A 72,089-nucleotide genomic window follows, 5' to 3' on the forward strand; every position below is an offset into this window, starting at 1 on the left:
TCCAAAGGGAAGGAACATTATTTAGTAGTCATTGATCAACTTCTACATTGGAGCAGCTATCACTGATGGACATTCTATAGTTTTTTTGGGGGGAGGGGGGACCTTTTCCTCTTTTGGGATTGTGTTCTTCCCATACTTATCTATTGTATATACTTTATGTATGTCATATTTGTGGTGGGGGGGTTCTTGATTACTCCATCCATCCATGCATCTTATCCTTTCATCTCTCTTTTTGGTGGAGGGTTTTTCCAATGAGGTTTTCCCTCTTTCTCCACTTTATAAGAGATTTCATTTCATTTCTTGTGTACATGGGTACCTCACATGGCCTAATAGCTAGGACCCATCTTACACTTTCATCCTAGCTTTTGTAAGCTTAAGTGCATTTCCCTAAGTTGCACTTAAGGAGGGTCTTGGTGTAAATAAGTATTTACTTATTACACTTTAGTTAAGTTTACTTAGGTCAATGCATTATTTTATTATTTATTAGTTTGACACCTAGGATTTTGCATACTCATATGAGTTGTCATGTTGACAACATTAGAGTAAGCAACTCTAATTCAACACATGGTTTCTACAACACTAGAGTTTGCATAATTAACTGCGTTGTCATGTAGAAAACATAGTTATTCACACTTTTAATTAAGCACATGGTGTCTACAACATAATTCTATGTGCTACACCTTTGTAGGCTTATCCTCTCATCATCGCACTTACTCCTGTGCTTAATAGAGGATAATCCACTCCTAGTGGACATGTGCTTGGTTGTAACACTTATCAGTGTGCTAACTCCTAGACATTCTAGAAGCATTTTAGAGGCCCTTATATTCAAGCACTCCTAGCATACTAGTGCATGATGTGAATACCATATTGTTATTCTAATCATACTCTTCTAGTCTATTCTTGTGCTTGTTCTTGAGTTCCTTGATCATGGGTGATTTTTCCCTAAGGAAAATTCTTATAGATATTCATTGATGTTGAATGCAAAAAATAGATGTAATGATGCATATTGGGTGCAAGGACTAAATATAATCTATTGAGTGTTGATTAGTTAAATAATATAGGTCACAAGCTAGAATTTTAGAACAAGAAAGTCAAGATCTATGATGATGATAGTAATCTAATTGGCACTTGAGATAAAACTAAAGGTAATTTATTTTACCTTGATCCTAAAATTGGCACATGCTAGTTTAAAAAATTTGAATATGTGTGGTTGTGGCACAAAAGGCTATGTCATGTCAATTTTGAAAATATGGTTAAGGTTAGTAGAAAGATAAGAGTTAGGGGCTAACAAATTTGCATAACCTTGAGAATTCTGTGTGCAAACAATCATGTCAACTCAGTAAGCTAAAAAAGTTAAGATTTTCAGGTAAGACACATTCTTTTAATGACATTCTAGAATTAGTGCATATTGATTTATGTGGACTAATGAGTGTAGAAAGTTATTATGGTGGAAGATATCTCATACTATTTGTTAATGATTATTCTAGGATGATGATAGTTACATCCATGAAGTTGAAGGCACATGCTTTTGATATGTTCAAATGGTATAAAGATAGAGTTCAAAAAGAGACTAGTAAACAATTGAAATGTTTGAGATCTAATAGAGGTGGTGAACTTATGCTTGTTGAATGTACTAGCCTTTTTGCTGAGCGTGGTATTAAGAGACAGTTGTCAGCACTAAGACACCACAGCAAAATAAGATTGTTGAAAGAAGGAACATATCAATTGCTGACTATGCAAGAACATTACTGATTGACAAATGAATTTCTTAATTTTTTTGGAAAGAAGTCATTATCATTTCTATTTACAATCTCAACTAAGTTCAACTAAAGAAAGGAAAAACAAGACACCGTATGACCTCCAGTGTAGTCATACACTTGATGTGAGTTATTTCAAGATAATTGGGAGTATATGCTACTTTCATAAAGATGCAAGGAATGGTAAATTTGATTCAAAAGGTGATAAAATTATTTTCCTTGGTTATTCTTCTAAGAGAAAGACCTATAAGTATTTGAACAAGGCCACTAACATAATGATGGAAAGTGAAAATGTAAGAATTAATGAGTTTACATAAAAGAGCAATAAAGAAAGAAAAAAAGAAACCAAATGATTACAATAGATTTGTCTTTTCTATGAAGATTATTATAGCACAATTCCAAAGAAATATTAGAGAGTCATTAAGCATCTGTAGTACCTGAGTCAAAGACAAAAAAAATTGAGTAGGACGTTGAGCCCCAACCAAGTGAAGGTAACAATTGAAAATAAAAGAACTGAATCTATGTTAGAAAAATGTGTGAGAAAGAACCATTCAAATTGTTAGTAAATTAATAGATTTCTCCTCTTAAAGACACCTTCACAAATGACCCTTGAATGTTCAATTGAGAAGACAAAAAAACTAATAGCTGGGTCATTTAGAATTTTATGTGCAAATACTCTCTGAGTTTTAATATGAAGTCTCAAATCCCTTCTAAAAGATATTCAATGAATTAAATATAGGTTATATTTTTAACCTAAAGACATGAAGGCTTTTAAAATGTACTCATCACTATGAAATGAATGTGTTTTCAAACTTAGATAATAAGAGGAAGAACTAATAGATGACCATAAGGTCACTCACCAAATCCTCCCTATCATAGAGAAAATGAAGGATTAAATATCTCAATTCACAAAACATGAATACAAAAACTAATAATATCCTTGACTTGACATGATAATAGAACTTTGTTTTAATAAGAAAGAAATAACCACAGGCTTGATTTCAATCAAAAAGTTAAGCAATCAGATCATAGGATCTAGAATGAACAACTTTCTCTTTACTTCAAACACATAACATAAATAACTACAGGATTATTTTTCCTTCCAACCGTATCAAGCTATCCAAACTAATTAGAAAATAATATATATTAAATTCCCTTCTCTTCTTTGCTACAAAAATAATACAAATATATTCTCCCTCTTCATAGCCATAAGACTCCAGTAGAAAAACAAGAACCCCATTACCATTTCTCTGTTATAGCTTTAACACTTGCCAATTCCATTAACATTTCAGTTACCCACATAACTAATTCTTAAAAAAATCTTTAATTTCCTTCATCAATATTTTTTATTTCTTCTCAAACACATTTTACTTCATTTCTTTTCAATATAATGTTATTTTCAAGTGTTATAATATAGTATTATAAATGTAGCATCATAATAAAGTAGTTTTGGTGGTAGTTGATAAATTCAAATATCTTTCTGGGTCTTGATTTCAAAACTCTTCATGAAATGAACTTTCATAGTAATCTTTTCCCCAAAATTTTTTGGATAGACCCGTACTCAGATATTAATAACTTTTTAACCCCATCATATTTTTGCAATCTCTCTAGTGAGATTGTGTGAAACTTATCTTACAAAAACATATCCAATATTAGGAGAAATCTAGAGGTAGAATAATTAATTATGGCCCTCACATTGAGACCCAATTGTTCAACCTACAAACTTTTAAAAATGTCCCATGTGTATAGAGTTGTCACATTTTTCTCTATAAAGTTGAATGAAAATGAGCACCATAAAACACTATGATTATGTAGGTGTCATAATAATATCTTGGGGTTTTACCATATGTTTTTCTTTGGTTATGACTTTCTTTCAATCTTAGTATGAGTGATACCTAACTACATATTTCATGAAATTGATTATCCTCTGCAATTCAATACCCATTTTGATACAATAATATTCAATTACACATCAAGAAATTTAATCATTATCTGAAACATCAATATTCAATATCACTTTGTATCAATCTCCCATGATTACTCAAGTACCAAGTTGCATAGCAAAGGGTTTATAGCAGCCAACATAAACTTCTCTTCAAATAGAGCTTAGATGAGACCCCCAATATAATTGTTGAAGACACCAATAGTAAAATATAGAATGATCAACAAGATGAAAATAAATTGAATAGACCCATAGTGATATCAAGATGTCATATATTTCAGAGCTTGTATGAAATTGAAGTGCTTGGAATATTGAACATTTAATCAACAATTGATATTTAAAAAATTTCACTTAGAAATGATGAATTCTTTGCAAGATTTTAACATAAAGTCTTAATCTGCACGTTTGAGTTGGTGAACTTAGTCTCTTAACTTGAACCTTAAACTTTGAGAATTTGAAGTACATGCTAAGATTTTGAATTGAACCTTGAACCTAAACTTTGGCTTTGGGGTTCAAAGTTCTCAAGTTCAACACACTGCCCTTTCACAATTTACTCTTCACAAAAGCATCATTAGAAATTAAAATCGGCAAGATATGGGGACAATTCCATGGGTTTCCTTCCATGTGAATAGTATCAAAATTTTAAAATTTAGGTGCTAAGGACACACCAACAACTTACTCTAACTAGGGATATGTAGCTATAAGGTACATAAAGAATCCAATGATCTCTTGTGGTAGAGAGTGTTTATCCATTGGGGAAATAGATTCATGGGATATGAAATAATGAGATGTTTGCAGAGAGGGGGAAGAATGGGGCAACACCAAAACACCCAAGCTACTAGCAAGCCAAAAAAAATCAACTAAACTAAACAACACCAAAATTGTAAAGAAGAAAATGATTTACAAATGTGTCCACATGAGAGGACCTCACCATAAAAACTAGAGCCAAGGAAGACTTACACAAAGCCATTTATTAGCTACTAGAAAAAAGAGCCCCTCTAGAACAATGGGTTGTACTTGATGGAGATGACCTGATACAACCTCCACATAGAAAACTTTTTATTGTTGCAAATCTGATTGATTATGTGCTACAAATTATTGAGATGATATCCATATCCAAACAAACATGCCTCATCACATATCACTATCTTTACCCAAGTTTCCAACATGGAATTTTCAAGATCCTATCCAATTGGTGGCTAAAAAAAATTAGGCCTAGAAATTGTTAAAAGGGTCAATGGATTTATCTTGATAAATATTTATAAGATCCCAATTTTTGGAAAGATCATCATAATGTAAGACATATTCTAAACAAAAAATTACTTCATCTAGCATAATAGGATTCACATTGACTAGATGAGCTTCATCATCTTTTTCTGCAACTACCTCTGAAAAGACTCTATCCAAGATAAATACACCCAACAAACCCATTTTTCTTCCATGATCTTCTCACTTGATTGGCAATAGAAAATTTTCAACAATCTCCTCTTCATTTAAAGAATCTTCATATAAGTGAGTGATGATGATTGAGGTTGTTCAACATTCTTGCCTTCATAAAGTGTTGCATACAACTCAGATCTTTCCTCTACTTTCAAACTTGTAGAATCCAAATAACTCTCATTAAGACACAATATATTTTTACTTTTAGCATAAGAGATTTCAAGAAAGGAGCTAGATTTTAAAATAGTTGATTTGAAATACCACAATCATTCTCATGCCAAGTAGAATGGAAAGAATCATTTTCAGATTGCATGAGTAGCTAAAAGTATTTGTTTTTGAATTAACTAAAAAAAGTGACAACTTTTTAGTGCCCTTAATTTTAGGAAACAGAATCGTGGTGTAGGAGCACCTAGGCTAACTCCTAGTCCTAGTTTCACATTTTTTATTTTTTTCTTATACTAAATTTATCCAAGTCAGTTGGTTGTGTTTGGACTTGATAAGGTCATGTGTGTTTTCTCCTAGGTGGATTTGACTAGGCTCAATCCATTCTAATTGTTTTTTAGTTGCTTTTGTTTACCTTGTGTTTAGGTTGCTAGGAAGCTAGATTAGGGATATGGTTCTTATACCCTAGAAGTCTCAAAAAAATTATTTTTAGGTTTAATTTGGCCTCTAAAGTTTTTTGACATATTCTTGAATAGGTTGGAGGTCATACGTTGTCATTTGAGACAAAGTTGTCCAAATATTGTCGAATTGTTGCAAAAGTTGTCAATTGGGAAAAATTGGTCCAAATCATGTGAAGGGATGCTCTAAAGGCTAAATAATGCCTAGAAATCCTAAAGAGATAATAGTAGGCCTATTTGGAATTTTCCAAAGGTCACATGGCAAAATTTATAAGAGATGCAAAAAGTTGTTAACAACTTTGAAAAGATGCATGACAATATTTTGACAAAAAGTTACATATTGTGGAAATGGAGGTGATAGTTATGATAACTATCAAAAACCTCTCAAGGAACCTATATGACCATGAAGGAGACCAATTTCAAGGGTTGGAGATGGTAGTAAACACGTTTCAAAAATTGAAAGACGTGAGCTGCTATTCAAAATTGATAGATTTCTAAGGTTTTGATTGCTTGAATACCCTAATGGATTAAATGACTTTTTTTCTCATTTGATTATTGTAGTTTATGCTCTTGAAATAATTTTTGACTTACATTTCAAGCTTATAGTAGCTCATTTTTTCATACTTGGAAAATGTTTTGTACACAGGTAGTTTGTTCTTATTTTGCTAATTTTGGGAAAAATGACTCCTCCATGAATCCTCTTCATGGGATCTTCATGGCTTTGAGGGGAAATGCAAGTGGAGTCTTTGTAAGACATATATACCAATGGAGAGGCTTGGAATAAATTGTTTACTATTTTTCAAGTGATGCACTAAAAAAGCTTTCATTGCATGGATAGGTGATCACAGTGCTTGCAAGAGGATTTGATGGATGAATGTATTAGATAGTTCAATATGAGAGTTGTATAAGGAGGAGGGATGTGTGAGGGAACTATATGAAGAAGGAGAAATTTAAAACATAAGTTTTTTTATGCATTTCATTAGACCCTAGTAGATTTTGATTGGAAATGCTTAAAACCCTTGGTTTTGGGTATAAAAATAGCAAAGGGATGTACAGATAGGTTGAGGACCTAAAACCCACAAAATCTTGAAGTGTTCCAAAAATGGTATTTGTATTTGAGGTTAGTTTACCCCATTGTTAAGGTAAATTAGGATTTGTATCCCAAAAACTAACTTTGGATGCCTAATTCTACTAGGTCTAATTAGGTTAGTTTTGTCAAGTTTGAAGGAATCAATAAGCAGACCTAGGGAATTTGAAATCAAAAGGATAGGGGAATCTAAAAACCATAAATTTGCATCCCTCACTCCATTTTGAAGGCATAATGACCAAGTTTGATGAAATTGTGAGTTTGAAGGACAAGGGAAGACGTCTCTAAGAAGGAAACAAGTTAGAAAAACCTTGGTGTAGCTAGGTAGAGAAGTGAAGATAATAAGATAGAACTCCTCTTGAGGTTAGGGTGACTAAGGAGAACCCTAGTAGGCTAGGAGAGAAGCCTAGGTGATCCCTTAGTGAAGAAAAGGGCTAGCAAGAAATCTAGCTTACATCAAATGGGAATAGATAGGATTCCTTCACTTACACTATTATTCCTCTTAATGTCTGACCTTCTTGAAACTGCACCATCCTTTTTTAAGAAAAATAAGAGAGCTCTTTTTAAATCTCACATGTGCCAAGATAAGTGTTCTCCTAGTTGCCCAACAATCTTTGATATTACATTACTTTTGTTCAGCCATCATTGTTATGCTATGTATTTCTCCAAATTATCCCTCTCTAAGTGCATTTATATAATTTAAGGATGCCTTCCTTGAGCATGATTCTATTTTATCCTCATCACAAGATTTGTTAGAAAATTGCAATGGCTTCATCTTGAAAAATGGAATATTCTAGCATAGGACCATTAACTTTGGATGTGAAATTAAAAAATTCATATTTAGGTTGCATATGAATCTGAAAATTTTCATCTTTTGTATTTTTTGTAGAAAATTGATCTTCTCAACTTTCAAAGTCTAAAAGGTAAGTAGAATCAGGTGTGCTATTTTCTATCAGACTTACCAGACTTCTAATCTCTTGCTCATTCTGAATCATCCATACTTGTTCTTTCTGGGTCTGAGAGGATTCTTCCTGGACTTCCTTCTCATTCATTATGAGATAATTGGATGAGAGGGATGAAATTTATATGATTGGAGCCTCTTCATCACCAACCTCTAGTTATTCTTTGAGTAGTTAAACTCTTTTCTTGTGTTCTTGGAGGTCCTTCAGCTTGTAAAATCTGAAGCACATGCTTTTCCATAGTAAGGCAGAGGTGTGGTCATCTTCAATTCTGAGGTTGATCTTTATGGTGTGAGAGATGCTTTCTTTGTAGTGCTCCCAAAAATGTTGCAACACTTTATCATTTTCCTAGATAATCTCTAAGATGGTAGCGTTAGGTCTTTTCATCTTCATGATATTTCTATTTAGCATAGTCCTTGCACAGTGCTACCAATCTCCTATACACAGAGACAAAGTAAAAGCTAAGGAACCAAATGTTAGGCATTGATCTTTATTTTTGAGTCCCTAGCAGAGTCAACCAAAAATCTATTAGTAAATAGATTTGTCTTCTTGAAGACACCTTCACAAATGACCCTTGGATGCCCAAATGAGAAGACAAACAAAACTAACAGTTGAGTCATTTACAATTTTATGTGCAAATGCTCTCTAATTTTTGATACGAAGGCTCAACTCACTTCTAAAAGATATTCAATGTATAAAATATGGGTTATTTATTTAACCTAAAGACACAAAATATTTTGAAATTCACTCATCACTATGAAATGAATGTGTTTTCAAACTTAGATAATTAGAGGAAGAACTAACGAATGTCCATAAGATCACTCACTAAATCCTCCCTCTCACAAAGAAATTGAAGGATTAAATATCTCAATTCACAAAACATGAATACACAAACTAAAAATTTCCTTGACTTGACATGATAACAAAACTATATTTGAATAAGAAAGTAATAACCACAAGATTGATTTCAATCATAAAGATAAGCAACTAGACTACAAGATTTGGAATGAAAAACTTTCTCTTTACTTTAAACACATAACAGAAATAACCACAGGATTATTTGTCCTTACAACCCTATCAAGCTATCTAGACTAATTAGAAAATAACATATATTAAGTTCCTTCTCTTTTCTACTACAAAAACAATACAAATATATTCCCCCCTCTTTGTAACCACAAGAATTTGGAAAAAAAAAGAAGAAACCCATTATCATTTCTCTATTACAACTTTAACAATTGCCATTTACTATAATATTTCAGTTACCCACATAATTGATTCTTGAAAAGATCTTTAATTGCATTCCTCAATATTTGTATATCTTCTCGGTCACATTTTACTTCATGTCTTTTCAATATAATATTATTTGTAAGTGTTATACTATAGTATTATTTAAATGTAGCATTATAATAAAATAATTTTGGTGGTAGTCGATAAATTCAAATAGCTTTCTAGGCCTTGATTTCAAAACTCTTCATGAAATGAACTTTCATATTAATCTTTTTCCTCAAAAATTTTTGGATAGATCAGTACTTAGATATTAGTAATGTTTTAACTAAATCACATTTTGAGCAATCTCTCTGGTGAGATTGTGTGAAAATTTCCTTACAATAACATATCCAAAATTGAGAAAAATCCAAAGGTGGAAAAATTAATTATTTCCCTCGCATTGAGACCTTTTTGTTTAGCTTACAAACTTTTAAAAATGTCCCATTTGTATAGAGCTATCATAGTTTTCTTTGTAAAGTTGAATGGAAATGACAACCATAAAATACTATGATTATGTAGGTGTCATAATAATCTCTTGGAGTTGTACCATACATTTTTCTTTGGTTATGATTTTATGTCAATCTTAGTATGAGTGATACCCAATTGCATATTTCATGAAACTAATTATCTTCTACAACTCAATGCCCATTTTGATACAATACTATTCAATTTCACATCAATAAATTTAATCATTATCTAAAATGTCAATATTCAATCCCTCTCTATATCAAGCTCTCATGATCTTACTCGAGTACTAGGTTGCATAGTAGAGGGTCTACACCTACCAACATAAAGTTCTCTTCAAATGGAGCATAGATAAAACCCAATTGTTGAAGATGCAAAAAGTAAAATGTAGAATGAGCATCAAGATGAAAATAAACTAAATAGGCACATAGTGATACCAGGATGTCATATATTTCAAAGCTTGTATGAAATTGAATTGCTTGGAATATTGAACATTTTATCAATAATTGATCTTTCAAATTTTACACTTAGGAATGATGAATTCTTTATGAAATTTTAGCACAGAGTCTTAATCTACACTTTTGAGCTGATGAACTTACTCTCTTCACTTGAACCTTGAACTTTGAGAATCTGAACTGCATGTTGAGATTTTGAATTGAACCTTGAACCTGAACTTTGACTTCAGGGTTCAAAGTTCAAGTTCAACACACTGCCCTTTCACAATTTTTTCTTCACAAAAGCATCATAAGAAATTAAAATTAGAAAGATACGGGGACTATTTCAAGGGTTCTGTTGCATGTTACTAGTATCAAAATTTTAAAATTTGGGTGCTATGGGCACACCAACATACCTGAACAAATCATTGGAGACAAAAGTGTTGTAGTTATGACAAGAAGTAGTTTGAAGGATAATACATGCTTGATTGTTGAATTTGAACCAAGAATTGTGAAAGATACACTTGACAAAGAAGATTCGATTAATGTTGTGAATGAAAGGATAGGTTAGATTGAGGAAAACAACACATGGACACTAGTATCAAGAAAAATTGATAAGAATGTGATTGAAACAAAGTGGATTTTCATAAAAAAAAAAATTGAATAAAAATGGTGAAGTTGTGAGGAACAAGGTTAGCTTAGTTTGCAAAGGTTGTGCTCAAGAAAAAGGAAGTGACTATGGTGAGATTTTTGCCCCTATTGCACAATTGGAAGGATTTGAAACTTTGTTGTCTTATGCTACTTATAGGAAATCCAAAATGTATCAAATGGAGGTTAAGTCAACATTTTTGAATGAAAAACTTAATTAAGAAGTCAATATATAATAACTTGAAGGATTTGATAAACTAGATCATAAGCACCTAGTTTACAAATTGAACAAAGCTTTGTATAGACTAAAGCAAGCACTGGAAGCATGATATGAAATGTTACATTCATATTTGATTAAGATTGGATTTGTTAAAACAAGTGAAAATAATAATCTATGTTTGAAAAGTGAAATTATAAATATGGTGTTAATTGTTGAATTTTTGGTGGATGATATCATATTTGGCAGTAATGATTTATTGTGCAAATGATTTGTTGATAAAATGAGAAAGGAATTTGAGATGTCTATGTTTGGTGAGATCAATTTTTTCATTGGCTTACAAGTTAATTAAACAAAAGATGCTATTTGTGTGACTCAATCTAAGTATGTTAAGGAGATTTTGAACTTTTTTGGGATGGATGAGTCAAGTCTAGTTGATATACCTATGGTGATTAGATGAAAATTATTTAAGGATGATACTACTAATAAGGTAAATGAGAACTAATATAGATCAAGGATTGGAAAACTATAGTATGTTGTGCATGGTAGACCTAATATTGCTCATGTAGCTTGAATTGTTGCAAGGTTTTCTTCTAATTCTAAGGAAACAAATATGACTATTCTTAAAGGATATTCAAAAATATAAAAGGAACTGAAGATTTTGGATTATGGTACAAAAAAGATGGTAACTTTACACTTAAATTCTACACTTATGTTGGTTGGGCTGGTAATGTAGATGAAAAAATGAGTACAAGTGGTGGAGATTTATTCTTAGGAGAAAGACTGATTACATGATTGAGTAAGAAATAGAGCTACATATCACAATCTAGTGCTAAATTTGAGTATGTTGCTACCAAAATTAATTGTTCTAATATTGTCCAGATTAAGAAAATTTTGGAAGGAATGCAAGAGGAAGTTAATGATCTTGTTACTATTTATTGTGATAATACTAGTGCAATAAATATATCAAAGAGTCTCATGATGCATGTGTAAGGAAACTTGCAACAAAGAATATAATTGTTTCCACATAATCCATAATATATCTAATATATATATGTAATTAAATCCACATGCAAGAGAATAGACAACATACCCACAAAAATGTGACATAAGATATACCCCAAGAAACCCTCTTTGAGGGAAAAACCCAACCTCCAAAAGCATCCATCACCATGTATTATTTAGAAAAATTGCCATTGCAATACAATCATGGAAGCCTTCAAAGCCATAGTCACAACCAAGCAATCCATGCGAACAAGCATGAATCCAAATATCCCATGACATGCTTCCAACCTTCACAAATTCTACCTTGGCTAATCTATCAAGCCTTTTCTTTCTCAACTTCCCTTTTTGGCTTATGTCTTTCTGTCTTGTCTCTACAACTACCCTTGTGGTTGCTTATATAGTAGCAAGTCCCACAAAACCACCAAGTGGTATTACATAAACCATGTGCTACCTAACCCATTGATCCAATATTTAATATTATAAATTTAATTATTTTCCCAATATTAAATAATTACATCAAACATTATCGCAATGTTATAATACAACTCATCAAGTATATCCCATAGGAATCTTTACATGTTGCACATCCATCTAGGTGCTCCTAGGTGCAACATTGCATAATAAAATAATATAATATAACAATATTATGCAATGTGTACAACACACATAATCTCAACAATCTTCCACTTGTTATAAATATTGCACAAGGTCAATCTATAGCCACATAAATGAACAAGGAAAGAATCCCTCGTAGCACATCCACCATCATGAATCAAAGTATACCAAGTGCCCCATCCTAGTACACACAAAAAAATCAAAGTATCTAGCCTCTTGAACATGAATGATCCCACCTCCTATTATTCCCCTACCACCATACATACATAGAAGCTATCCAGAGAGAAAGCCACTCAACTTGTCACATTATAAGTGTTGAATCAATCGATTAAATGTGTATTATCTTTAATGTTACACAAAATATCATATCATTGCTAGTTAGTGTATGCTGAACTCAGTCGAGCATTGAAGGTAGTTTTCTATTTCAACCGAGCATTCCAAAGTTTGCCTAGTTCAGAAGACAATTTCTACCAAATTCACTCGAGTGCAAAAGAAAAGTTTGTAGAAGATGAGTATTAACTGAGCCCACTTAATTAGTGAAGGAAATGTTGAATGGAACCACTGTTAACTGAGCTCACTTGGTTAAAAAAGGAACTTTGCAAGAATGCATTATTGACCTAGTTCACTTGGTTAAAATAGGAAAATCATCTTTAAGTTAGTGTCTACTAAGCAAGGTTGGCTAATGAATGATTTTCTTGTTTTGGCATATTGAGTTCAATTGATTTATCTGTTGGTTCTAGTGAACTAAGAAGATCAATATTAATTATTCTAAGTTGTATTCTAGCTAACTTGACAATATGAATGATATAAGTATAAGGTCAAGTTGAGATTTAGAAAGTGTGTGAATGAATGGAAGATAATAAAAGATGCTAAGAGGAAGTGAATCAGAAGGATAAGAAGAATATCATTTGGAGTTCAAAAGATAAATTCAATCAGAAGGATTAAGTATACAAGCCAAAATTGAGATCTATAATCAGCAATTTAGTTGCATCCAAATCAGTTCATGTCATTATTACTCTCTAACCATTGTAGTAGTGATCTAAATCTCTTAACAAAGTTGGCTTAACAACTATTTATAAATCCTCTAACAAGGTGGCAATTCTATTGAATTGTCTAAAGACCTCTAATAAGGCCACTCCTAATAGGGTGATTAAATCCTCTAATAGAGTCACACCTAACATTGTGTTTTGTAACCTTTAACAAAGTTGGCTCCTAATAGGGATAACTTCAGAAGAGTGAAAATCAATAACTAGTTGCAATTGGTAGTTTTTCCCAAATTGAGTTTCCACGTTAAATCTTGGTGTCAAATGTGTTCATGCTATTTATGTTATGTGTTTGAAACTAAGTTAAAGTAATATGTAATCATAGTTAACATATTAAGATTTGCATATTGAATATTTACTGAGCATTTTCAGTGTTTATTGAGTTACAACATTTTTTTGTGTGTTTTCTAAGCATCAGTAAAGTTAAGTTTTCTTAGAATTATTTTTGTACTAACATCTAAGTGATCTGGGATTTATTTTTGTGGTAACTGATTCACCCCTCCCCTCTTAGTTACTCCTCTTCTATTTCCAACAACTGGTATTTAGAGCTCTTGGTGCTTGCAAAGAAGGTTTCAAGGACCTAAACTAAAGATTAGGATGTCTTACAAAAGAGAGATTCCCAAGTTGAACTAAGACAACTTTGTAGCATGGTAAGGACTTATGAGATTATATCTAAAAACTATTAGTAATTTAGGTTGTAAGTATCTTGATACTAAATACAAAACTCCCAATTGAATATTATCAATTGAAGATATTGCTGAAAAGAAAAATCATAACATCAAGATGATTGATATTGCATCTACTCTTACTTATGCTGAATTTGATGAAGTAAAAGATTGCAAAATATCTCATGCAATGTGGATCAAACTGAAAGACATTTATGGAGGAGATGACTATGTAAGAAGAGCTAAAGTAGAAAGTCTCAAAGGCCAATTTGATTAGATGAAAATGTTACAAAATATGTGGAAAGAATCAAAGCAAGTGTAAGTGCAATCAAAACATCTGGAGGAGACATTGATGACAAAATAGTTGTAAGCAAGACACTAAAAAATATTCTTCCTATTTATGCAATTAGAGTATTTTCTATTCAAGAGATGAGATGTGATCCAAATAGAAAAATATCTTTAGATGCTCTAGTTGGAAGATTGACAACTTTTGAGTTGGATAACTACAATAACTATGTTCCTAGTTCCAAAGGTACATTTGAAACTAAACTCTCACTCAAGAAAAAGAGTAAGAAATAAAAGACCAAATATTCAGGAAGTGAAGAAGAAACAAAAGAAAGTTCTGACAGTGATCTTGAAGTTGTTGAAGCCCTACTTGCAAGGAAATATTCCAAAGGCACAAGAAAGTACAAAGGTAAGATTCCTCTAATCTACTTTTCTTGTGAAGAAGTTGGTCACATTGCTACAAGGTGCCCAAATAGAAAAAAAAGGATGAAAAGAAAAATAATAGGTACAAAGGCAAGAAGGATTTCAAGAACTACAAGGTCTACAAGGAAAAAGGTAAGAAATCTGGTTTTATGGCTAAAGATTCTTTAAAAAGTGAAGATGAAATGGTATATATTGTTGTAAAAGATGAATCTGATGATGAAGGAGATAAGATGGCACTTATCTCTCATGTTAGCAAAAATGATACTTTTATTATTAATAGTGGATGCTCACATCATATGACTAGAGATAAAACAAAATTTGAGCACATGGAATATTATGATGGTGGAAGTGTGAGATTTGCAAACAATGAACCTTATTGCATAAAAGGAAAATGATGTATTTCTTTGAATAAAGAACTTGTGATAATGCATATTAGGTTGAAGAACTAAAGCAAAATCTATTGAGTGTGGCACAGTTGAATAACATTGTGTTCAAGGTATAATTTATGGATGGAAATGCTAAACTACTAGGTGGAAAAGGAAATCTGGTTGGATACGGAAAAGAAACAAAATGTAACCTATTCTATCTTGATCTCAGTGAAAGTTCATATTTTATTGCTCAAGTAGAAGAAAGTTGGTTATGGCACAAAAGATTATGTCATGTAAACTTTGATAATCTAGTTAAAATAAGAAAACACAAAAGAGTAAGAGGTATTCCTAGTTTGAGGAAATCTAACATGGGTCTATGCAAAAATTGTTAAATTGGTAAGATGGGAAAGACTAGTTCCAAAAGAAAGAACTACCATTCTGAAGAAGTCTTAGAACTTGTGCATGCAGACTTATGTGGACCTATTGGAATAGAGAGTTATAGTGGAGATAAGTTTTTCATTCTTTTTGTTGATGACCATTCTAGAATGATGATTGTAATGTATCTAAAAGAAAAATCAGAAGTTTTTCAAAAATTCAAGTGGTATTTGGAAAGAATAGAAAAATAAATTAGAAAGAAGTTGAAATGTTTGAGATCAAATAGAGGTGGTGAGTTCTACATTGAAAAAGGAATTAAAAGACAAGTATCAACACCTAATACACTTCAATAGAATGGTATAGCTAAAAGAAGAAATAGATCCATCATGGATTGTGCAAGAACACTAATGATAGAAAAGAATGTTGCAATCAAATACTAGAAGGAAGAAATCAACACTACAGTTCATACCTTGAATAGAGTCCAGCTGAAGAAAGACTCAAATCAAACTCCTTATGAACTATGGTATGGCCACAAACCTAATATAAGTTACTTAAAAGTATTTGGCAGAAAATGTTACATTTTGAAAGAATACAAGAAAGGAAATTTTGATGTCAAAGGTGATGAAGGCATATTCCTAAGATACTCCAACAAAAGTAAAGAATACAATTGTTCAAATTTATCTACTTATAAAATCATAGAATGTGCACATGTAAGAATTGATGAGTTTGCAGAAAAGAGTGAAGAGGAAAGCAACAAAGAGCCTGAGGATTATATAAGATTTGTTTACTATGAACCTAATACCCTACCAAATCTATCTATAAGAAAGGAGGCTTCACCTCCTAAGTCCTCAAAATCTCCAACTATTATCAAGTTGTAGAAAGTGCAACCCAAGTCACAGTTTAAAGGACCCGAGTCATAGTTAGAGGCTACTAAGCTACTTCAAGAGAAAACCAACTCTAATGGACCTGAGTCAGAGATAGTGGGACTCGAGCTTGATACTAAAGTTCATGATGAAATCAATGAAGCAATCTCCAAATCCAAAGAACTTGTGCTAGCAAGATATGTTACAAGGCATCATGCACATTATTAGATCATTGCAAACAAATCAAATGGAACAATGACAAGAAAAAAATTGAAAGGTGCATGTTTACTTACTAAATTTGAACTTAGAAATGTTAAAGATGCATTGGATAATGAAAGTTGAATTGAAGCAATGAATGAAAAAATAGAATAGATAGAGAAGAACAAAACTTGGACTCTTGTTCCTAAATCCAAGGATAAAAATGTAATTTTCACAAAGTGGTTATTTAGAAACAAGCTAAATGAAGATGGGGAAGTTTCTAGAAACAAATAAGGGCTAGTATGTAAAGGCTAGTCTCAAGAAGAAGGTATTGATTATGATAAAACTTTTGCTCCTATTGCAAGATTAGAAGGTGTTAGAACCTTACTAGCATATGCAACTCACAAAGGATTTAAAATTTATCAAATGGATGTAAGATATGCATTCTTGATGAGGAAGTATACATTGTACAACCTAAAGGTTTTGTAGATCCTAACAAAAGGGACATAGTCTACAAATTACATAAGGCATTATATGGTCTAAAGCAAGCTCCCAAAGCTTGGTATGAAAGACTTCATAACTACATGGTATAGATTGATTTTGAAAGAACAAACAATAACAATAGTTTGTATATCAAAGAAGGACCAGACAAAAAGATTGTGTTGGCAAAAACATTTGTCGATGATACTTTATTCATAGGAAATGATGACTTGTGCAAGGCATTTTCAGAAGCAATAATTAAAGAATTTGAGATGTCTATGTTTGGTGAGATAAAATTCTTTGTTGGATTATAGATTCAATAGAAGAAAAATGGTATCTACATTACTCAATCTAAATATATCAAGGAGATACTAAATAAATTTGAAATAGAAGACTCAAGACCAGTTGGAACCCCTATGTCTACTAGACATAAACTTTCCAAGAAATATGATTCCAAAGAGGTAGATTAGACAACATACATATCAATGATTGGAAAATTGCAGTATGTAGTGCATACAAGGCCTGATATGGCATTAGCATTCGATATGGTGGCAAGATTCTCAAAAAATCTCAAAGAAAATCACATGATGGAAATCAAGAGAATCATGAGATATCTAAAAGGTACTGAAGAATATAGTTTATGGTACAAAATAGGAGGTAATTTGGGTTTAAAAGTATTCACACATGTTGATTGGGTAGGAAGTATTGATGACAAAAAAAAACACTATTGGTGGAGCATTATTTCTTGGTAAAAGACTAGTGTCTTGGACAAGCAAGAAGCAAAATTGTATCTCTTAGTCCACAAAAGAGGTAGAGTGTGTGGCAGAAACAATTCATTGCTCTAATATTGTTTGGTTTAAACAACTATTGGCAAGTATGAAGTTAGAGATCAAGGATCCAGTAGTTATATATTGTGATAACACCAGTGCAATCAATATATCAAAGAATCCAATAATGCATACCAAAATAAAGCACATTGCTATAAAATATCATTTCTTGAGAGAATTGGTACAAGATAAAGAAGTTAGATTGGAATATGTAAATACAAAAGAACAAATTGTAGACATATTCACCAAGCCATTACCTAAGGATGCATTTCTATATCTAAGAGGTAAGCTAGGGGTTATTCCCCTATCTGAATCTCATTAAATGAAGTTTAGTGATGCATCAACCAAAGCAAGTTGAAGATCAATCAGTTGGTGTAGTACTGGCAAGGGCATATTGCAAATGAATCTATACTTAAGGTACATTGATACTCACTGAACATTGCCTTTGGAATGAGATGTCAAAGAGGGAGAAATTTGTTGTCATAGAAATTTTGAGAAGAGATGTCAAAGAGGGAGATTGAACTTAATTTGATATCAAAGGTAGAGTTTTCTATTAGATGATGTTATAGTAGATAGAAGTTTTTTGATAGAGGAAGAAACTGAAGGCATATTAATAGAGGGAGTTTTTATGGATGAGAATCATGAATGAAACTAAGGATAATTCCTTACTTTATTCTTGCTCTAAAAATTTCAATGTATTATGATATGTTGTGTTGCCATCAATGCCAAAGAGGGAGATAGTTGAAACAATTGTGTATTATCTTTAATGTTACACAAAATGTCATATAGTTGCCATTCAGTATATGCTGAGCTCACTAAGGCATTGAAGATAGTTTTTTGTGTCTACCGAGTGTTCTAGAGTTTTCTTAGTTCAAAAGATAGTTTCCACTAAGTTCACTTGGGCACCAAAGGAAAGTTTATGGAAGGTGAATTTTCTAACCAAGCTCACTCAGTTAATGAAAGAAATGTTGGATGGAACAAGTGTTAATCAAGCTCACTCAGTTAATAAAGGAACTTTGTGAGTATGTAGTGTTGACCAAGTTCACTTGGTTAACATAGGAAAATTGTCTCTAAGTTAGTGTCTACAGAGCAGGGTTGGATAATGAAGGATTTTCTTGTTTTGGCATATTGATTTCAATTGATTTATCTATTGGTTCTAGTTGATTGAGAAGATGAATATTAATTATTCTAAGTTGTATTCTAGCCAATTTGACAATATGAAAGAAATAAGTTAAGGTCAAGTTGAGATTTAGAAAGTGTGTGAATGAATGGAAGATAATAAAATATGCTAAGAGGAAGTGAATAAGAAGGATAAGAAGAATATCCGTGTGGATCTAAAAGGTAAACTTGATCATAAGAATCAAGTATACAAGCTAGAATTGAGATCTATAATCAGTAATTCAATTGCATCCATATCAGGTCATGTCATTGTTACTCTCTAACCATTGTAGCAGAGATCTAAATCTCTTAACAGATTTGGCTTAATAGTTATTTATAAAATCCTCTAACAAGGTGGTAGTTCTATTGAATTGTCTAAAGACCTCTAACAAGGCCACTCCTAACAGGGTGATTAAATCCTCTAATGGGGTTGGCTCCTAATAGGGATCACTTCATAAGAGTGAAAATCAGTAATAAGTTACAATTGGTGATTTTTCTTAAATTGGATTTCCACGTTAAGTCTTGGTGTCAAATGTGTTCATGTTATTTCTCTTATGTGTTTGCAACTAAGTTAAAGTAATAAGTAATCATAGTTAACATCTTAAGATTTTCATGTTAAGTATTTGCCAAGCATTTTCAGTGTTTACCGAGTAACAACATTTTTGTGTATTTGTCAAGCATCAACAGAGTTAAGTTTTCTCAAAAGAAAATTCTTACTAACATCTAAGAGATCTAGGATTTATTTTTTTGGTAACTAATTCAATCCTCCCCTCTCAGTTACTCCTCTTATATTTCCAACAACTAGATCATAAAATATTGTACCAAATGAAATACCAAGCACAAAAAACTTGATCCGAAGTTACTCACATGTATCTCTAGTTGTCAAAATATCCATAGTTGAAATAGCACCTACAACAAGTGCCAACCCATCCAACTATCTATACCGCCAAAGGTACACCAAGTGAATTTCACATCATCAACATATCCAATCTATAACATGCAATAACAAGCCTCAAGAGCAATACCTATCACATATATATAAGAATATCCCACTACAAAAGATAATGTCAAATATGTAACCAATCCACTCACAACATCTTAAAGAAGTGAATCCATGTAGTATAAATGATATCCATAATACATAAACTAATAACCCACAAGAATAATTCTCATAACAAGTCTCAAACACTCTCCCAAGTTCTCTACAACCAATACATGAAAGAGAAATAAATGAATAACCATTCCATCTCTCACATGACATACATGAACACAAAATAGTGATCACAATCTCCAACCAATCTCAAATCCAATGTAAGTGAAATTGAACATCTAGGAAGATAACCAAGACTAAAGGGAAACCATGCAAATCATAACTTGTATCATGTCTTTCTACACACACCTCTAGATGTAAACTATGCAAGTATGATCTCCTCCATAAAAATCCAACCAAGAAACCACAATAACAACCAGATCATATCATATAAATAAATATGGATGTAAGCATCTCACAAGAAGATCAAACTCATAAATCATTTGTAAAAAAAGAAATAAACATTCCTAATCTAAGGAATATGCCCAATGTAAAACCATCTCCCAAACTCAACCAACATAACAACATATGCACAAGGAGATAACCAATGCTAAACCACCTCTCAAATGAACCCTCCAGAACTAACTCATGTACCATAGCTCAAGATCCATATCCATAAAAGATAAGCATAAATATAAAGCATCTGAGAGAAACAATGGGCTATACCTCTCAAGTAGTAAACCACCTAGTAGACCAAGAGCACAGGGAATGGAAATACTCATGAATATATCCAAGCCTCCAACCAAGACTTATCTAAGAAAAATCTCCTCTCAAGTCCATATCAAGTGAATGCTCCTCAGACTTCTTGCTGAAACCATCAATTGTTCAAACACATTATTCTCTAATCCAAGAGAAATCAGCATCACCACCATCTCTAAGTATCCATGAGCACTTGTAAACAATCAATCCATGCCAAATCCAAATGAAACATAGCAATATCATGAAGTATCCAAAAAATGGTCAATGTAATCAATATAAAAAAACTAAACCAAGATCAATGTCAAAGTTCCAACCATGGCCTTAGGAACATAAACATGAGAACATGATCTAAACAATATTAACCAAAGAGATAATATGATACATATGAACATACTATAATGTGTCAAAACTCTAAATGCCTATCAAGAGTATACCATGACATAATAATGAAACTATCCTAACACCAAGGATAACATGTCAAATGAAAGCATAAGCCATACCTTTACCAAGAACCCCATGGGTCCTCAAGATGTAACCATATCCACACACCATGAAGAAAACCATATCCACATACCATGAAGAACCATCTGCACATACCATGAATATAACCAAGTGTACCGTGCAAATGTCAAAGATACTTCTACAACAACAAGATCTAAGACAAACCTCCAACATCTGCAAACAATTAATAAGTATATATCAATTTCAAAAATTCTCACTCAACTATGGTACCAAGTCACCCATGAAATCATTAAATCCATCTCCTACATGAAGATCCTCCAAGTCTACACACATGCAACCAAAGTTTTAGTACCAAGTGAAAACCAAGATCTCCAGGTCAAGAAGATACAAACCAAACCATGAACTAATTCCCATACTACCACATCATCACTATCACAAGCCCCCACTAAACTGTGTATTCAATCTATCTATGACATCATGATGAAAAACCTTCCTCTAACCATGAGAATCAACTAAGACATTAAACCATGAAACAAACCATAGTGCACATCATGAGCTCCACAAAAGAAACCAAATAACCATGAACCTCAACCAAAGAAGATATACTACCATAACCAAATTAGGAATCCAAACTAATGAACATCAAGGATATACCTATTTATCCATTCATGTTATGCCAAAATCTATGGCACCATGATCACATCCATGAACTAAGAAACTAACTCTTAATATGTCCAACATGTCAGCATAAAATAGTTATCCACAACCCTCCACCATGAATGTACTTGGTAACAACATCTCATCCCTTCTACATGAAGAAAAAATAAACAAATAATTTTACTTAGGGAATAAACAACCCAAATCCAAGCCACCAATCTAAATATGCATCAATAATGAAAGATCAATGGGCAAAGATAACCCATAACCAAGCCATAAATGCAACCAGTAAGTATAGACCACTTACAACACTACACAACTTGTAGACCCAACAAGTCATCACACATATCCAAATAAAATACTGATAACCATATCATCATGAGATCAATATGAAATATGAAGTAAGTATACAATAACATCAAATCCAAATCTCCAAAATATACAATCTCATAAATTCACAATGTTACCAAAGTCAATATATATCATAAACTATTTAGATCAATATATCACCAAATAAATCATGCAAAACTTGCACCAAATATGAACAAATGTGTAGAGCTATCCAAGAGCTTTCCATTGACTACTTGAAGTCCAAAAATTTGACTTTGTATGCACAAGTTATGCCTTAATCTGCACTCAAAATAAATAACATCTAACTTTAGGGCTCACAAAACCTAACAAAATGTCAAAATCACAAAATAAAACATGCACTAAGTTATAGTGCTCTGAACTAGCTCTTTAATGACTATAAGAAGTCTAAAGTTTGATATCTTGAGAGAATGTTATGGTTGTTTTACCAAGACAGTCCTTTTGCAATTTTCACAATGATTTTTTTTGTGACAAAAATTCCAACGAGATTAAATTTGACAGTGATCATGGGTTGAAACTAAAAAACTTTTGTATTTTCTATCAACATGGCCAAACTAAAGTATATTATATATCAAAATTTATGGAAAAACCAACCTGGTTCAATTGTGAGGTCTACTTTTACCCAAGAAGTCATTTTTGCAAGCTCCCCCCTAAAACCTTTATTTAAATGAAACATCCATAAGATCCATTTGACCAACAATTCCACATGCCCAAAATTTTCCAACATCTGATCATAATAGAAAATCCAAAACCCTCAGATCTACAATAAATGACTCATATGTTCTGCCCTTTCTTTTATCCTCTCATGAATTCTCATGAATTCAATCTAGGGTTATGACAATACAACCTAGCTTTGATACCACTTGTAAGGAAACTTACAACAAAGAATATAACTATTTCCACATAAACCATAATAGATTTGAAATATATATGCAATTAAATCCACATGCAAGAGAATAGACAACATATGCACAAAAATGTGACACACGATATACCCTGGGAAACTCTCTTCGAGGGAAAAAAAACTAGCCTCCAAAAGGATCCATCACTGTGTATTATTCAACAAAATCACCATTGCAATACAACCATGGAAGCCTTTAAAGCCATAGCCACAACCAAGAAATCCATGTTAACAAGCATGAATTTACACATCCCATGTCATGCTTCCAACCTTCACAAATGCTACCTTGGCTAATCTGTCAAGCCTTTTCTTGCTCAACTTTCCTTTTTGGCTTATGTCTTATCTCTACAACTACCCTTGTGGCTAATTATAAAGTAGCAAGTCCCACAAAACCACCAAGTGGTATTACATAAACCATGTTCTACCTAATCCATTGACCCAATATTTAATATTAGAAATTTAATTATTTTCCCAATATTAAATAATTACACCAAATATTATCACAGTGTTATAATACAACTCATCAGAATCTTTAAATGTTGCACATCTATCTAGGTTCTCTTATGTGAAACATTACATAATATAATAAAATAAAATAATATAACAATATTATGCAATTCTTGTAACACACATAATCTCAACAAGATGCAAAAATTGGTCATATATCTACCAAGTATCACTACTTGAGAGAGAATGTATAAGAGAAGTGAGGCTTGAATATGTGAAATCCAAAGAACAAATTGTAGACATATTTACCAAGACATTTCTTAATGATGTTTTTGAGTATCTAAGAGGTAAACTAGGGGTCATTCCCCAGTCCAAAATTCATTAAGCAAGTTGCATGTTTCATCAATTTATGGATGATCAAATACATCTTTGTGGAGTTGATGTAAGAGTTCACTCTGTAGGAACTATTACCTAAAGAAGTATAAGTGATTGTTATGAAATTGATGTAAATAGTACATGAAAGGTACAAGGTATTACTACAAGGTTTTATTAGTTTTATAATATATGGAAACCTATATTTACCTTTGGCATTTTTGTCAAAGGAGGAGAAGAACTAAAAAGGAAAGATGTAAAAAATGGAGAAATGACTGAAGTAATTGGGACAAGAACTAAAAAAGGGAAGAGAATTGGAGAAGAAAGGAGACATGATGTTGCTAAGAAGGGAAGTATACTCAAAGAGGGATAAATTTTGAAAATGAAGCTACTAAAGATACAAATTGACTAAACCTGATGTCTAAATCAATTGCAGAGAATTAGAATAAAGTTAGAGAGCTAAAAAATTGTATTGTTGTCAATTCATACATTTGATTATATTATGTATAATGTTTTGTAATGTAATATCTTATTTTTATGTGTTTCTATCAATACCAAAGGGGGAGATTCTTATCCCTGACTAATATTACAACTAATAATGTTGATATTGTATGTAAATAAGTCATATTAGTTGTTATGTTTTCATTCATATCAAGCTTTATTTGGTTAGACATTGTGTTTATTCTATAGAGTACCATATCAATTGATTGATGAAGAGGATTTGAAAAGAGTATGACGATGAAAGAGTTGATAAGTGTTGGTATTCAATGGGTACTTGAACAAGTTGGACTATAAATATATAATATTTGTTTGATTATTTTGAAATCATGTAATGTTGTGATGAACCTCATGTATTCACTGAGATAAACAAGTTACATTGAGCAACTAGGTGGTATCTAAGAGACATAGCATTAATCAAGTGATTACAATTGTCACTAAGTGCCTAATAAAGAAAAGTTCAATTTTAGTGAACTAATCGAGTAATTATAGTGTTAACTAAGTGATGCATTGCTTGATTAAAGTTGAAATGTTCACTAAGTGAAGAATAAAATAAAATATTAATCTAAGGCTAACTTTTGGTGAAAATTAGGAATGTTCAAGAAGATCAAATGATAAACTCAAAGCTAGTTATGAGATCTATGGGTAGATAAATGTCATGAAGATCTAAAGAAGGAGATTTAAGAAAGATAAAGTTGAGCACAAAGTTCAAGGAAGTTTTATTTTTTGAGTGACTAAAATCATTGAATCTAATACCTACGATCATGATTAAGCGACAAAATATGGAAGGATCTAGAATGAAGAAGTTAACTATTTAAGGAGATGAACAAGACTATTGGCTTTTGGTTGTTGATTGTTCTCTTATATTGCTGATGATGTGTGAGAATTTTTATTAAAGAAGAAAGAAGATACAAGGTAAATCAAGAAAAGCAAAAGTGACAAGATCAAGTAGAGGAAGTGCAGAGTGGATGTGAAAGTGTGTGAATCAATGAGTAAGAGATTAGAAGGAAGAAATCAAGTGAAGCAAAGAAATGAACAAGAAAGGAAGTGTTGAAACTAGAAGATCATTTGACTATTGCTTTCTTACCATTGTAATAGATGAAATCTCTTAATTGAGTGGACCTAACAAGTTTTTTAAATTGTGTATGGTACGTAACATTTATTAGTGATATTTGTAGGTCCTTTAGAGCATCTCACTCTTTAATCCAAGGAGTGATAAGGTCTAGATGATCTTTGTTGAAATCCTCTAACCAAGTCACACTAAAAATGTGCATGTGAACCTTTAATACGGTTGGCTCCTAGCAGAACTCACTTCAGAAGAGTGAACTTTTTTGGTTATTGGTTCCTAGGTGGTCTTTCCCTTTACAAGGTTTCCACATTAAATATTAGTTTCAAAATGTGTGAATGCTTATGTATTGCAAAGTTTAATGTCATGATTTTTTTTAATGATGCAACTCGATGTAAGCTATTATATTACTTTGATACTTGGTATAATGTAAGGAATAGTGATGTAATAGTTTGAAGTAAATTTGACATAAGTTTGATTTGACAAGTTGAATGTGGTTACTGAGTTATTGTTGAGAAAGTTTACAAAGTTTATATTGGTACTAAATTTTTTTTAAAGGCCTGTAGGATAATTGGATATAACTGATTCACCCCTCAGCTATCTAACACACTATGTATCTTTCATACTGTTTGTCTTGGTACCAAATTGTCTACTCAAATTGCTTTGGTTGGTTGGGTGAACCTCAATGATAACCCGATTCTACCTATAAAGATGCATATAATGTGAGATATCACCCCATGTACCAAAGTGTGTCCAAGGTCCACTAAGCATGATTGGGCAGTAAAAATTATAGGCCCATAGATTCGAGCTCATGAGAGGTATCATCGAGTCATTAGGTTCTAGAGGACCATGTGAAAAACTACTATAATAACCTCTTTTTGTGATGGGAGATTTAACTATGTTTGAATTTTTAAGAGAGGTCTCTCTTTAGGCTAAAAGCTGTAGCAACATTCAATTTAAAGTTGCATTACTACATATATTTCAAATTGTCCATCTTGGGACCAAGCCATCTTCTCAATGACTACCCCATACTAAAATGTCCCCAAGGTGCACTAAGCAGGATTGAGCAGAAAACATTATAGGCTAGTAACTCAAATATTGTGAGAGATATCATTGATCCATCATGTGCTATAGAATTGTATGAGCAAGGCCTATAATAAAATATCTTTTCTCTAGGATATTTGACTTTTTTTGAATTTGGTAGGGCTATCTTACTATATACCAAAAGTTGTAGTGATTCTCAGTTAAAAGTTACACCACTATGTATCTTAAAAATTGTTCATCCTAAGACTAAACTATCTACTCCATTAGCTTAAGTTTGTCTGATCAATCCTAGTGACAATCCTATTCTGGTCACAAAGATACATAGAACATTTGTAACCACACCATATCAAAGTGTCTCCAAGGTGCACTAAGAACAATTAAAAAGAGATATATTCAAACTTGGTCAAAGGGTCAATAATAAGGTAGGAAGTGTGGATTTAGGTGTTTGGGAGTTTTGGATCAAAATAAATCAATAAAACACAAGTGTAATGAGTGCTAAAGGAAGATGTAAAAATGTTGCAAAATTGACAAAGTTGTCAAAACGTTGCTTGACAACATTTTCAACCTTTGGTGTTTGTATTAACAACTCATCCACAAAATTAGAGTCTTCATGAACTTCAAAAAGGGTACTCAAATAACTAATTAGTATGGAAGGTCCTTTGGAAAATTAGAGAGATTCCAAGCTAGTCAGGCATCCTCATATGACTTGCCATAGAAATAGTGCAATTTTGTGGATAAATGAATGTGACAACTTGATCACAATAGTTTGATTGTGGAATTGATGCTTGCAATATGTGGCATCACTTTTTGATCAATTACTTTAGTTGGAAAAAATCTTTTGAGTATTGTTTCTTTGGAAACCAAATTGAATTAGGTCTATTACACCTATCATCCATTTGTAGTTACCCTATAAGGAAGTGGGATTAGGGTCAACAACTGTAACAATATTATCAAGTAACCATAAATGGCCATTGGAAATAAATTGTTTGTACAAAACATATACATAAAACACATGACAAACATATAATATGAAAATGAACATACATACATACATACATAATACACATGATAAAGATATAATATGGAAATAATACATACATACAATGCATGAAATATATATATATATATATATATATATATATATATATAACATGTCCATTTCCATATATACATGTTCATTTCCATATATATATATATATGAAATTATTTTGTATAAATTGTGCCATAGACCATCTCAAAATATTTACAAAGTCTACATGTATAAATACAATGTGGAGTATGTCATCTTAAAATGTGTCATATGACATCTCAAAAGCTATAAATATTTCTAAGACATCTAATTCAATAGTGAATCATCAAATGGATCCTCTTTGGAGTATGGTTGTCTTTGATGGATCTTGTATGAACAAAAAAGTGAAACCCCAAGTTAGATTAATTTAATTATATGGTTGATACAAATAAAAAATAAAAGTTCATATGAACATATTCAATGATAATAAATGAACAAATTTTAAAATTGAACTCTCATTTACCTCACCTCTTTGTCTCCTCATGCAATCAAGAGACCTAACATATGTCCTTGGTAGCAAAGGGACAACAATACCGATGTTTGCTTCAACCAATACATGTTTTTAACTATGAGATTGATCTATGAGTTATACTTCTAATGTTAAATACTTGGTAGAAAAATAAATTTAAAAAATAATTCAATTAACATTAAAACCTACATATGGTTTACTTTCTTCAGGAAATGTTAGCCAAGTCAAATTTAACATACAAAGCCTTGGAATTGTACCTCCCTAAAAATATGAGTTACCTACACTAATAAAAAAAGAATATACTTGATAAAATCATGGCTTGACAATGTATATAATTTTAATACAAAATTATCAATATTAGAAATATAAGTACTATAGGGATATCACTATGAATTGAAATGCTTGTGACTCTACGGTGGAAAAACAATGTCATGACATTGTCAAACACTAGCTTTTTCCAAAACACCATGTAAATTAAATATTAGTATGCATACTTGTGACAAGTATACAAGTATACATATGTTGAAACACTCTAAAATACTTAATTACCTTTCCTTTGTGTGATGCATGTAACCCCTCACATTTTCCCCTAATGGAATATAATGAAACTTGTAACAATATTTAATAAGATGGTCATAAAAATAATAAAACACATGTATATAGTAATATTAAAAAATAAACTATTGAGTACATGGAAAAATATGTACCATAGAAGTTTCATAGCCAAATGAAATGGTCAAAAACATGGAACACTCCACTTGTGCCATCCCCTATTTCATTAGTTGAACATAAATGGACCACGCCACCATAAGCTTGTAGTCATTATAAGAAATCTCTTTTAAAAATATAAATATTTAAAATTATATATAATGTGTCAATTAAATGTTTAGTCTTATTCTAATAATAGGAGTCCACATATCTTCTTGCCCTTCCTCATATCTCATGTGATACACCTCTCCATTAGATGCTTCAATCCCTATAGAGACATGTGTTGTTTCATCCACCTTGAACACATAGTCATATCCCATGATATCACTTAGAGGACCCAATCATAGATTCCCACACATAATGAATGTATGGGCACACAAATATATGAAATCATAGAGGATGTCAAAGGTCCAAAATCATCAACACAAGAAGGAAACAATGTCACACTTTGCTAACCAATAGATTACTCAAGGTGTGAATGACTCTAATATTATGTGATCCATAATTTGCAATAATATTAGGATGTTTCACTATAGGAGGGGGTGAAATATTAGTGGGGGGAGACATATACATGAGATTTGACCTAGTGTGCCCATGTCCTATCTTGAGGAATGCCTAAGCTTACACCTTGGTTGAGTCTCATACTCCAATAGTTAGTTTATGATGGAGCACAAATTCAACATATAATTTTTTGATAAAGTAGAATGGGACCTCCAATTTACTGTAGTGGTTTATCAAAAACCATCTGCTAGTAATCCCAAAAGTGTTTACACACCACATCATTAGTGCATCATTTAATAGAAAACTTGAGATTTCTAGGGTCTATTTTTAATCCTTTTTTGGGACTCACAAAATGGTTACATATGTCATATTTAGTTATATTTAAGGCTTGAACCCCATCATAATCGATCTCATCATCAAACTTGGTGTGCATTGACTCAGACCAATCTAGTGCAACATTATGTTACACTAAAGGGCTTCTCCATGTTTTCAACCATGGAGTTCAATACATCACAAACATGGGGTGCAATGTGGGGATATTGACATATGTTTTATGGAAACCCCTTGGTTGATTCAAATTTGTGCCTATGAGCTCCTCCAAAGATTGAGGGTTCATGACTAGTTTGTTAGTTGGTGGTGACAAATTATTTTTAGGCAGTGATGGATTGTTTTGAGGTGGTCACAAATTATTTTTAGGTGGTTGTGGATTATTTTGAGGTTCATTATTTGGCGGGGGACAATTTTTTGGTTGATTTGCATCCATGTCTAGTTACATTAAAAAGAAGTATGCAATTAAAACTAAATTTTAAAAATGATTAATAAATTAAAACTAAAACCCTACTTTTTAAGAAAAACATAAAGAACTTCATTTAAAAACATTAAATTTTTTTTTAAAAATAAACATACCTTGATTATTGGTGATTAAAATTTTCAAGAAGTTGATTCTAGATACTTGATTTGAGATCATGTATATGATTTCAACAAATAACTTTTGGAACATGAAATACAAAATATGTTGGCTATAGGTTTTGTTTTTAAGTCACAAGTCTTGGGTATCTGATGCAAAATATGATATTAAAAAATATCAAATATCCAATTTTGTATTAGATAGTTGATTAGGCTTGTGCATTGTAATTACCTTCGGCCATGTGTATTGACACCTAGGCCTACTAAAAAGTCAACTTGTTTTCCAATGCATTTTTGGACAAGTGAAAGGGGATTTTTTCACATTGCCACTCTTTTTTTATAGGTAATCGACCAAAGCCTAGATTATTTATTATTAATTTATTATTAGTATTACAATTAATTATTATTATGTGTTAAACTTGAGTAGATTTGAACCCATGGCCTCTCCGATGAGAGGCTTAGAATTTACTGTTGTGTTATAGGCTCTTGCCTCACATTGTCACTCTTTGGCATATTGTGATAAGAGCTTAAGTGTATATGCATTATAATAATATATGATTAAGTATAGATGATAATGTGAAAATTTTATACAGTAATAAGATGAATTAATTAAAGTGTACAAAGAAATCACTTTTATCTTAGTGGAAAGGAAGTTTTTAAGTTTGTAGAGCAATAGAGGGAGGTGAAACTGATAAGGGATGACAATCTAAATCTGAAGAAGTTTCTTATATTAGTGGTGGCGGTATGGATAAAGTAATCACACATAGCTAGGTTGTGGACATTTGAAGTGGTAGTGTTTTTGGTTGTGACACTCATGGTCTTGTGCTATTATGAAACAATTGTACTGCTACACAATTTTCTTGAATACATGGTCCATATGTTTTGCAAGGGTTGGACAACATTTCTAGGCAATTTTTTTTCTCCAAATGCTTTAAATGAAATCTAACTTGATACAAAAAAGAGGCTTTGTACTATTTAGATGTAGTGTCATGTCTTGCCAAATGACCTTAAAATACTTAATAAACCAGTTTTTCCAATTACCTCAAAATATTTTTAAAATAGTTCACTTAATGTCTTGAACAAACTCTTGTTTGTAAAGTAGCATTATATTATTTAAATCAAGCAAAATAAAAGATAACATTGACTTTATCAAGCCTTTCAAATGTTAAGTACAGTGAAATTCTCTCTAATTCTAGACCATCAAGGAGTACTTAATATTTAATCTTTACATTTAGTATACTTAAAGAATAACAAGTCAACATACATCATTCTTAGGCTCTTGTTTATTCTATGAAAAGAATAAAAAATTCTAGACATGCATAATTCCTAGGCTTAGACTTGCTATCTTTGAATCTTTGTGTACGTATTTGTTTGTTGAGCTAAGGAAATTCGTCTCCTAGTGACTAAAGTGTAACTTCCCAAAAATCTTTCTCAATATTAGTAGTCGTGAAATCACCAAGAAAGGTAGTGTAGAAGAGCGCTTATTATGTAAATAACAACACAAAGTTGCACAATAAAAAAGGTCAAATTTAAAGAATCTGGATGACTCCATGATCACAAATCTAATCCTCGACCTTAGAAACATAGAAAATGTACACTAAATCTTATAACTATCATGTAACAAACAACCCACATTTTACATTTTAAAAGTAGCAAAAATATAATAATACAATAGAAACATCCATCAAGTAGCAATCATTCTTCAATTAATAAGCTAAATACATCTATCCTGATTACTTTCTTAAAATAATCAACATACCTATCTAAATTATATATTAATAGCTATCACTTATTATCTAAACTTAAAGTTTATAATAATACACATGCTGTCACAAAAGTTTGCAGCCATGTCCAAAGTTTTTACCTAAGGACAACCTTGTGAAACATGGAAACAACCTCCAAGCTGTGGGACTTGAATTGTGAGGTTGAGTCTTTGAAGAAGGCCGACTTCCTTTACTATCAGGGTGCCCCTAACTACTCTTGGAGAGGAAAAGGGAGAAGGAATGCATAGAAGCAAATCTACCTATTCTAACCTAAGGGGATGATGCACCAAAATAGAGTGTTCAAACCAATCTCTGCCCATACATGCACTATTGAACCATTATGACACCAAAAGATATACACATCCAAACTTGCTTTAATCTAACAATCACATACAAATTAGAAAACCCAAATGAATGACACAAGGAAAGAGAGGATTCACTTATATACCATTCATAGGCCAAAAGAGATACAATCATGTGAGATTGCAGATCTCTACAATACACCAATGAGAGGCAAATAGTTCTTGCATTTTACATCAATGGCTGGAGGAGATAAGGAAAAATGTCATACAGTTCAGAGGCAAAGGGGATTTACACTAAAGTTGCAGAGCAATATCAGAGAAAACAGAGAAGAGTCGACCGATACAAAATCTACAAAAATTGTCTTTATAGTTCAGGCATAACTGAGATATTTTCTCACTGAAGTTACTCCGCAACCACTACCATTAAGTCTTACAGAGATAATTATGCAAATTTAGGAAAAATCCAACCTTGGCACATACCTAAGTACAATGAAATTTGATATTCTGTTGAAACAGGCCCTGAGAAGACAATAAACGATGCCATTAAACCATTCTGACCAAGTAGATGGGTAGGATTAGAGGTGGTAGAGTGTTTTCCTGCTATCTACTAGGTTCAACATTTATCCAAGAGTGGTTGGCATTTATAATAGGGATCACATCGCGTAGGAAAAATTGATCTCCTTCATTTCTGGCTCATGAATCAGCAAAAAATAGCAGTCAACAGAATACTGCAATCAGAATGGGCCACATGGACCAATTATTTTATTTCATTTTGCCACCTGCAAGGTCTTCCCGAGTTTGACCACATCTAACTGACTAACTGTGCCACCTTTTCAAAACCTTGACCATGACGGTCTCATAACTGCCAATGCTAATTGCAGCATTTTCTCCCCGAGCCCACAAGGACACGTGTCCTTTAGGTGCTTTCCCACATTGGTTAATCTCCTTGCATCTTGTTAATGTGGGCAAGCGCCAACCCTTGATCCTCTTTAAATCTACAGTGATCATAAATTTTGCATGACTGCATACCTAGTCAGCTGGACGGACCAATAAAACACTTCCTCTGCATTCCACCTCACCTAACAACTGCCACGGAAGACAAGCTGCTAACTTCCTTTTGAGAAGGGTGGGCCCACAACATCACACCGTGCCATGCATCACAAGGGGGCTTGCCTGCATTCCTTAAAACTTATGCACTTTCATATTGCAGGCAAGCGTTGATCGTTGATCTACAGAAGATCGACGATAGCAAAAGATTTGTATTTATACCACGCTTTCCATTAAAGCTTTTGGGCCCGAGAACCACTCAGTAGCCACCTCACACGACCTAGCCCCACGATGACACGCAGCAGCAAGGTGCTTGCCCGCATTGCTTAATTTCCTTGCATCTTCATATTGCGGGGAAGCACCAGCCAATGATCTGATTGCATCAGACGGTGTTCATAACATGTGCCCCTTGGACCTATGTGAATATCCATCATGATGTCATCCAGACATGTGTCACCAGGGTGCTTGCCTGCATTGTCATAAAGCCTGACAAAAGACAAAATGCGGAAAAGTGGGCACCAATCGAACTACCAATTGGACTGACCCTCCTCCTTTCTGCGGCCCACACAAAATGAAAGGACCCACTGATCTACGTGCTGCAAAGGGGCTTCCCCACATTATGTAAAGATAGTACATTTGGAGAATGCGAGAAAGCGCCCACAATGGATCTATGCAAGATCCAACGGCGCAGAAAGTTGCGGGTAAGCAAAAACAAATTTAAGAAATAAAGAAGTACCATAAAGTTTTATCGTTTTATTTTTTGATATTTTCATGGCATTAAAATACTATTAAAGATGGAAGGTGACCGTTGGATGGGCCGAGGTATTCGAATTCAAATTTTGGCGGAAGGCAAAATAGGTAACAACACACATTCAATTTGAAATAGCATTTGAAAAGTACTATATTTACATTCAACATTCAAGGACTTCCTCCAATATAAATGGAAGGTAATTATTTGCTGAGAATACAATAATATTTTCCCCTCTGACAATCTAATAAATAAACACGAACAAGGAAGACCAATGATCTCAAACGTTGTGCTTCTTAATTGACAAGCATTAGTGTTGTCACCTTTACAAGCACCCAGTTAGAACACGCTATACAAAGGGAAAGACTGATCAAAAGAGCTTATAAAGATTAGTCCACGAAACATGGGACTGAGATAATCCCTCAATTTGTTTTGTTTTGAAGAGCAAAACTCAAGATCAGAGGTGAGTAAAGCAGCAGATTACCAATGGGATTGAACCGGGTTTAAATTGCATGTCAGGCAAATTCGAGGATATCCATAGTTCTAAAAATGGGTTGTGAGGGTGAGATGAGATTAAATAACAGAGATTCTTGCTAGATAATAGAAAGAAACAGGGATCCAAAGGAATCATAATCAATAACTCATACATATTGCCAACATCATACCATCGTCTGATACCCCTCGTGGCAGAGAAAAATTGAACATATTTATCATTTGCTTTAATCTCCTAACGCCACACATTTCCTCTCTTACCTACCCCCCTCCACAACCAGGCCTCCACGATACAATTGTCTTCTCTTTTTTCGCTTACAACATCTGTTTTTGATAAGGCTTAACTGATATATATATGGGCACTAGGTCTCTCTTTAAGGGCACTCAGTCTCCGTTTAAGGGCACTTTGCCTTTGGTTTAAGGGCACCCCCTCTGTCACTTCACTGATGTTTGTGTTTTGGGTCTTGTTGTGAATGCATGTGAGCTCCTTTTGTGTAGGGCAATTTGCTAATTAGTCTAAGTAGGTTCCCATGATTATTGTCTAGTGCAGACAGTTTGACATGAGTGTGGTAGAAGATGTTGGTGGAGCAATCATTGTGGGTGCTGGTCCATCTGGCATGGCTACAGCAGCATGCTTGAAAATGGAAGGAATACCCAGCACCCTCATTGAGAAAGAAGCGTGCTTAGCCCACTTTTGGAAAAACAAGACTTATGATAGGCTTAAACTCCACATTGCTAAAGAATACTGTGAGCTTCCATTCATGCCATTTCCTCTCTCATATCCCACCTTTGTTACAAGGAAACAGTTCATAGAGTATCTTGAAGAATATGCTAAAAAGTTTGAGATCAGCCCAAGGTTTTGCCAGATTGTGGAGAATGCCAAGTTTATGGATGGGAAATGGCATGTTTTGTGTAGATGTAAGAAGGATGATGGAGTGGAGTTTAGGAAGAAGTATGTAGGGAAATGGCTTGTTGTTGCAACTGGTGAAAATGCTGAACCTGTGAAGCCTTCTATTCCAGGGCTTGAGAGCTTCAATGGGAAAGTCATGCATTCTAGTGAGTATAAGAATGGTGATTTGTTTGAAGGAACGAAGGTTTTGGTTGTTGGTTGTGGAAACTCAGGGATGGAAATTGCTTTTGATCTTTACAATTCTAAGGCCAAGCCTTCTCTTGCAGTGCGTAGCTCTGTGAGTATTCTTATTCTTCTCCCATAACATGTTGCTCTTCATGCAATCTCTAGATTTCAGTTTTTCTTTTCTTGGTTCCTTTTCCATTATGTTCCTTTGTTTCTTTTGTCAGCAACTGCTTATGTTTAGCTATTCTTGGCATTGTTGGAGCCTTAATCAATGTCTTAGATATATAATATCAATGATTTTGTTTTGTTATTAAATATGGAAGCACGAATCTATAGTGATATTTGTCTGTTTGAAAGTTGAGGTTGTACGAAAATCTACACCAAAATCACAAACCTATTGATATTCTTGGAATATCAATAGAATAATTAAAGCACATGACTGTAAAATAGAAATTTAAATAGCATCCATAGAGTGGGTTAATGATTGAACATACAAATTCAAGTTTGAGAGAGCCAAGTTAAGTTCCACAGATGCAAATTATGTAGGATGCTTTAGTTGCAGTGATGATTGTAGAAATGCAGGGTGAACGTTATCAGTTTGATATTTTCTTAAATGGATTATACTAGTAAAAAACAAACAATCAGAAGTGGGTTATATTTGTGCCAATGTGAATAGCACTGTTGGTTAAGGTATTATCATCGAAAGTTTAAATCAACACAACAATCTATCACATTATTTATGTGACATAGAAATAGTTTTTCTCTTAAATCGTAATAGGAATAGAGAGATGTTCTGGTATTATAAATGAAAACTGTTAATTTGCAAACATTTCAAGGTTTTAACTATATTTTACGTTTTCGGCATTTTTGATCAAACTCATAGCTAGAAAAGAGAAAATTATAATAAGTTTTTTTAAAGTAGTGACTATATTTATGTATAAAGTATTTAAGAGGTTGACAAGTAGGTGTTTTCCAGAGTGTGTTTGTATAATCATAATATTTCTATCAGTCAATTTCCTTGACTTAAATTTCATGGCTGCCTTTACTCGTATTTATAATGAATGGTCCCCTAAACACTCATTATATCTAAAGATTAGACATCTAATTTATTTAACACTCATCACACCAAAAAGTAATACAGCTTTCCTTCCACTTAACACTCATTACAACTAAAAGTCGCCCATTTGAAATAGATTTCAAACAACCAAACTCAAACACAACATGCAGGCCGTTTGTAGTTATAATGAAAACCCAGTTCAGCATGAACATCTGCTCTGTGTACAGTCACACTCTGATATCTGCAGAGTTGGGGCAACAAAGAATAGTAAGACAACTGAAAAGGCTAGGGAAAAGCCAAGATTTTATGATGTCATCTCAGTCCTATAAGTGATTTAAATAGAGTGTTGAGGTGTGCAACTTGTTATAGAGGGTGCCCATACCTATTGCATGGAAATGTTAAACAAAACAATAGCAGCTAATGAGGAGGATTCTGAGTATATACTCTTTTAGAGCACATTGCCCAAGATGCCCTGAATACCACGAGAAATAGCTTTGTTCGCATGCGAGCCTAAATACTTATGAAAATCTTTTGAACAGCTTTCATACCACACTGGCATATAATGATTTCCATAGGGGCGTGAAGAGAAATTTAGTTAGCAGAGGCATGCGTATGTACCTGGATGTTTATCATTATAAAATAGATCGACTAATCAAGACTTCACCATATATAACTGGAAAATCATAAGCATTTTCATACTTAGGCAGCTTAAAATCCTTTCCCTTTATGTTGCACAGAAATAATGATTTTTCAACTGTGCTAGAATCTTCTCTTTTATGGCTAAATAATAACAATGGAATCTTCTGAAAACAAATATATGTTCACAAGTTTTCAAATTATTAGGAATACTTTTATAGTGTTCTGGTGTACAAATGAAAAGTGATTTGATAATATATGTTCTTATATCATATTGTTATAGGTACATTTTATGTGTTGTATGTAACTTTTAAGATTATTAATAATAATCATATAGAATCTTTTTAAAATATCTATATGTACTTAAAGATTCAAAATATCTATATGTACTTAAAGTTTTTAAATATTAAGAATATTTTTATATTGTGATATCATTATTAGGATTCAATCGTGTACTTTTTGGTTCAAACTCATTGACCCATATTTTATGAGTAGCAGCTTACATGAACCTATCTCCTACTTATCAATATTATTATATTGTTTCTTATATAGATAAAATATAATTTGATAACATATATTCTTTGTTATATTGTAGACAGCAAAAAAAATTAATTATTGTGAATGTTTTTATAGTGTTTGATTTGATAGTATATATATTCTTACATTTTATTGTAGGTATACATTTTATATCATTCACAAGATTAGTTTGGAATTTTCAATTATGATGAGTGTTTCTATATTATTTGTTGTATAATTGAAAGAATTTTGACAACGTTTTTTCTTACAAACATTACATTTGCATCTATCTATTTGATGTGATTGTGTGTGATTTAATTGTAGGTACACATTTTACCACGTGTCATATTGGGTAGATCGACATTTAGTCTCGCAACAAAATTGTTGAAGCTTTTTTCAGTTCGAGTGGTTGATAATTTGCTATTGCTTTATAGTAGATTGACAATTGGGAATACTAGTTCATATGGTATACAAAGGCCCATTGAAGGTCCATTAGAGTTGAAGATGAAGACAGGCAAAACCCCAGTTCTAGATGTTGGGACCTTGGCGAAGATTCGTAGTGGGGATATTAGGGTAATGGTTAATAATTTATTCAATATAATTTTAAAAAAATTATATTTCTTTTGGACTAACAATTTTTTAATAGTGTTTTTTTTTTTGTAGGTTTTTCCTAATATTAAATGGGTTTTTCCTACTGAAATACTATTTGTGAATAATATTGTTGAGAAATTTGACACGATAATCCTTGCAACTGGGTATAAAAGTAACTTTTCTCATTGGTTACAGGTGACATTAAGATTCCAATATCATTTTTTCATTTTTAGAGATTAATAAATTTTCAATTTTAACTTTCTTTTATCTAATATTGTCTAATATTTAATTTTTTTAAACATGTAGACTGATGGTGATTACTGCTCAACCAATGGTGATTTTTCTTCAATATGTGGCTTATCAAAGATGTCCCTTTGTAATAATTGGAAGGGAAACAATGGATTGTATGCAGTTGGACTATCTAGGAAAGGTCTATTTGGCTCCTCACTAGATGCAAAGCTCATTGCTAAAGATATAAAGGATGTCTATGATAAGAATGTAAAAAAATAGTAGTATTTAGATTTCTACTACAGTTGATAATTGCATTTCATAGTTTAATCTAATCCATGTTTTATAATATATATATATATATATATAATGGAAACATTGTAAGATTATTGTAATGTAGATTTTAGGCATTAGTGTTGGTAAGGTGCTTAAACTATATATGTATAATCATTTATTTTTATAATAGACAATAGATGTTTTATACAAAGAAGTTGATTAATATATTTACTCATTTTATTGTAAATTAAATATGTCACATGAATATGTTTTATTGTAAATTTTTAATTTTTTAAAGTGTACAAATAGAATGTAATTTAACAATGGAACTTTTCTTTTTCTTTTCTATATTACTAGAATACCTATTTTACACAACTTTTTATTATTGCATATTAGTAATATTAGGTTTTCCAAATATCACTTCTATAGATGAAAATGATATAAAAAGAAAATCTACCCCCACACTAACCCAGTTTACAAGATTTTAAAATGATTGGAAAACACTAAATAAACAATCTTAATAGTAGAAATTGAGTGATCAATTCCAATAATGCTTAATATAAAAAGGTCATCTAATTATTGTTTACTTGTTGGAAGAAATCTTAAAGTGAATTTTAACACTTGGTGCAATTAATCTTTGAGCGAATCTAAGAATATTATTGTTGGAAGAAAAATAGAGTCAATTGATTGGATGGTGTTTATTATATTTAAAGAAACAAATTAATTCTGACAAAATAGTCTAACTATGTTGACACTTTTAGTAATCAATCTTTTGTATATAATATTTAGGGGAAGAAAAAATAGACCCACCTTAGAATGCAATTTTTAAGGGAAAAAAAGGTCATGCATAGAAGAAAACCACACAATGAAGATAACATAAACCTCAAATCTAGCCCATTAGAGTGAATTTGTAATCATCTTGACTGGCAGATTTGCATTGTAAAGTTGATGATGTAGATGAGCATGGAAAGCCTCTATATAGGTATGTACAATCAATTTTCCCCCCTCACAAAGCCTATGGCTCACAATCAATATAACTTAGCCAAAACTGGGATAGAGATTAGATAACTCACAACAAATCAAATTTATCACATTCAAAAAAAGTTTGTAGGTATGCATTTTACCATGAGTCTTATTGGCAAGATTAATGTTTGGTCTAGCAACAAAATTAATGAGTCTTTTTCCAATTCAAATGAGTTACTATTCATTATTGTAACTTTCTATTTAACTAATGATTGGAAATTCTAGTTCATATGAGATACAAAGGTGTCTATGTATGCTTCCACAACCAATTTCCCCCTCACAAAGTCTATGACTCACAATCAAGATATAACCCATTCAAAACTCAAATAGAGATGTGGTTGCTCAAAAAAAACAAAGTTCAATCCACTCAAAAGACAATCATAGGTACTCATTTTACCACAAGTCATATTGGGATGATCTATGTGTAGGCTAGAGACAAAATACAAAATTAACAAAGTTCTATTTAGTTCAAGTGGTTGATTAATGATTGCTATTTAATAGTAGATTAATGAATGAAAAGCTAGTTCATATATGGCATACAAAGGCCCATGTATGGTTTATTGGTGTTGCAGATGAAGATAGACAAGACCTCATTCTAAATGTTGTGATCTTGAGAAAGATTCAAAGTGGTTTTATTAAGGTATTGTTTAATAATCTGATGACTAATGTTAGAATTAATACATTTATTTTGGTCAATTTCATAAAATTAATTCTATGTGTTTCTCTCTTTTTCCTAACAATAAACAAGTTTTTCTACTCTTAAGATATTATTCATCAATAATATCAAGTTGAAGAAGTTATCACAATAATCCTTATAGTTATTTATAGAAGTAATTTCAAGGTGGCATTGAGTTTTGAAGATCATTTTTATAATTAGAGGCTAGTATAATGGTGGTTTCTTTTCAATCAATAGATTACCTAAGATACACTTTCTTAATAATTACAAGGGAAATACTAGATTGTATGTCACTAGACTATCTTGGAGAGGTCTATTTGGATCCTCAATATATGCCAAGCTCATTGTTCAAGATATAAAGGATGAAAATAAATAGTGTTGAAATTTATTTAAGTACAGTTGATAGTTGTATATTTAATCTTATTTTTAAATTCATGATTTTAAAATATGATATGTTTGAAACAAAATGTAGTAGAATTATTGTAATTTTTAAATTTTAATCATCTTGTTGGTTAGTCATGTGTGTGCGCGCATGCATGCACATATGTATATATGTATGTATATATGTATATATGTGTATATATATGTATGTATATATATGTGTATATATATATATACAAATATATATGTATATATACATATATATGTATATATGTATGTATATATGTATATATGTGTATATATACATGTATATGTATGTATACATACATATACATATATACATACATACATACATGTATATGTGTATATACATATATATATACATGTATATATGTGTGTACATATATATATATGTGTGTATATATATACACATATGTGTATATATATATACACATATATGTGTATATATATACACACATATATGTGTGTACATATATATATGTATGTACGTATATATATTTATGTATGTGTACACATATATATGTATATGTGTTTTTGGGTGTGTGTATATACTCTAACCTCTTTATAAAAAATGGTAGATGGCTTATGCAAAGGGGTTAATTAATACAATTATTCATTTTTATAGGTGATAAAGAATATGTCAAGATTAGACATTTTATTTGTAAGTGTTTTTTTTTTTTTTTTTAATACTACACATTAAAGATAAGTTAACAATACAATTTTTCTTTTTCTATTTTCTATGTTGGTAGCAACACATATTTTACCATGATTAATGTTGTGTAAATTCACATTTAGTACACACAATTTTTTTAATGAGTCTCTCGTTGAAATGCAAAATAATTTAAATTGTTATTTTAAGATATAATGATGATAAAAACACTAACTAGCATGCCTTGTAAAGACTCACTGAAACTCTATTAGAGTTAAACAAAATAGGCAATATAACTATTTTAGTTGTTCTAACTCAAAAAAGAGTTATAATCAAGATGCTAAGTTAGTGATTAATAATCTATTTAGTATAATTTCTTATTAAATTGCATATTTGTCCATTCCTTTAGTATTTTTAAAATATCAATTTCTAATTCTAAATAATTTATTTCTATTTAGGTATGATTTGTGAATAGATTAAAAAAATCACTCATCAATTATTGCAATTCTTTTCAATATAATTATATTTTATATTATTACCCTTTGATTTTTTAAATTAAACAATTGAAAGGCTTTAATAGGGGACTATCAAATGAAAAAAATATAAACTATATTACATATTACTAAATCCTCTTTTAGTATCTAATATTAGGGGCATCTAAGAAGGGACTAATTTGTTTGATTTAGATTTTCTATTTCTATATTTTTTGAACCCCCTTTCTTGTGAGATATTGTTGAGTTTCATTTTGCAATATGCTTAATGACATGAATCCTTTCAAACTCCTCCCTTGAAAAGCTAATCTAGGATCAACTCCAAGGTTTTGAGTAATCTTGTAACCTACTAAAATCCACTCAGTTGAAGATAGATGTGTTTGTTCATGAGAAGACCTTTGTTGGTTTTGACCAATTTTGGATAAGATGTTCAATTTTCTTCTTTCAAAATTAACCACAAAAGAGATATGTTTTTGGTATTTTATGTTTTTAATGAATGCAATCTAACAATGCAACTATACAAATTCCTAATTTAACCAAGTGTTAGAAAATAAAATAATGAAGATAAGGTAATGAGATATGAAAGCAAATAGCATGAAAAGGAAATTCCTAACGAACATAAACCATGGTAACAACACATCTATGAGTTAAATCATTGAAAAGATTGGTTAGGAAACCAATGAAAATAGGAGTAACACTTCCTCAAATCCACTGATGCAATTGTCGATGGGAATTTAGTAAAAATTGAAAGGTGTTTCACTTCTCATCCAATCGCAAGGCCATAGAAAGTGCGATCATGTGAGACAAGAAGCTATGTAAGAAAAATAGGGTGATTTCTTCTCCAACTCAATATGTTAGTAGAATTCATCAACACATGGCAAACACTAGAACTAAAAGATCACACAATCAAATCAACACAACAAAACCATTAGCTCCATTATTATCATGAACAAGAATCCACAAAAAAATAACACACTCCAACAAGAATAACTACACTCAAAATGAAAGCACCAATAGCATATATTATTGCATCAAAATAATGGTCTGGAATATATGTTACATTCCTAAATTTATGAAATCATCTCTTCAATTTATGTTGAGAGGTGAGAGATCTCTTAATGAAAACATATGCTTCTAAACTAATAAATATAATCTAATTATGTACAACATGACTCTCTAAATGATGCTAAGTAGGACTCCACCCTTGTTTATATCAATTAATGAGTACACAAGTCTTTACATGTCTTAAAAAAAAGAAAGAAGCAATAGAAAAAAAGAAGGAAGCTATAAGAGGATCCAAGAGTCATTCAAAACTCTAGAAATGGAAGCTTGACCTTCTCTAGTCATTTCTAGGAGTTGAACTGCTGTCAAAATGTGTTTTCAGTGCATGAAAGACTCTAAATTTGGAACTGGAAGTTAATTGTTAGTGCACCTCACTTCTTCAAAAATTTTGGCAGACATCTAGAATAGCACACCTTATGCACCTTGGTGGTAGGGCCAAAAAATTCAAAATTTTCCCAAGTGTCAAAACTAAATTTCTAGCTTCTGAGTTTTCTTCCCCTTTATACCAGAGCTATATCTGGGTGCTTGCTCTTGAATTTCTTTATAATCTCCATCACTTGGGAAGCTTCCAGAAAATCCAACTCTTTATACTTATCTTTAACTATTTTTCGGTAGTTACTAATCTCCATATGAATATCTACAAAATCATCCAATTTAGTGTCCAACTCCAACAAAACCTCTTTAGTCCTGAATGCTTGTCTGGTATCTTCTTCTGATGAAGCATCTTCAAAGGTTTTTTTAGAACTATTGAACAACTAATTCTACTAGAATGAATTTAGTCCTTTACTCATCTTCAAAAATATCAAGGCAAGCATCATTGTAATACTTCTCAGCTTCCAAAATCTATTCTTGTGTTGATCTCTCAACTTTCGAATATCTTCATAAAATCCTTCCATTACCTTATATTCTTGGCAATTATCTTTTCGATTTGATTTTCCAACTTATCAATCTCATCCATTAAATATATGCCTATGTGATTGTACGATATATTTTTCCCTTTACCATTTGAAGCACTTGAAGGTCTTTTCCCCATGCGTGTACCTCATCCATCAACCTAAAATCCTAGTCCACTATAGATACCAATTTATCCGCATTAGTTTGAACATGATGTAATAGGTTCCAATTAGCCTGTATAATTTGTACACCTTTATCCTCAAAATTGTCATGCCATTTCTAACATGCACCCAAAAATGAATCTAACTATACACATTCCTTATCTCTCATCTCTAATGCTGCAACAAGAGTGATTTATAGATTATCTAGTTCAATGAGGCCCACAACTTCATCCAGATAGCCTCTCAAAAGCTCATTTTGCTTTCTCAATGTTACCAATCTTGACTCATACTTTCCCACCTTCTTAAAAACCTTGTTTACGCCTATAGTGATAAAAAAATTGGCAGTATCTACTGTGGGCTTTCCTAAGAGGACCTCCTTGATCTAGTAATATCTAGGAGTCAAATCCTCAATGTCATCGTGTGGAGGAGGGATGGAAAAATGCGCAAACAAGTCCTGATCTTGGTTCTTCATTACAAAGGCCAATGTTTGCACATCACCCGTAGGTGGCTTAGGCTTCTTGATGGCTTCCACCAGCTCATCCATACTCTCTTCTTCATTCAAGTTCATTTGCCTCTTTTGTCTAACCATAACCTCCCTCTTCATCCAGGCTAGTGTAGTGCCCATAGGAGACATGCATTTCGCTGAAAAGGTAGTTTTCCTTGCAAGCCCTTTTCCCTTATCACTCCTTTCTGGAGTCTTCTCCTTCCAAGAGAGATCTACATTGGGAGTTTCTATAGCCATTATAGCCATAGTTCTTGCCTCTATATCCTGAGAAGTTTGTTGAAGTTCTTGATGTATCTGCCTCTCTTTTGATACTTCATTGGCTAGCCTTTGTTCTGGCTCTTTTCCATGTACTACTTGTTCTTGTGCTTTAGTGAGAAGAGGAAGAGGAGTGGATGAACCTTTGTCTAAGAAAGATAAGTCTTAAAATGGTGGGGGTTATGTACCTAGAAACCCTTCTGATTGAGTTGGCATTTGGTTCCAATCCTCTCCGAAAGGCTGGTTCGTAGGTGTATCTTGTATCTTATCACAAACCATTTTAGTTCCCATGGGCATAAAATCAAAATCAAATATGTTGAAGAGATATGTTTCTTGTCCCTCATGTTCTTCAATCCACTATTGTTGCTCATCTTTAGAAATGGTAACCTAAGTAGGTTGCTTAGTAATGGATTGTGGCATCACGGTGGAGTTTCTTCTTCTCTCTTCTTTAGTAGCCCTAACTAAATGATTCCTGTCACTCAAGGGGAGATTATCTTCTTCTTTGTCTTCATCGTCTACCTTGGGGATGGTTTCAGGCACCTAAGGGATGAGAATAACCCTCTTTTGTAACTTTTTCCTTCTTGTCCTTTTCACAATAGTTCTAACCCTAGCTTTGTTAGCAGTTGAAGGAGAGGCTTCTTCCTCTTGAGAAAGTGGTGTCACCTCTTATGCTTGCTTCTTTGGTTCATGTTCCAGTTCCTCTTTGGTTGGAGGCACCTATGTAGTTTCTTGATCTTGAGTTGCTTCTTTATCTTGAGGCTCTTCATTCTTAGGTGCTTGGACCACCTCTTCTTGAGGCTCTTTAGATTGAGGCTCAACTTATTTTGGGGACAAATCTTTTCCTCTCTTTTTTTCCTTTATTTTCTCGAAAGTACCCAAGATCCCTGTCATGTTGATATATCATTTTTGGCCTAACTAGAGATTGAGCAAGGAATGTTGGTATTGTAACTTTTGCACATTTACCCTTTACTAGGCATGTTGTGGCTTGAAAGATAACAGTCTATGGAACTAGGTCAAGGTTAAAAGGCTTCTTGATCCAGTCCTTTTTCAACTAAATTATGTGTCTAGCTCTATGGTTTATATCTGCATTTTCATCCTTGTCAATCTCCACATTCATAATTGGCGTAAAATATATCTTGTCTTAGTTATACAAGGGATCCAAGACATCTTGAATGTCTTGTTGAATAGCCCTGAGTAGGATCTTTATCTTTAAGGCACTCCCTACCAAATATAGAGTCATCCTACAATAATCCCTTATTCGGATATCATAGTTATCTATTGCATTCATCCAATGATATTCAATGGCATCTTTTTGCACAAACTACTTTCCTATGAAATGTTAAACTCTACTAATATTATCAAAATAGCGATGAGGGGAGTTATAATATTCCAAGAGATATTGATCCCACTCTGAGTCAAAATTCATGATATCCTACTTCTACTTTACCTCAAATGCACCTATGGTAATAGGCCATACCCATCTCTTCTTATGTTGTTTTCTTTCTCTATCATATGTAGATGTGAGTTATCTTGCAATCTACAAAAAATTGAGCCTATCTGATGGACATCTCAGGAGTTTCTTCAAATTCACCATCATACTCGCTACCCTTAGGTAAGTGAGTGTTTGTGAATGTTTTAAACTAGATGTAATAGGCACCAATCTCTTTGATCCTTGTTGCTACCTCTACTGACATCCTCTTAGCATAATATCCCTCTATGAATTGAATGATTACAAATTTGAAAGGTTCATTCACTATCTAGAATTCCTTGCTTTGATATGAGAGCTTCTTCTTTACCAACTAAGGATATACCACATAGGCCCAAGCATTGGCATCTTACATGCTTCCCTTATACAGTCCTAGATAGTTAGTTGTCCTTGCCACTAATAAGTACACCAAATATGATGTCATGTAAAACTTCGGGTCAGATTTAACTCCTACTAGCTATTCATCTATGTTTTTGCTTAGTATTGTAGCCCAATCAATTAGAATTTTGGATCTTCTAATGGTCTCTATGAAATGGACCATCCAAATGTGAAGATGTCCAGTTGTTGATAGGCCCATAATTTTGCTCAAAAGTACAATGCCATAACTGATGTTGTCCTTCATATATCCTCTAGTCATATCTACCTTTCTGGCTCTACATCCCGATGGTGTTCTATCAATCAAAAATGATGATTGTATGATCTTTGTAGCCTTCTTGTCATTCTCCCTGTACCATATTTCTACTTGATGATAAGTTATCTTCACATATTGATTAGATCTAGGGAGATGGAAAATTTTCTCAATGTTCCTTGGTCTTAGGTCTAGGACAATCTCCCCTATGACACTTTTGACAACTCTTTCTTTGGATATATAGTTCTTAGCCAGAGTCATAATGAGCTTAGAAGACTACACTGATGTGGGATGTGATGTGATATTCACCAACCCTAATTTGATAAGTGTCAACACCATTGGGGACCTCTCCTTAGGCTTATTACAGAGTACCAAGAATGTGTTCTAGGCAATGTGTCCCAACTCAATATTTTTTATCTCTAAATGATTATCCTAAAAAAGTGATTTCTTTGGTGCACCTTGAAACTTGAAGACAATAGATTTTAGAGCAATCTTTTTAGCAAGTGAGGATGATAAGGAAGCCATTTTATCTACACAAAACATAAAATCATTAGTCTAGAGAGGTGAAAATTAATCCCTAAAAAAACCCTAATTTCCAAGCAATTAAACCTAAAACACCAAAACCTTGAAAAATAACTCAAATCCCTTTTAAAATCCATGGAAATAAATTTAGTGCACCTTGCACACCTTGATAGGTGCACTAGGTGCACTTAATGACTCTTAGATAGTCATTTTGTGCACAGTTGTGCACTTGTGCATGTGCACACCCTTGTGGAGTGTGCACATGCGCATGTGTGGTACTGCCCACATGCTTTACCATGTGAAAAAGGAGGGGATTGAGTTACTTCTCAAAGAATGCACTAAAGGTGCACACATATGCACCTTGATGAGGTGCGCATGTGCACACCCTTATACTTACTGAGTTTAAGGCTAAAATAATGGTATGTTGATGCTCACCCTAACAAGGTGCACATCTGCACACCATTATCTTTAATGTGTTATGCTTTTTGTAAGAAAGGTGTGAATGTGCACACCTTGGGGAGATGTGCAAATGCACACCTTTCCTTAATATTTTTTTTCCTTAGTGAGTTTGAAAGGTGTGCACATGTGCACCTTACTTAGGTGTGCATGTGCACACCTTTCACTTAGGTGTTCTAGCTTTTTTTTAGGTTTTGAGTTAGGTTTATTAGCACAAATAAAGGTAGGTACATACACACCTTGAATAGGTGTGCATGTGTACACCTTTGATGACTTAGTTAGTTGTGTTTGTACAAGTTAGTGGAAGTGTCACACCTTTGGAGGTGTGGAGATGCAATTGTCAACAGTGTTGAGAGCATGATGGAGAGAAGAGGAGGGGGTCCCAAGCTTTTATAGTCCTAGGATAGTGCACATCTCCGAAGGGAGATAAGTATGCACTTGTGCATTTTGCACACATGTGCACCCTATAAGGGTGCACATGTGTGCTAGGTGTGCAAGTGTGCCTTTCAGCACTAGAAACTCACTCTTTGACCAAAATTTCCCATTTTTGGGATCTATGTTTCTCAGATAGAGATCTAGGTAGAACCCAAACTCTAGGTAGAGTCCCAAAAATGACTTGGGCCTGGGACTACAGGTCTAGGAAAATTTAAAAAATTAATAGGGGTCTCCATTTCTAGGAGAAATGGGGTGCGTGTTGTGAAACCACAACAGATACCAAAGCTAAAAGTAACATGGTTTAATCATCTCATGTGTTTTTGTATAGCATGACACTTGGATTTGTAACATGGTTTAACTATATCTTGTGTTTAATAAGAGTAGTAGCAATCTCAAGTGTTAAACGGTTAATAGTTTGGTGCAATTACAACTAATAATTGGTATCATAGTCTAGGTCATGGGTTTGAGTGTAGACTTTCACCAGGGGAATTATTGCAAGATGTGTTACCTTAGTCTCCTTGTTTTGTGTAATGTATTACTTGGGTTTGCAACATAGCTTAATTTCCTTACTTTCTGTATAATTCTAGTGGTTGTATTAGGAATTAATAGATCAATTTCTTGGTGCAATAAATAGAAATATGAAATTATCACATGAGGGTAAATTAACTTTAGAAGTGTAATGTCATAAATTGTACTCTGGGTATAATTTCACATTATATGGTAAGTTTGATTTAATTAAATCAAAATCTTTTCCTAATCTACTACTCCATTTTCTTTCATTATCATCACCTTTTGTCCAAATTCATGATGATGTGGACTATTTTGACATGAGATGCAAGAATTCCACAAAGATTTTTGTATGGTACACACTTATCTTATGAATATGTAGTCTAATGGTGGTTATTGGAGCATTAGAATCATCATATAGTGCAGTATAATCTGACTTATTGTCACTTGAGCACTCTCTTGACAACCTCATGTTGTTTCTTGTTCATCTACATTACACACCATCCATCAACTTGAGCTTATAGGTTATTTTTTGTGAACTCCAATTTTATATCTTTGAAGGAGATAAATTTGAAGTAACACATCAAGTATCTTATATCTCTATATTTATATTTTTATCTATTATTTTGGTTGTCTAATATCTATCAAGCTTGGGTGTTTGTGGAGGTACAAATAGAGAATTAGGGTTTTGATTTTGACATGCCTCTAATGATATCTCCAACATTTTTATTGTGTATTTTTATGTATATTTGAAGAGGAGAATGATTTATCAATTGGTCTTGATGAATTTCTCTTTTAGTTTCCACAGTTCTTGAAATTTTTCATTTCATGTATTATTAAATTATCTAGATATTTCTTGTTTTACACCAAATTATTTTATTGTCAATTTAGTTAATCTTCATAGCCCACTATAATCCTAATAAAGTGAGACAAAGTTGGGCCTATTATACCTACAAAATTTATATGTGTGATCCTGGAAAAACCCTAAGTCTTATAGTTTAAGTGTATATAGGGGGAAACGGTGAGAAATGCTAAAATGCAGAGCACTCACCAAGATCTTGCAATGTATTCAATATAATACAAAACTACCATTAAACAAATTTTACTAGCAGAGTCAAAAGGATGAAGGGTAGTAATGCAAGATCTATGACAAGTGGGTATTTAGATTCTTAAGAGGATGATATAAGTAAATGATAGTAGATGAGATCTCTAAAAGTAAGTAAAAGAAAAAAGAGAGAGAATGAATGTACCTTGAAACAAGATGAGGAAAACTAAACTTTGGATCTAGATTTCTTGACTTTTAGAATTTCAAAATCAACTCTAACTAAAGATCTAGAAACTAAGACATGTATCTTCTTTCTTTGAAAGTTTTACTAAAAAATTATAAGGACAGGTTAGTTTTTGAGGGACAAGATGACTTCTTGACATGTTCTTAGTAATGTAAAAACTAATGTAACCCTCATGAATAGATGTAAGATGTCTCTAGATGTGTTTATAAATCTCTAAAGAATTAAGGTCTTAGAATGAAATTTAAAATCAAGGGCTCATTCACAAATTCATGGATCTATGATTACCAATCCTAGATATAGAATGTTGATATTATTGGAGAGAGAGAGGGGGCGCATACGTTTGGATCTTCTTTCTTGACTAATAATTAATCTAGTTGGATATAATGGGAGAGAAACTTGTATTAATTGGAGAAAAACTTCTTTTCTTGAATGGATCTTGAAGAAATAAAGACTTGGAGATCTTGAATTGGATGTTTTCTTTCAAATCTTCAATCCAAATCATCAATTACACAATTGAATGCTTGATGATAGATTGCATTATATCTTGAATGTTATTGTTTCATGTTATGAAAAATGAGAAGAAAATATTTTATTTTATACTTCATTTTGATAGTCAAAATTTTTCATGGCTGACCACAAATCTAAATCTCAAAGGAAAATTTTCTAGTGGGTTGTAACCCATTTATCTAGCTTGAAAGACCAAGGGACAAGTCAACTAGTCAACTTGTCCTTAATACAATAAGATATAATTATAATGGATGTTAGAAAAGGTGAAAATAAGTTGGGGAGCGGGGGCGAGGGGGAGGTGAAATGTAGCTTTCTTTGATCAAGAATTTAAGTGACTTTCATAGCTCAAAAATACCAAAATGGGGTCAAAAAAATACCTTTTTAGGATTATACAAATTTAATTTAATTTTCAAAATGTACATGGGAAAATGGTGAGAAATACTAAAATATAGATCACTCACAATACTAAGTGGCCTATACATTAGAATACAAACCCACCCATAAATGAATATGATTAGCACAACTAGAAGAATGAAGGGTGATAATGCAATCTATCTATGTCGAGGAAGCACTATAACACCCCTCCAAGTGTTCAAGAAGGACATGATTAAATGTTACTTAGTTTAGTGAATAATTTTTAATTTGACTTGCTTTTTTACCTAACGTACATGATTCCTAACAAGTTCTCTAACATTAATCTCTAAAAAAATTTCTCTTATGTACCCACTTATTAAGTTATGGTTATATGGGCTATCAAATTATTGTGTAAACTCTAGTTTGCAAATATCTTGAAAAAAAATTACTTATTCATCATTCAAATAATTACAATTTCTATCATATATGTAACACTTAGTAAATTGAATGTATTTAATACCCTACCTAACTTGTACTTTCCTATTTTAATAATGCATTCAATAGATTTAAGCTTCTAACCATATTTCATTCACTAGTTGCTACATTCTATAAAACTTCATTAATCTTTAGAAAAGCACAAGGTATTTTTACTCATCATAACACATTTTTATTAGCATCACTTAATTAATTCATAAAGAAATATGTATATGCAAATATGTGCCTTTATCATTAATGTACTAGAGGGAGATGAGTGCATATAAAACAACATATATCTATAGAGAGAGAGAGAGAGAGAGAGAGAGAGAGAGAGAGAGAGAGAGAGAGAGAGAGAGAGAGAGAGAGAGAGAGAGAGAGAGAGAGAGAGAAAGAGAGAGAGAGAGAGATGCAAGTAAGGATTAAAAAATCCCCAAGGATATCCAACTATCCTTCCTAAGACCTAATCAAGACTAGGATATATGTGAAATGGTCTTTTTATCCACTTAAAAACTTCACACTCTTAACTTCCCTATCTTCCAAGTAGTCTATAATCTTCCTCAAAACAAAAATCGTAGACACACCACATTTCACTTGCATACTCCAATATCTTAAGATTCCTTAAAATCTAACACATCATTCTCCAACATTCCACAAGGTTTCCTGGCCAACTGATAGGTCTAGGGCTTCCCAATATACCAAAATCAAAAGTTACACTAGGAGGCCTAAAAGGGGCTCAATCCTAGTAACCTTGGTTTACCCAAAGTAATACTAAACTCTAAAAACTTCCAAACAACCACCCAAGAAAATTATAGAATATCTTAACATATGAAAAATCATATTTAAATACCAAATATGAAGTTAGGATCTCAAGTTTAAGGCCTTTTCCTATCAAGCCCTAGTTCCTAGGTTTTTAGGCTTAAAATTGTTGTTTTGCCTTATAGGCTTACCACCAAAACACCCATGAGGGATTCTTCTTTCCAATCACCATTGGCATCATGTTTTCAACCTTTCCACTAAATCTTTTTCCTTCACAACTCCTAAAACCACGTCTATGTTATGATCTTTGGCAATCAACACGTTAAAAACCAAAGTTTACTATCATTATCTATGCTACAACATCTTAGTCTGATAAAGAACATCAACCACTTCACCCTACATTTTATCTAAATATTTTACTTCTCATTGTGTGACACGAATTTTTACTATGGATACTAAGAGAAAAAATATGTATACATCCAAACCCTCATTCCAGACTTAGGGTAAACAACATGAACCAAAAAAACTAAAACTAAAAAGAATCTTCTTGTATTCAAAAAAACATAATGTTTCCTCTATCACATAGAAAATATGAAACTTTTGAAAACCATAAAAAAATTAGTTACTGTCACCGTGTTCCAATTTCAGAAATAAAACTATTGAGTATGCACATAATTTCCCTCCAAAGAAATGTATTCATTCATTCCAAATCCGTACATGGTATCTCTAACCTTCAAGATGTAAGATAAACCAATTATATAACCTTTAGATTGTCTTTTCAACTTTCTCTACATATTAACAATCCAAACCAAGCTCTGACTATTGAGCTTCCCTTATTTTGCAAAAAAAAATTGCACAAAAAATTGTATGACAAATTTTTTTTGTAATTTTGCAATTTTTACTTTTTTCTCAAAATCATAATATAAAAACTTCACCAAGGCTACCTAACTATACCAAAACATGAAAAAAGTTTATGAGACTAAAAATTGATGATTTTTGGTCAACTCCCCATGTTTGACCAATCATTGACCACCCTTTGACTTTTCTTGTAACCTTAGCATAACATGAAATCAAGATGTCTAAAATTCATAATAAGAATATCTAAACTAACCCATGTCAACTTGGACACTTATTGACCTTCACATTCTCCTCCTTGGTGTTTGATCACTTTATTTAGGACCTAGGGCCCTGTACCATACTCCCCTTATTTGAGAAACTCAAGTCCCTTGAGTTGACAAATGATGAAGGGTTGTGGCATGCTTGATGATGTCTTCTTCAGTCATCCATGTTGGTTCTACTTCAAGAAAACCTTGCCAGTTCACCAAATACTCCTTGTATGTCTTATTCCTATTCTTCTTAACTGTCTTGGTATCTAAAATGCATTCCAACTTTAATGCTTTTTTTGGTGGAAGATTCTTTATCCAATCTACCTTAGCATCTGTCTTGTTGTTGTCCCAAGAATCTATGCTACTATTGTCCCCTTTGTATAATTTCAGGTCTATAACATTTAAAATGGGTGATATGCCAATCCCTTGTAGTAGTTCTAATTCATAAGCATTGTTCCCATATTTGTGTAAAATCTTGTAGGGACCTATTTTTTTCATCTATAGTTTGCTGCCTAGTCCTTTAGGTAACCTATCCTTGTTTAGGAAAGCCATCATTAGGTCACCCACCTTAAAATGAATCTCCTTCTTCTAATCTACCTTATCCTTGTACTTATTTATTGATTTTTCCAAATGATCCCTGACTTGATCAAATACTATTTTCACCAATTCAGCAAGTGTATCCCCGATGGCACTTCTAGACTTCATGTCTTGCAAATCCCTTAGTTCTAAAGGTCCTCTTGGATGGAAACCATATACTACTTCAAAAGGTGTTCTCCCAGTTGATCTATTAACCAAATCATTATATGGATTACTTGACTGATTACCTAATCCCAAACCAAACCATGTTATTTTGTCAGACACCTAAGTAGATTTCCCAAGGACCTATTTGTTGGATATAATTGATTAGTTTTGTATTGTCTTTGATGTTACACAAATTTCATATCATTGTCAGTCAATATATGCCAAGCTTACTCAGATAGTAAAGATAGTTTTCTGTCTGCCAAGCATTCTTGTGATTGCCTAATTTAGAAGGCAGTGTCTACCAAGTTCACTCGGGTGTCCAAGGAAAGTATGCAAAAGATGAGTGTTAATCAACCTCACTCGATTAATGAAGGAAAGTTGGATAGAACTAGTGCTAACCGAGCTCACTTAGTTGCCAAAGGATTTTTGCAAGTTTGTTGTGTTAACCAAGCTTCTATTGGTTAACAAAGGAAATCATTTCTGAGTTAGTTTCTACTAAGCTAGGTCGACTAACAAAGGATTTTCCTTTTTTGGCATATTAAGCTTATTTAATTTATCTATTAATTCCATCTGACTGAGGTGATGAATATTGATTATTCTAAGTTGTATTTGAGTTGACTTGATAATATGAAGGATATAAGTATAAGGTCAAGTTGTGATTTCAAAATAGTGAGTGGATGTGAAAGTATGAAGATGTCATTGAAGATTTAAATGATGATAAGAGAAGTGAATTTGAATGATAAGCAGAATATCCTTATGGAGCTAAAAAGCTATATTTGATTAGTAAGGATCAAGTACAAGCCATAACAGAGATTTGTAATCAGCAATTAAGTTGCATTCAAATCAGGTCATCTCATTGTTACTCTCTAACCATTGTAGTAGTGATCTAAATCTCTTAATAGAGTTGGCTTAAAAATTATTTGCAAATCCTCTAACAAGGTGGTAGTTCTATTGAATTTTGTAAAAACCTCTAACAAGGACACTCCTAATAGGGCGATTAAATCCTCTAACAAGGTCACACCTAATAGTTTTTTTTTGTAACCTTAAAAAAGGTTGGCTCCTAATAGGGCTCACTTTAAAAGAGTGAAAAGAGTAACTAGTTGCAATTGGTGGTTTTTCCCAAATTGGGTTTCCATGTTAAATCTTGGTGTTAAATGTGTTCATGCTATTTTATTTTATGTGTTTGCAACTAAGTCAAAGTAATGGTAATCACAGATAACATCTAAATTTTATATGTTAAGCATTTACCAAGTACTTACTGAGTTACAACATTTTTCTGTGTTTACTGAGCATTAGTAGTATTCAGTTTTCAATTTGCATTTTTGTACTAACATCTAAGAGATTTGGGATTTATTTTAGTAGTGACTGATTCACCCCTCCCCTCTTAGTTACTCCTCTTATATTTCCAACACTATCAACCACCTGAGTTTAGCCATCAATCTGAGGGTGATAAGCTGATGAATAAGCCAAATATGTGTCAAGTTTCTTCCACGAGGTTCTCTAAAAATTCCCAATGAACTTGGTGTCTCTATTAGTCACTATGGTCATGCGAAGACTGAATTTTGACTACTTCTCTAAAGAAAATTTTGGAAATATGATATGCATCATGGTTGCTCCTGCAAGGTATAAAATGAGCCATTTTTGTGAACCTATCAACTACTACAAAAACCATGTCTACTCCTCTAGTAGGTTTAGGTAACCCAAGGACAAAGTCCATGCTTATGATGTCCCAACATTTTGTAGTTATTGACAAAGGCTGATATAAGCCTACATTAGATGGTGACATTTGGCTCCTTGGAAAATTAAACAACTTTCCACATACCTCCTAACTTCATTCCATAATATAGGCTAGTAGTAGAACGTTGCAACTTGTCCCAATGTCTTATTTGCTCCAAAATGTCCTCCAAGGGCCCCACTATTTTTTTCCTTTATCATATTTTTCCTCATAGATGACTTAGGTATACATAACCTATTGCCCTTAAATAATAAACCATCCTATAAGACATATTTAGAAAATTGACCATGAATTGTGTTAGCATATTTCAAGCAAATCTTGTAAGCCTCTCTGAAATCTTAATCTTCTTTATATAGATCTTTGATCTACTCCAATCCCACACTTTGTAGTTTGACTTCTTGGACTTCTAATACCTTCCTACTCAAAGCATCTGCCACTTTGTTGGTTGTTCCCTTTTATGCTTGATTGAAAATTTAAATGCTTGAATCTGCTTCTCCCACTTAACATCTCTATGGTTGAGTTTATCTTGCTTATTCAGAAAACTGAGGGCATGATTATCACTATACACTATGAATTCCTTCGACATGAGGTAGTGTTTCCATTTTTTTAATGCTTGAACCATGGAGTGTAGTTCAAGGTCATAGGTAAAATATTTTTGTTTTGCCTTATTCAGTTTTTCTAAAAAAATGCAATGGGATGATTTTCTTGGCTAAGAACTGCTACTATGGCATACTTGCCAACATCACACTCCATAGTAAACACTTTGTCAAAATTAGATACCATTAAGGTAGGTAACTTTTCTACTTTTTTCTTCAAAAATTGAAAAATCTTCTTTACATTTTAAGTCCACCAAAACTAACATTTGACTCCTCCTTTTATGGTATCAAGTATAGGAGCTACTATACAATTGAAACCTTTAATAAATTTCCTATAGAAGATAGCTTGGCCATGAAAACTTCTAACATCCCCTACTATCCTATGACTTAGCCAATTTAGAATAGCTTCTACCTTACTAGGATTCATTTTTAGGCATCCTTTGGAAATCACAAAACCAAGATATACTAATTAAGATTTAAAGAACTCACATTTTTCCAAATTGATAAGTAGCTTCTCCTCATGTAACTTTTTCATTGCCATTCCAAGATGTTCCAAGTGTTCTTCTCTGTTCTTGCTAAATATCTAAATATCATCTAAATATACTATAACAAATTTGCCAATAAATTGTACCAAAACTTCATTCATAAATCTCATGAATGTGTTGTGTGCATTGCTCAAGCCAAATGGCATCACTAGCCACTCATATAGTCCCTCGTTAGTCTTAAAGGTTGTTTTCCACTCATCTCCTTACCTGGTCTTAATTTGGTGATATCCTAATTTCAAATCCAATTTAGAATAAACAAATGATTCTCCAAGATAATCCATTATATCTTCATTTCTAGGCATGGGAAACCTATACTTGATTGTGATCTTGTTAATTGCCCTTCAATCAACACATAGTCTCCACTTACCATCCTTCTTTGGTGCTAGCACTGATGGGATTGCGCATGGACTCAAAATTTTCCTCAATAACCCTTTATTCAACATATCTACAAATTTTCTACTTCTACATTCTGTTGTGGTGTAAGCTTGTAGGCAGGCTTATTGGACAAGGTTGCACCAGGCACTAAGTCAATATGATGGATGATGCTTCTAACTAATGGTAAAGATTTTGGCTTCTCCTCTACAACTATGGAAGGGTACTACTTTAAAAATTCTGCCACCTCTATAGGTATTGGTTTTTACTTTCTAAATTCCTCTTTTGGCTTAGCAAACAAAGCATATCCCTAAAAATCATCTTCTTTAGTCAATTGTAGAAGTCTTTTACCTTTGATTAGCTTGATTGCATTAGCATCCTAGTCTTTCACCATATGATCAAGTAACGGTTCCATCTTAAATTGTCTCACATTCTTCTCTATCAAATATGTGTTTATCTCACCATTGTGTTGTGCCCTTACATCAAACTACCATGGTCTTCCTAGGATTAAATGACAATCATATATAGGAACGATCTCACATAGTACCTTATCTTTGTACTCTCCAAGTTCAAACTCTACCCATGATTGTTCTTCAACTATAAAACTATGGTTCTTGTTCAACTATGAGATTTTATGGGGAACCATGTGAGGTAACCTCTTAATCTTGCACTTTTATGTTGTCTTTAAGGATTCAACATTTTCTATTGATCCAGAATACACAATTATCTTACACAATTTTCCATAAGCCTTGCCTTGAGTTTTGAACAAATATTTTTGTTGTGGTGGCTCTATTTTCAAAGGTACTCTCAAAATTGATCTCTAACTGTATCGTTTCCTGCAAATAATGTCATGGGATAATCAATCCAAAGCTTCCTATGAGTAGGTAAATGCATATTACAATATAAAAAATAATTATTTAAAGTACTTGGAATCTTAGGACATTTTAAAGACATCAATTCATCATTGTTAATCAACAATGATGTCTACATAGCTCCCGTGCTAGAAACATGGGTAGCTCCAGGAAATTATGGTGAATTATCACCAATACATGCACTATGATCTGTATCTAGCATAGTAGACGATGCATCTCCTACCACAAAAAAAATAATCCACTATGTGATGCACCCAATATTAAAGTAAAAATTATCAACTCATAATTAACACAAAACCAAATATAGAAAAAGAAGGATTTACCAGCTAGACGTCCCCTTGTTGCCAACATTGCACTCGATAATCTCATATGTATGTTCGTCAACTCCCTAGGAGTCTCTTGCACTTGATGACCTGAACAATACATTGCTATCAAAGACATTCTAAAATAATAAAAGTAAGAGTCAACTTAAGAAGTTTTTGAATGTTCAAAATAAAAAATTCCTTGTAACTTGTCAGCTAAAAGATTATTTTGCTAGTGGCGGTCGAAGCTCTGCTAGTACCGACCTCACTGCATTGTCCTTGATAAAGTTTTGGATCAGTTGCCAAAAAATCTTATAACAAGAACACATATTACATATTTTACTTCACAACATTAAATATTATAAAATATAAATCTTTATTGAACTTGTGTTACAACTAAAGATTCATTACTGCTTACTTCATAATGACTAGCTTGCACTCTCAAATCAAATAGCCTCTTCATCATCTCCTTGGATGGAATATTTGCTTCATCCAAAATTCTCATTATTTCTAAAAAAAAAATTAATTTTTTTTTCTTCAACATAATTGTTACATTAGGTGTTTCTACAATATCATCATCAGAAGGGGTAGCTATTCGCTCTATACTTACTACATATGCTTTTCCCCTATCTTGAACATCAAATTGTGAGAGGAATATTAGTAAAACTATCATAAAAGATCAAAAACCATAAATAAAATAATGTGATAATATAACATTTTTCAACTATCTAATTTTTACAATTTCAATAATGTTTACCTTTGTTGAAGAATGGGTGGGAGTCGCATCTTCATGGCCTTTATTATGTGTGGGATCCATATTGTCCTATCACAAAGATTAAACATAAAAACTTTAGCTAACTAAAAGCAATAGATAGCAAAAAAAACTTATGAATAAAATGGTATATAGTAATTACAACCCTCATGATAGAAACTTTGTTTGTATCTATGTGATTTAAATGGTAATCTATTAGTAGTTCTTCCCCTACACTTATTGATTTTATTACACAAACAAAAACTTCATTCCCCTCACGCACCTCAAATATGCAATTGGGTTGCTTACTAGTTGAGGAAGGTCATGTACTATTTATAAAACCTACAATATTACCTATTGTTTTTGGTCTCCCATCAATGTACATAGCAAATATTTTACTTTGATCATTTTGTTTCCATTGTATATAATTAGCTAATAGTGCATACCTATGCATACTTTTTTAATATCGAACAATCCACATCCAATCATTGTAATTGTAACATGGACTGACATACTTGAATAATTCAACAACTTTTTTGTAACATACCTTGATCCCATCCATGGAAAATAGGCCCAAACCATGTAATGAGGATGTAGCAATGTGATATAGCCTCTCATTAACACAAAAATTGGTGTTAATTGGAGGTAGCTCATTGGGTACCCATTCTTTCTCAATGTGTGTGTACCAAAAAGGTAGCTTGGTGTTGCCTTTGGTCTCATCATCATAAGAACATGACCCCCCATTAACAAGGAAAAATTGCATGTTTTTATCAAAAAAAATTCTAATCTTTTGACCTCTAGTTGATCTCCCTATTTTAGCCATATTACATATAGAGCTTTCATCTACCATTTCCTCATTTCCCTCATTTGATGTAGATAGATCTAACAAGTACCTGTTTGGTGGGCCCTACAATCCATCAAATGAAAATTTGATAATATTTAAATAATATATATAGAATAATCAAGTCATGACTCATACATGTAGTTCTTCTTTGTCTATACATGAGAGATATAAAATGTAGTAAGTTGAAAGTGATTATACAATTATATTTCTATATAGACCTTCTTTGTCTATATATAAATTATATGATTATATAATATGTCTATTTATAACATATGTTCTCAATGATAAATAAGAAGAATATAAGAAAATTATGTCTATTTATTGACTTATACCTATTGATCCATGTCACTATGCACGATCCACGCCACTATGCACGATCCACGCCAAAGGGGTCAAATTTCTTGCATATGTTGATCATTTATCTTAAGTTAGCTAAAAATTGATAGATACATGTATGCTACAAATAACTTAGAAGAAAACATGAACAATATACAACATCATAAACATGAACAAATTTACCTTATATATGGAATGCAAGATTGTCAATAGAAGGGGTGATGATGTCTGTAGTCAATTGCATGTTTCCAAAAAGAGGGATAATTAGACACAATATAAATATTGGTAATTATAAATAACATATGTTGTAATCATTAGCATTGAACACAATAAATATGTAATCAAAATTCCTACATATGTTAATCATTTATCTTAAGTTAGCTAAAAGTTACATGATACGCGTATGCTAAAAATAACTTAAATGACAACATGAACAATGCAACATCATAAACATGAAAAAAATTACCTTATATATGGAATGCAAGATCGTCAACATAAGGGGTGATGATGTCTATAGTCAATTTCCTATTTACAAAAAGGGTGATAACCAGACACAATATAAACATTCATGGTAATTATAAATAACATATGTTGTAATCATTAGAATTGAACACAATAAATATGTAATCAAATTTCCTGCATATGTTAATCATTTATCTTATGTTAACTAAAAATTACATGATATGTGTATGCTACAAATAACTTATAAGACAACATGAACAATAAGCAACATCGTAAACATGAACAAATTTACCTTATATATGGAATGCAAGATTATCAACAAAAGGGGTGACGATGTCTGTAGTCAATTATCTATTTGCAAAAAGGGTGATAATCTGACACAATATAAACATTCATGGTAATTATAAATAACATATGTTATAATCATTAGAATTGAACAAAATAAATATGTAGTTATTACAATTGAAAACAATAAATCATGTCAATCATTTAATTGATCATTTCAATTATGTCATTGATTATCTTCTTCTTCATCATCCTCATCGTTGTCGTCGTCATCATCAACATCATCATCATCATCATCATCATCATCGCCATCATCACCATCATCATCGCCATTATCATCATCATCGTCATTTCCATCATCACTATCACCACCACCACCATCATCATCACCATCATCATCATCACCATCATCTTCAATATCTTCTTCTTCCATAACATTATACTTTATCGGGATCATTTCGAACAACAAATGACCAACCCTATTTATGTGGAACCTTTGAGTAAAACAGTTGCTCACATTGGCTTGGAAAAACATAGGGCTCATCTCCAACTGGCTCAAACGATCTTGTATTAATCATTGTAAATCCATTATCATGTTGAATAATCATTCTATTTGGATCATTTTGATTTAGTCGTAACCTATACCATTTGATGATGAATAGAACTACTTTGAAGGAGTTAAAATTGCACTCAATTATATCATCCAAGATGCCATAGTACTGATTCTGAGATTGTTGAGAATGTATGTCATTTTTAGATGATATATTGGTGACCTTGAAAATTGCAGTTATCCTAGAATCACATGTTTTCTTTGTGTCATCCAACTTTTTTATGCAAAATTTGTGGCCATGATAGTACATAGCTTTGTGGTGCTTGACCTACAATTTTTGAAGCGTGTGTAAATTATTTACATCGTGAGTTGATATGAAACATACGTCAAGTTATGATCATTAATAAATTTGTATGTACCTCTCCACCTCTTAAACCCTTTACTAGATCAACTACCATCGGTGTAACATTGGAATCTCCATTATGATGAGCTTCTGTAACCAATGAAGCAACACCTTCCCATGTTAATGAGCAACCATTTTGTTGACATCATTCAATCCATACCATCATCTAATCATAATTTTTTGCAATATACAAATGTACTACATCCCACTCTCGACCACCTATATCAAAAAAAATACACCAATTATAAATAACTTATATTGAAGATTTATAAGAATTAATTAACTACAATAACATCTTAGATTTATCTCTCACTTTCCTCAATCTACCTTTGCCCATCAAGTACTCCCCTTCAACTTTGTTAATTGAGTTATGATCCCAAATATGATCTATATGGATCTTTGTTGTAAACTTAGGAAGATATTCACTAATGTACACCATTATCTAGTATACCATATATCCCTCCACCATAGAACCCTCAGGATGTGCTCTCTATCAAACCAAGCCTTTAAAAAATTTCAAGTGCCTCTCAACCATCCACATTGACCTGGTTGGTACAAGTCCACACAATTTTAATCTCCTCAACTTGATGTATGAGGTAGTGTTCTTGTGCATTGAAAAAACTTGGAGGTAGACACTTTTGCATTTCATACATAAGAAGAGGAATTTTTCTCTTCCAATATTTTATATCTTCTTTATTGATTTCTTTAGATGACAACCACCTCATGTATTTTCCAAGATCACATATAACCTATTTGACATTATTGGTGAAGTGGTGTGGGAGAGATATAGGTAGAACATATTGCAATATTTGTAAAATGATCTTATCGATATTTTATAAAAGAATGCAATTAAAACTACATGCAGTATACAAATATATAGCAAATACAAAATAACATGAATTGCCTTAATAGATGTATGCCAATCATGTGTTTTCAACCCTCACCAAATTCACTTTTCTTTGATATCAAATTGTTTATGTTCACAGCAAATCCTATGGGAAATCATTTTTTTAATGACTTTTTTTATAGCATTGCTCGCTACTCTAACAATAACCAACTAAGGGCACTTGTATCAATCTAGTCTCCATTGTTATTTGATTAAGTATCATTTTTCATTGCATGGTTGGATTTTTAATGTCACTACAAATTTTGACAATTTGGTCTTTGTCACGCCTTCCATCCAAGATTTTCCATAATGTCTCTGTTACATTCTTTCCAATATGCATAGGATCAAACAAATGCATAATTGAGAGTTGCCCGTAGTACGGAAACCTAGTAAATTGCATAAGATAATTTTTTTGTCCTTTTGGAAGTTGGTCATCGATGCCTTGATGACCTTCACAAGCATCAATTACATCATTAGTGAACAAAACACAATATCAAAATATAAATTTGAAACAAAAACCATTAGATGGAATGACATTACCTTGACAATTTATTTTATTGTATGCCAACTTCTATAGGTGAGGTGCCATTCTCTGTGGCTTTGATATAGTCTCTTCTTTCCCATTGAAAAGATGTTTTTTGGTAATTTTGTACTTATGATTTCTGTGGAGAAAGTGTCTATTCTCATTGAACACTTTCTTTCTTAAACTTTATGAATGACGAGATTTCATCTTTGGACCACAAACTAGACATGCAAATTTTTCCTTTGTTTGAAGACCTACAAGATCATGTGTAATTGGATTAAATGTCTTAGCTTTGTGTTGTCACTATAACATACCAAAAAAGAGGTGTTAAGAAGAGAACATACCACAAAAATGTGTTAGCCCAGGGGCATCATGTATTGTCCATACAAGCATTGCATGAAATTGAAATTGTCTTTGTCCTATTGGTCTAGAGATGTCATACATAGTAACCCCATTCCATAACACCATCAACACATTGATAAGGGATTCAATATATGCATTGATATCTTTAACTTGGTACTTACCTAGTTGAATGAACAAAAATATTACATAATTATTATGACCATTTTGATGGATTAGTAATAATAAATTAATTTAGATGACCATTAAATCAAAAAATACCTAGAACAATCAATGTCAACATTATGTTCTCTCTCTTTATGGAAAACCAAGGAGGTATGTTATTGTTGATAACAAAAATAGGCCACACCGAGTAAGTAGATCTCATCTCTCCAAAAGGATTGACACCATTTGCTACCAATGAAAGCTTGAGATTATGAGGTTCTTCTTTAAAGTGTGGCCATTTTTCCTCTATTTCCATAAGTTTCAAACCATTTGTAGGTATTTTCATAATGTCATCTTGACTTTTATTGTGTGCATGGTAATCCATAAATTGTGCAAATCTATTCCACCTAAATAATCATTGTAGACATGGAATAATGGGAATATGTTGAAGAACCTTGCGAGGCACCTTTTTTATTAATCGATCTGATTGATATCTACTAATATGACAAATAGGGAATTGTGTTGCAAATTCATGATGTTTATGATATATAATATGATCATTCAGACATGCATGTATTTTTTGATACTCCATTCCAATATCTTTCATGATGGCAAATAATTCTTAGTACGAGTGAGGTAGAATGTTTGATGGTGGTAACAAACACTCACCTATCAACCTACGACCAAAAATATAATTTGTTAATTTAAAGAATATTAATTGCTACACAAACCCAATGTTAATTGTAAGGGAACTACAAGTAAAATAATGAAAGAAGATGACATACCTTAACATACATGTCATTGCTACATTGGATAAACCATTCATAACCTTCAAGTTCACCAACAACAATATAGTGGCAAGGAGAGTTGTTTCAAAGCCTTCATATAGGGGCTTGTGTGCCTTCTCAAGTATAGGTACATCAAGCTCTGCATCAACATCATCATCATCATCATCATCATCTTGATCATTGTGATCATCTTGATCATCATGATCTTCATCATCATAGTCTTCTTCCATGGTATCATTACCTTCTACTTCAATATTCACACCTCCATGTTCCCTCATTTGGGAATCTGCATTCTCTGAACTGTCATGGTCCATAACATAAAACTCAGGATGTTGACCTATATGAAAATGATGACCTTATATTAACAATGACCATAATGTCATCATCAAATCATGTCTTATGTATTTTATAAATTATTAAAAATACATACCAATGGACAATATTTGTTTCCCCCTTCATTGTGACCATGTTGCCTACAATGTTCCTTAGCTATTTTGATCAGATATCTTTGAGTCTTTAAGCCCTTAAAAATTTTGCAAGGAAAATAACATTTTCCATCACCTTTTCTTTTTAAGTTAGACCATAGTCTAGCAATTTTTTCCCTATTTTTTTGTGCATTGATATCATCAAACATGGTCTTTCTTGAATGGAATGACTTGTTGGTGGAAGAAGGATGATTTGTTTGCAACCTACAGATGGAGTAGTAAGAGAAAGACACATATAGAAATGAATACTAAAGTGAGACAGATAGAAAGAGGTATAGATAGAGAGATAGATTGATAAAGAGATAAAGAAATATAAAAAATGAAAAGAAAAAAAATACTTAGTTGACCTTCCATAACTCTACCTCTACATATTGCACTTGCTACATACAAGCACTTCCTGAGAAAATGGGCAGTAGTAGCCAAGAAGAGAATAGGAGAGTCCATTTGGCTCAAGAGGAGGATGCACAAAGTAACCAAGGGGCAAGAGGAAATGTTGATCTAGAGAGAGAGGAGAGTCTCTAATTTTCAATAGAACCCTATTGAAGACTATCATAGAGTAAGAACCTCCCCAAAGAAAGACATTATTCATAACTCTCTACAAGGTAAGAGGTAAGGTCTGTAAAGTTATTTTAGATTCTAGTTCAACTGATAATATAGCCTCAATAGAAATGGTAGAGAAGCTTGGATTGAAGAAGTTGCCTCATCCTAACCCTTATAAGGTTTCATGGCTAAATAAGGAGTAGTAGGTCATAGTAAATGAACAAGTTCATGTTCAATATCAAATAGGGGAGTACAAAGACAAGATTGTTTATGATGTTGCAGAAATGGATGTTTGTCACCTATTGTTAGGCAAGCCCTAGAAATTTGATGTCAATTCTAAGCATGATGGAAGGAGCAATGTTTACATCATCTCTAAAAATGGGAAGGAATACACCATGAGACCACTACCAGAAGATAGGAAGGAGATCCAACATGCATCTAGTGTGATGAAGGTTGGAGAAAAGGAGTTTTTGAAAACCCTCAAGGTGAAAAAAACCCCTTGCTTTGCCATAGTAGTAAAGCCAAAACTTGGAGAAAAAGGAAAGGAAGGCAGATCTAATGAAAGGATTGTGGGACCCAAGTAAGGCAGCTATTGGACAAGTACAAAGAAGTAATTTTAGATTGTACCAAGGGAAAATACACCAAACTCATTATGAGGAATATGGGACCCTTCAAAATTTTGCAAAAATATGGCACAAATGCATATAAGCTTGAACTCCCTGCTGACATTGGTTTATCTAACATTTGTAATGTTTGTGATTTGTATCCCTATAAGGGAACTTCTGACTATGATATAGGTCGAATGGATGGAGTGGAGGTACCTATAGAACTACCCAAGCAACCACCACAAGAGGTTGAATGCCTCTCAGACACCAAAGTGCTAAAAGAGACTAGGAGGAAGACATATTACAAGTACCTTGTCAAGTGGAAGAACAAGCCTATGGAGGATGCAACTTGGTTGACTGAAACTGATTTGATCAAGATGGATCTTAAAGTGGAAGATTTACCAACTCAAGAGACTTGAGTTTTGTTGGCCTAAGGATTATGGTGTAGGGCACAAAGGAAATTTGACAAGTCAAAGTAGTTGGATAGGTCCATAAAGTAGTCAACTTAATGTGGTTTATGTATTAGGACCAATTGTAAGGTCAAGTGGATCCTTGGTGTCATTATAATCCAGGATGCCACATTGAACCAAATGGTCACATTTTGAGAAATGAGTTATTTTAATGATTAATAGGGTGTTTTTAAGTCCTTGGAGGGATTTATATATGGTTTGAACCATTAAGTAGATGTTTAGGTGTCTAGGTGGTCAAAAATGCAAAATTGTCAAAGTTGCCAAGCAAAATTGCAAAATAGTTGCAAAATTTAGTTGTACATTGGTATAACCATTTGAATAGTGGTTATAACCATTGAGAAAAAAGCATCTAATCATGTAATGATCATACATGACCAGAGGGTGGTGGATTTACAATTGGAGAACATTTGCAATAATAATAAATTAATTTTTTGCCAATTTGACTATGTTTTTGTGTTGTATAGATGTGTATAGATCGGCATGTCTAATCAACTGCCATGGTTAGATAGATATGTGAAGTATCTTCCATTTGTACTTGGTTTGGTGTTTTGATCTGTTCATTTGATCAAGTTATAGTAGTTTTAATGAAGGTAGCCAGATTTGGCCTGAATTTAGAGGTATAGGCAAACTCATGCCTCTAACTTGCAACCCTATGGTGGGATTTTGATGCCTCTTTGGGGGAAGAAATTTAGGGGTAGGTAATTTCATATGGAAAATTTTTAGGCCTAGAGGAGAAGGTTTCCTATTTTTACCAGCCAACCCTAGGCTAAACATCTTTATGTGTTCAGTGCAGATTTGTAGGAGAAGTAGAGATTAGACTCCCAAAAAAATGGATCTAACCTCGGTAAAGGGTGAAATGGAGATGTGGCATGGAGAGGAAGAGTCACATGTAGTTATTTTGGTTCTATGAACCCATTTCCTAGCACTTGCCTTGGAAACCCAACCTAATTAGGCCTATTAAGTCTGTGAACCAAGTAGGAGTTAGGACATGCTGGAGTAGGGTTAGCCCAAGATATTTTGGAATCTTCAAGAACATGGTAAAGGGTATTTGGAAAGGTGAAAATAAACAAGTATTTTTATAGCTACAAAGGAGGAATCGAGAGCATTATAAATAATGAAGAAGAAACTTAAATCCATACAACTTCACCTCTATTTGCAATTTGACCTTTCTACATGTGAAATATGACAATATACAAAATTTCTAGTCACATTTTAAATTTAAAAAGAACACCAAATATACCTTTGGTACAATATCTTCTTTAGATTCTTCACTATCAGATTCTTCAGAACTGCAAGCTTCTGTGCAGAAAAAAGATGAGATGCACTAAGTAATTTTTGATGGGCAATATTTAAACAAATCAACTATCAAGAAAACAATTTATGAAATTTAGTTGCTTTATTATGTACTAAATACTTGGCTTAACCATGGAGTACCTCATCAGAAGACTTGTCCTCACTTGATTCTTCTTTACCATTTTTTAAAGCTACAACTAACCCATTCTTCACTACAACTGAGTTATTACTTACCAAAGCACTTAGTTTTTTATGTGTTTCCTGTAATGCACGTTGAATAATATTAAACACAAATTTCTTATCTCTCTTTCAAAAAGTCCAAAAAAATTTGATAAAATGAAAAATTTCATGATAGTATAGCAATATTTAAAGATAAAAAACAAATATCTATTAATGTTATGCTAGAAAAGTACAATGAATGTCTTCATCATTTAGAGAGAACCAATTTTTTTGTTTGATTTTCAATTTGAAATAAGGCATTTCAATTAAAAATTTGTTCATTATTGAACATCAAAATTCCATAAGCTTGTGATTCCACTGAAACATGATTCTATTCTATAGATAATTATCCACAACAAAATGACTAACCTCCCCAGAAGAAGAATCCTCACTGCTAGAATCTTTTGTTGGTAGCTTCTTTGCGATGGCAAGATTTTTGTTTACAAGATGTTTCACCTTTATCTATAGAGAATTAACACAAAAATGAGTACCATAAAGTCAAAACATATGTTATATTATCAATGTGATCCCAAAAATAAACAAAATAACTGGCATTCTTTAGATTTGGAATTTTTTTCAACACAAATGTTCTAGTTTGCTCATTTAAAATTTTAGTTTTGCAAGTACACACCAATCAAAAAAAGATTGATATACCAAGAAATTTTAAGCATTGACACTTTTGTAAAGACCTAAACATTTGATGTTTCAATTATGGTTACCTACATATAGCCTTTGTTTGAAGTCTTGAAAGCATTTTGCCTAATTTGCCATATTTGGCCTAGTTGAGGGCAAGTGTCCCTAAAGACAAATTGTGATCTAAGTTTGCCAAGTGTCTTAGGAGAAGACAAAGACCCTAAGAGAGTGGGTTCCACTTGGGAAGGTAGAGAGCCACATGTGTTAGGGCTTGGTGAACTTTATTTCAATCTTGCAGTGGGTTTGGGTGCTTCAATTGTGTTTGATTTTAGGGTTTGTTAACAAAAATTGTTGTTTAGGGCTTGGAACTTTTCTTACTTTTTTTCAAAACTTCGTTCATAGGGTTTTTCTTTTGTGTTCGTGTTCTTACTCAAATCTCAAATCTATCTAACATATTTAGTAATCTTTGAGAAGTGTTGCACATGCTTTTATATATATATTCAACTTGGCTTTTTGATTAGTGAGAGAGTGCATGCATAAGTCCTATGAGAGAAGAAGAATGTTGCTAATATATGAAAATGATGCTCACAATCAATGATAAATAAGAGTTGTAATAGTTGTTAAACAAGAAAGGAGATCTTAATATATATTTCTAAAAATCTTGGGGTTTATGGGCTAAGTATTAGTTGTTAATAATCCTATTTTTAATTTAGGTGCTAGATGAGGTATACAGTGTTTGCCAATAAATCGAATGCATATTAAATTAGCTATATAGCAGTTAGCATTGATTAGAAAATGAGATGATGTGCTAGAGATTTTTGCCAGTGTGCAAAGGTCTATTTGAAAAAGCGTGTTCTGATTTGGGATGCAAAGGGGTATGGGTTGGTAGCAAGAGAATGTGCCTATCTAATTGTAAAGGTTGTGTCAATGTGAAAATTGGTATTCTGATATCCATGAACAAAGTGATGACAATTGATTTAGAGAATTGTATTGTATTTGAGCTATTATAAGGTTGTGCCCAACACCCCAAAAATAATTGTTTGACATATTGATGAACTATTTATCTAAAAAGGATTCCTATAATTAGTTTTATGTAGGTACAAGGAGAAAAGCCCAAAGTGATGATAGTTTCTCCATAGTGATGGTTTGTGCACAATATGTTTTTGGTTTGTGATAATCCAAAACCACTTTAGTGCTTGAAGTTTATGGTGATTTTTAAAATGAATGTGAGTGAGGTTTGTGATGAGCCAAAACTACTTTAGTGTGAAGTTCGTGATGATCTTGAAACCACTTTGGTGATGTTTGTGGTGAGCTCGAAACCATTCAAATCATCGATTATGGATAATTCATAAAAACCTCAAGTGATTATGATTTGGGGGAAACAATATAAATGATGGCATTTGATAAGTGATTGCAAATGGGTATATAACAAGGCTTTGGGTTAGGACCTATCTTTTCTACATTGTGGTGGGATTTCTAAAAGAATCTGATAATTAATTTATCGAGGAGTGTGAATAAAATAAATTATTTATCATGAACAACCATCCACTGGAAGATGAAACACATGCAGTCGTCCAACAGATCAATGTCAATCACCATGCATCTCAACTACTCATCATAAATAGAACTAACTCAATGCTATAGTCAACATAACATTTAATGTATATATATGTATAAATTAATTGATTGGAACTGTGTTTAGTACAACCCATTTCTGGGTTTCCTTTCTATTGTTTCTCCTCTATGTTGATTCTCAACTAGTATCATTGCTCATTTTTATATTGACTTCAAGTGACTTCTGATTGTGTTGGTGGAACTATTTTGATGAGATTGTATTAGTGTAGGTTGGTTGTTTAGAGTTACATCTGATCTATTTGTGTTAGGCTGATGGTTTCTTCTCAGTCTAAGTTCTGAGGGATATATATTTGTGTTTCACAAATGATAGCTACTAATGCAGTACCTGTGTTGAGATATTGTGGCATGGAATATATTAGAACTTTACATCCCTCAACTAGAGAGACAATCAGGATGAGTGCTATGCGATAATTTAATCTTGTATGTTTCAAAAGTAAAATTGAAGTGCTTAAAAATGGGATAGTTTATAAAGCTTCTTAAAAGAGAGATGGAAAGAAGAGTTAGGATTAATAAATGGATTGTCTTTGATTTTTTTAATTTAATTTTATTGACACTTTCAATAAAGATTTTTTCTTCAAGGATGATCTTTGATGAAATTTCAATGGCAAACCAGTCAAAAGGTTTAGGGAAAGAAGTAGGTAATTCATCCAACTCATTTAGAAATTGTGAAGTATGTAATTCCCTACCCCTTCTTATGAACATATAGGAATAAAAATTGGCAAATTAGTTAGAGGATTGGGCTTTAGTTTCTTGTTCATCTCAGTTGCATTTTTCTTCAGACCCACCTCCTTATGCTAGTTAATAGAGCAAGTCAAACTCACAGTTGAAGGGTATGTATCAATTGGAAATGGGTACAAAGGAACTTTGAGACCAGGAATCAAAATCCTTTTTATAAAACATTCGTTCTTAACAATTTTGTAATACCTATCTACTAATGCACAATC

The 72,089-nt window shown here is 32.6% G+C and overlaps 1 protein-coding gene across 1 annotated transcript; it reads left to right on the forward strand.

The window, feature by feature from the left end:
* The first annotated feature begins 34,153 nt into the window (after positions 1 to 34,153).
* Positions 34,154 to 39,135, forward strand: LOC149538005 (indole-3-pyruvate monooxygenase YUCCA2-like). Its single transcript, XM_089802409.1, has 6 exons — positions 34,154 to 34,211; positions 35,117 to 35,198; positions 35,301 to 35,937; positions 38,359 to 38,607; positions 38,698 to 38,820; positions 38,932 to 39,135. Exons 1-6 carry the CDS (start codon positions 34,154 to 34,156, stop codon positions 39,133 to 39,135), a joined length of 1,353 nt encoding a protein of 450 aa, XP_089658535.1.
* The last annotated feature ends 32,954 nt before the right edge of the window (positions 39,136 to 72,089 follow it).

The sequence above is a fragment of the Cupressus sempervirens genome, chromosome 9 (assembly GCF_028749045.1).
Source record: "Cupressus sempervirens isolate cs-2001-9-10 chromosome 9, ASM2874904v1, whole genome shotgun sequence".
Lineage (NCBI taxonomy): Eukaryota > Viridiplantae > Streptophyta > Pinopsida > Cupressales > Cupressaceae > Cupressus > Cupressus sempervirens.

Excerpts from the sequence above, each read along its gene's own strand:
- LOC149538005 (XM_089802409.1), top strand. The coding sequence starts at position 34,154 with ATGCGAGAAAGCGCCCACAATGGATCTATGCAAGATCCAACGGCGCAG. Across the intron at positions 34,212-35,116 it reads AACGGCGCAGAAAGTTGCGG|GTCTCTCTTTAAGGGCACTC; the intron begins GTAAGCAAAAAC and ends TATGGGCACTAG. Across the intron at positions 35,938-38,358 it reads CTCTTGCAGTGCGTAGCTCT|GTACACATTTTACCACGTGT; the intron begins GTGAGTATTCTT and ends ATTTAATTGTAG.